Source organism: Lissotriton helveticus, chromosome 11 (genome assembly GCF_964261635.1).
Source record: "Lissotriton helveticus chromosome 11, aLisHel1.1, whole genome shotgun sequence".
NCBI classification, from domain to species: domain Eukaryota; kingdom Metazoa; phylum Chordata; class Amphibia; order Caudata; family Salamandridae; genus Lissotriton; species Lissotriton helveticus.
The window spans coordinates 427,232,185-427,304,273 of record NC_136072.1 but is presented as its reverse complement, the minus strand read 5'-3'; positions in this window follow the sequence as shown (position 1 = coordinate 427,304,273).

Here is a 72,089-nt window from a genome sequence, read left to right as displayed (position 1 = left end):
CTAACCAAAAGAAAGATTTCTGTTTTGGCCGAGTTTTTTTCAATTTCAAAGACTTTATTCGGTTATATCACATAAATAACCGTAAAAGCTCTTAAAATCACAACATTAGTAACAATCATCACAATTAGTAAAATCAATTCAAACAAATATATATGATAGACTCAGAATTTAAAATTTTAAATAATTATCGTCTTCCGTACATACATTTTTTTTTAAGAAAAGCAGAGACAGATGCCACTGTAAATATATCATCCAATTTATGGATCGCTAGAAAAGCAGGACGGCACTGTCTTAAATTCATATACCTTAAAATGGGCCGGATCCACCTTATCCTTGGTATTGTGTAAAATTTACAAAAAAATAAAATATGAATATCCGATTAGGTGGACAGATCATCGCAGGGGCATTTGCTGATTCCATTTGACCAATCGTCGATCACAGGAAAACTCAGCAGCCTAAACAGAATCCCAAATCTAAATCGAATCAGCGGGAACCATTCGTGATCTTTCATCTGCAAAGTTAGGTAGGGTTGTATAACCAGCGGTATTAATATCAATTGGTGAGAGATCACGGTCTTTTTAGTAAACTCTTTTTGGTCTCTGCGATTCTTTAAATATGTTAAACATAACTTTTTCAATGTTTTCCTAGGGATCTTAGACATTGATAAGGGTTCGTCATAACATTCAGGATGGTCAATGTTACCGCAAAATGACTTAATGTAGCTCAACCACTTCACCCTTTGGGCACCATCCAATTTCAGGGCATCCCGCAAAATAAGTCGGTTCAGGTGGCATTCATCAGTAGTCCATACCCTGTGCCACAAGAGCACCGGTTGGACCTTGACGATGTCTTCTAGGTACAACATACCGAGTTCAGTGTGACAGTTATGGGTGGACATACTCTCAGGGGTGGATAAGAGATATTTCAAGAAGCCATTTTCGGTTTGCTGTAAACTAATGACATTAGAATAACCCCAAATTCCAGCCCCATATGTTGCCACCGCAACACAACTAGCTTTATAAATACATAAAAGCTCCTTTACCGGTTTTCTCCCCATCTTTTTACTAAAGAGCTGAAGGGCCATTATGTCCTTGGCAAATAACAGATTTCTACTTTTAACTGCACTACTCCACTGACCCGTACAGTCAAACAAAATTCCTAAATAGGGGAAAGTTGGAGTGTGATCTAGTGGTATAGAGCCAATGAACATTGTTCTTTTCCTATAGTTCGCTCTTCTCCCACAGTTCATAGAGAAAGTTTTAGTGCAATTCACCCTCAAATCTAGATTTGTCATGAAGGTAGTGAAAGAAGTAAACATGGTTTGCATGGCTACAGGAGTCCTTGCCATTAGGACAGCGTCATCTGCATAGATGAGTGCGAGTATTTTGCGGTTAAAAGCCGTAGGCATATCTAGGCAGTCCCACAATAAAATATCTTCTAACTCATTAATAGGAATAGAGAATAAAAAAGGGGCAAGGACACATCCTTGCCTCACTCCCCTTGCAATATTAAACAATCTAGTAAACACTCCCCTCTTTTGCCATATCTAATCGTTGCCTTTGACCCATTGTACAATTCTCTTAGGAATTGAATAATATTATCCCCTACACCCAACCGGGCTAGAATTAACCATAATTTACTATGGCTAACACAATCGAAGGCAGATGTCAAGTCCACAAAGGTTAAAAACAGCCTCCCTCCCTTAGCCTTAGTGTATTTTTCCAGGAGGATAAATAGGTTAAGTCCTTGATCAATGGTCCCAACTCCCTCTCTGAAACCATATTGGAGGTCGCTAATAATCTTCTTCTCTTCCGCCCATAAATGTAATCTGTCTAGGATAATCCTACCGATGATTTTAATCATCGAATCAAGCAAGGATATAGGGCGATAACACATACAACTAGCCCTATCGCCCTTTTTAAAAATAAGTACTATGATAGATTCGTACCAGGTATTAACAAGACCCACCGAACAGGCAGCGTTAAAAGTTCTTGTGAGCAATGGAGCCCACAGTGTTACATTATTTTTAAAGATATCCACCGGGACCCCATCAGGGCCGGTTGCCTTACCCCCTGGCTTAAGCTGATACCCCTAATTACTTCTTCCAAAGTAAAATTGAGATTCAACCCCTCATCGCTCAACTCCGTCTCAGGTAACTCCCTTGATTGATCAACCGTGATAGGGCTATAGAGAGTTTCAAAATGTCTCACCCATTCGTCTTCAGAGATAGCAATCTCTAATCGTGCCTTGGTGTTATCCTTAAAGTATGGCGCATTGACTGCTTTCCAAAAAGCTGTCATATCCTTCAATTCGGAAGCCTCAATTAGTGCCTCCCATGCAGCCTTCCTCATCATCTCCTTTCTATTTTTTAACGCAGATTTATATGCTTTGCGAAGCCCCCTAATTTGACTCTGATCTCTATCATGCTTGCACAAGGCCCGTTTAAGTTTCGAGTACGCCTTAGTGCACACTGAATCAAACCAACCTCTTTTTTTACTTGTAGTGTTCTTTACATTGACCCATAGGCCTTCCTTGATGCGTGTTGTGATTTGTCTGAAGTTATTAATTATATCAGTATCATCAGAGCCCATATCTAGGCAAGTAGCAAAACACGCATTACAAGCCTTAATTAGGGTACAAAGGAACTCATCAGGCACAACCTTAGACCACCTTAGAGCGTAGCCATTGTGTCTAGCAACTTCAATATCTCTAGAATGTATTACGGGTGTTTTTTCAGCAATGACCCGAGGGTCTGATATAACTACCCTGATAGGGAAATGATCGCTTAAGGGGGTCTTCAACACACTATAACTGGCAACGCTATCCCCATAACATGAAGAGATCAGAATGTAATCAATTGTGGATGATAACCCTCTGCTATTAAAAGTTACAGAAAACGGTACCTCTGGGTGACACAATTTATTAGCAAAGCCTAGATCGTTCGTGAATAAAATCTCGTTCAGGGCATCCCCCTTAACTGAGTGTTCAAAATGTGCCAGTATGGATTCCCTATCTACCATTAGACCACAATTCCCTATTCCCGCTCTATTACAAAGGGCACAGTTAAAATCGCCCCCCATATAACAACAAACTCATTAAGTTCGCTACAAGTTATACTGTTAAGTTCAGAACTTAGGGTTTTAAGTATTGAGGGTAAATCTGCCAACGGAACATTGTTATAAAAATTTACAATCAATATGCAAAAGGTATTATTCATATGCAGACCAGCTATATGATAAAAACAGTTATTATAAAAAATCTCAATACTTTAGCAGTTAAGGCAGTTTGAAACATAAGTGCAGAGCCCTCCCTTAGCTCTGCCATGGGCTGAGCCTATAGCTGGGGTAAATAAAGTTTTAAAACCATTCAAATGGTATACATCCTTAGCCCATGTTTCTTGCAAGCATATAACATCACATTCATCTATTAGTTTAAACCAGAACGGATTATCCATTTTTGCTCTAAATCCAGCAATATTCCAGAAAACAATCGACCATTTATCCCCTTTACCACCTTTTAAATCAACAGCGGAATTCACGACATTGTCATCAACGGTATCTGCTGTCCCCCCACTAAAACTTTGATCCGTCGAAATTATAGCATCTGGTCTTTCTGGGGATACAAGTTCTTTACTAACTTTGAGTTGTCCTAAATGCTCAATGTGCTCAAATTTCTCCTGTTGGACCGTTTGTTGGTTAGGCAAAGGGTTATCAGGACTATTCACAGTTTCCCTGTCTCTTGCTGGTCAATCCACCCCCCCAAGTCCAGACAGGGATTCGAAGCGATTGCTAGTTGGAGCATTAAATAAATTCCCTGCCTGGTAACTATTGTAAAAATGATTAGTCGAAAAACCTCTGTGTGTTATAGGTACCAATAGGGCATTGAATTGATTTCCAGCTTGGAAGTAGTTTCTTCCATGATGTAAATAATAGGGTCTGTGTCTGCCAACCATAGCAGGGGCCGGTGGGTAAAAATAACTAAGGTAGAAGGAAAAGATTCCACCAGAGTTATCATGATTCGGAAAACCGCCTATAAACTGTACCACTCTGGGGTCTCTAAAGTTCACTATGATGCAGTCTCCTTCGATGTCCTTTACTTTATGTCCCACCCAACTTGCTCTCCGAACATTTAGGATTTCCCCTTGTAAATCTGGTCTGAGAGGTCTATTTTTTCCTAACAAGAACATAACTTTGTTTTTTAATTCATGAAAGGCTTCATCTCTATCATGCTTCCATTCAGGGACCCCAGTCAGCACGATTACATAGGGGTACGAGTCCGGGGGCAAGTCAATTCTCTGCTTATTTCCTTTGCTTCTAGTTGCCGCGATTTTATCTGGTTCCGCTAAAGCTACTATTTTCCCTGTCCTCTTAGTAGAACTGTTTATACTGTTTTTATGGCTATCTAGTTGATTACACTTTGGCTCCAAGCTAGCTAACGGGGGGACTTTACCAGTTGACTTTCCGTTTACTTGCTTTGGTAATTCTTTACCGCCTTGTCCCAGCATCTCACTAAATAGGAACTTCTGATCATTATTGGATAAGACAGGTGCGCTGGTTTGCGAGGATTTTGTGTCCACTATCTTTTTTAGCATTTCCGAATTAGCCTGTATGATCTTCTCAAGGGTATCTAGCTGATTGCCTTTCCTTCTAGTCCGTTCCACTAAAGGAAGAATTAGGGATTTAATCAGTTGTTTGACATTTTCTAACGAACAGACTGTACTCCTATCATCCTCTACCGGAATTTCATTTATTTCATCAGTGGGACTAATCTGATTAGGGCAAATTCTCACTGCCTGTATAGAAGTCTTATGTCTGTCCACAATCACCTTTTCCCTACTTTTAAGAGAATCAGCTGTAATCTTTTTAGTGCACCCGCCCTTCTGTAGATTTCCATCGCGTTTGCGTTTGAGTGCGGAGACCGGCTTACATTCAATTTGATTGTGATCTAAAAGTGATTTATTTGCTAGCTGAGGACTTTTTCTATTATCCAGCTCAGCTCTCGGGTAAGCCATAAAGGAATCTAAGCTTACATCAATCCTACTTATATCTAGAATAGTTGGTAGATCTCAATGGTGTTGGGGTTTTTGTACGATCTGGGTAAGGGGTTGTTCAGGTGACAGGTACTAGTGCTATGCTCCCGAGTGAAGATCTTCTCAAAAACACAGGGTCAAGGGAAAGGCGACGTACAGTTACGTCAATCTCCTTCTCCAAGGCGGAGGCAGCCCCAGTAATAAAGGCATCTAAAGTACCAGTAATTCCGCCATCCCCTCCCCTATTACCCGTTTTGTTTCCCTTTGAATTTTTAAGCGCCATTTCTACCCAGTGGGGCTTAGGCTTATACCAGGATTCTAAAACATATCATTAACAAAACCAAACACGTATGATAAAATTACTATTAAACACATAAGAATAAAGTCTTACTAATAATGTGGGAAAATCAAAGGGAGTAGCCCAGTCCAGTCTCTTTATGTCTCTGATGGGCTCAGGCGGGCCCGCCCTTGGCCCGGGCTTCGCCTGGCTCGTCCCACGCACGTCCCGCGTTGCGGTAGTCTGGGTCCGTTTTTATTCACCTGTGGGGGCGTGACCTGGTGATAGCGTGCCTCTGTTTAGCCCAGGAGGGTTGTGGGCGCTGTGGTTCGCCTCTCCCTGAAGTTTCTTTGGCCCCCAGCTGCGAGCGTTTCCCGCGAAGCGGGAAACGCAAGAGGTGGTGTCGGGGTCCGGCAAAGAACAAAGGAACGTGGGTTTCTGCTGTTCGTAGTCCGCAAAAAGCTCCAAAAAGGTGCAGAGTGCATTGATTTCCCGCGTTGCAGTAGTCTGGGTCCGTTTTTATTCCTCTGTGGGGGCGTGACCTGGTGATAGCATGCCTCTGTGCAGCCCAGGAGGGTTGTGGGCGCTGGGGTTCGCCTCTCCCTGAAGTTCCTTTGGCCCCCAGCTGTGAGCGTTTCCCGCGAAGCGGGAAACGCGAGAGGTGGTGTCGGGGTCCGGCAAAAGAACAAAGGAATGTGGGTTTCTGCTGTTCGTAGTCCGCAAACAGCTCCAACAAGGTGCAGAGTGCAGTGATTTCCCACGTTGCGGTATTCTGGGTCCGTTTTTGTTCACCTGTGGGGGCGTGACCTGGCGATAGCGTGCCTCTGTGCAGCCCAGGAGGGTTGTGGGCGCTGGGGTTCGCCTCTCCCTGAATTTCCTTTGGCCCCCAGCTGCAAGCGTTTCCCGCGAAGCAGGAAACGCGAGAGGTGGTGTCGGGGTCCGGCAAAAGAACAAAGGAATGTGGGTTTCTGATGTTCCTAGTCCGCAAACAGCTCCAACAAGGTGCAGAGAGCAGTGATTTCCCGAGTTAAAACAGAGATAGCTATAAATCAACCTTTTGGCTACCTCCAAGTTCCTTAAAGTTATGTTGCCACTTAACATTCTTGTTTGAAAGGGTCACTATAAATTGAAAACTGTTAGTATGAGAAATTAGATGGACGCTATAATATTATACAAGTTTTGGTCAGAGGAGCCTCTTGATTAAAAGCTAGGCCTGGGAGCTGGCCCCTGTGAGAGTCCATTAGGTAATTCCAGAGTATCCGACTAGAGGAAGGCAAAAGGATCATCTGAGAATAACAGGACAAGAAACATAGAAGCCAAGCGTGTGCAGCACTGTGAATTCCAAGTTTATACAACTAGCCATAAGTGAGACATGTGAGATAAGGTTCAAGACTGATGACAGATCAATGAGAATGAGGGTGGCAGAGGCTCCGGATCAACAAGATAGTGGATGGCTTTGGTCGGAGTTGTTTAATCTAATGTAATTGTGAAATCTAGAACAATATAGACTTCTAGTGAGCAAGAAAGTTGTCTAATAACCTCTTTCAAAGATAGTGCATAGTTATGGCTAGGAATAAAGTATATTATAAAAAAAGTATAACTTCACTGAAAAATCTCGAGTTAAAAAATTAGTTAGGGTTCTGGCTCAAAGGTGCTAAACTACGGAAACTCCCCAATTTATGATGTGCAGTTGCACACAACACCTGACATAAGTTTGGGTGCTTACCATAAAGCTTGAGTAAATATTTTCCAATGCCATTTGCAAATGGATATTTTGTACGACAGGATATGAGAATTATGGCATGTTTTGTGTGCATTACACATCATACCTGACGATTTTTTGTGGTTTTGCTCGTTCGAGCAAAAATATAACTCAGTTTTTAACGGTGTTTTTTTCAGTGAAAACATATATATATATATATATATATATATATATATATATATATATATATATATATATTACCTACTGGCGGTCGCCAGTAGGTATATATAGTTAGGATTTCTTTCCTATGGGATTTTTGAAAATTCTATGTCTAATAACTTTGGCGTTTGTGGACGGAATTGGCTGAAATTTTCAGGAAAATGGAACATTTTGTTTCTGAGCAGCCCCTGGAAATTTGGGGTGGGTTCGTCAAGGGGGGTCCGAGAAAAAAGAGGGGTCCCAAAACGCATTTTTCCCATGTTAATTTCCATAGGGCGGTTGGCCTCACTTTTAGCCCGAACGGCTGAATGGATTTGCACGAAACTTGGCAAAATTGTAGGGACTGGTAGCCCGATGTGCCTTTGCTAGGTCTCAATATATGTGCTCCAGTGGATTTTGAGAAATTAACGTTCAAAAAAATATATATATCTGTAAGCGCGCTCCGGGCAGCGCCCCGGTTCGCGTACCTGACGCGTAACGGAACTTCGCGAAGCGAAGCTGATTGGCTCTCCGGTGTCTGTCAACATTCTAAACAGTCCGGAGCGGCCGCCATCTTGTCTCTCGGTAGGATCGAGAGACAAGAGGAGGCCAAAACAAAGGGGGAAATGACCATAAGGGGGCATAGTAGATCCTCCCTGACCCCCTAGGTTTGATGTGGAGGCTTTAAAAGGGCCCCGCGGGGCAAAAAAAAATAATTTTTTTTGGTTTTTTTGCGTGGGGAGCGCCCGGTACGTGCACCGGGAAGCGGTCTGGGGAGCGTACTATAAGGAAAAAAGAATGATAGACTATGATATTTTGAAATATTGTATGTTTATTGATTGTTCTTTTTGTTGTTTTTTTTGTTTTTTTTAATTTAAGTAGCAGTATTTATGATTATTAAATATAAATTTATTTTTGTGATTGTGCACAGTATACTATAAGTCTGACTTTACATTATAATCAATTTGGTACTAGTTTATGAATTACATATAAAAATGATTAAAGACTCAAACAATTTTTTATCATTAAATATAATTTTATTTTTCTGATTCTTTTTCAAAATTTAATAGAACGTCTAACATTTGACTGTCCGATATGTCTTCTTTTTGACTGAACATAACTTCCCACATTTGACCGTCCTCATATTGAAGTAAGAAATCCACAGATTCTACACATTTTAGAAGTTCATGGTCTCGTGATTCATCCATGAATTCCAAGTCAATGGGTTCAATGATTTCCTCATTGTTCATCTCTAGGACAATTTCAAAGAAAACGTTCTGTTCTCCTTCCATTTTTGTGCTGAAATTTGCATAAAAATCAAATATATCAGTAGAGATAGGGCACTGTTGGGTTTAAGTTCAGACAGGTACTTTTGAGGCGTGAAGTAGTACTATTAAAAAGTGCCTGTGAAAAAGCCTAAGTAAATTCATAATTATACCACAGAAACCTAAATCAATCCATAATTATAATAAACAAGCCTTTCTCAATGTCTAACTCTTACAGAGGGATAGTATATAACTATCTGAAAATTTTTTCAAATTTATAAAATAACATCTTACCTTTTAAAAACAAGTTTAAGTTGTCAGTGAAAATGATCTTGTAATGTAGTTCAGGAAGTAGTAGTCAAAATGGCTGTGTTTCTCTCTCTTTCTTTATATATATTCAGGTACATAACCAATCAAATGTCAGGTAAAAAAAGTAGAAAATGAAAGTAACACTTTAATTGGTTGTCAATTCCAACACTTCAGATGTGTTTTGTGAAGTAATTTACCTCAGGGTATTTAGAGAGGTCTACAGGCTAAATGGCTAAATGGAATTCCAATCAAATTTGTGAAAATGGTAGGGATTGGTATGTAGTATGAGCTAATCTATATTTGGTGAAAGTGTCTCCAGTGGTTTTTCTGTATATTACTTTCCCACCTTTTTTGAGCGAGCGCTTCCCGGTGCGCGCCCGGTACGCGAACCGGCAGCGTTACGGGAGTCCTCCATTTTGTGTTTCGGTAGAATTGATGGAGGGCAAATAATGTTCAGAATGGGTAGAAGGGGCACGGTAGACGTATCCTGACCCCCTAGGTTTTCTGAGGGTGGCCGAGGAGGCCCATATGTGCGAGAAAAAAAACATTTTTTTTCAAATTTTCGCGCGGTTAGCGTCCGGTGCGCGTACCGGGTAGCGCTCCGGGGAGCGTACTTTGGTGAAAATTAGTGAAAAAAGTTAGAGTAAAATAATAATTGTGAGTGATCAGATGTAGGGTAGCTCTGAAAAGAGCTTTTGGGTCCTGTGGCTGATGTAGGTACCTACAAGTAGGTACCAATGCACAGTCTTAAATTGAGGATGAAAATTCTGTTCCCCTCATCTGAGAAGTGAACTCCATCTGCTCTGTAGATATCTTGCATGTAGTAACGCAAGTTATTGTTGTAGATGGAGCCCATTCCATGGTCTCTCATGTAAGCTGAAACAGACTTATTTACATGCTTCCTCGATTTCTCAATTTGTGGACAAAATTGGTTGGACCACTTCCATTTCTGTCTTTGGCATATATTTGAATATACCAAGGCAGTTTGAGGAAATAGTGCCATCAATTGCTCAAAGGTGTCCTTTAAAAGCATTTCCAGACCTACCCCAGTCAAAGTGCCCAAGTCATTTCCTCCACAGTGCACAATTAACAGGTCAGGTTTTGGCAAATGCAAAAAGGTTTTCACCAATGGTATCAATTGGTGACATCTTAATCCTCTGTGGCCAATCCAGTTGATTTCCACATTTTGTAAATTGAGGTTGTGTAAATTTCTGTTATCAGCATACCTTTGAGCCCAGTGGATATAACTATGTCCAACAATCCAGACAGAAAACAGGGTGAGAGGAGGTTCTGCTGCAGTCAGATGAAGTGTGGTAATGAAATGGCAGTTGAAACAGTAGGAGTATGTAATGAAAAAAACTGTGGAGTTTCTGTGGTAATTAATCAGTAGCAGTGATTGGTGGATTTTGATTGCTGAAAACAGAAAGTTAGGGTGCATGGATGAGTTCTTTGAAAGATGTAATTTGAATGGTCAAGAAAAAATCATTTTATGAAAGATTGCACTGGATACGCAGGTGTACTGAGAGTTCAGAGTTCAATTGAAACATTGTTGTGTGAACTTGCAAACATGAGAGGTCTTTCAGGAGGTGGTTGCTATGCAAAAAAGGCAGAAAGGGCAGAGGGGGGAAGGGTGTTGATTTGAAAAAAGTGAGGGAAGAGTTTTGATTGGGTGACATGAGAGATATGTGTGATGAATTACAGCATTTCCGTGCCATTGTTGGTTGCAGCCTCTGGAGTGCATACCTTTTGCTCTGCTGAAGACAAATTGGTGTGTGTCTGAGACTGTTTTGAAACTCAAAAAGTATTTGCTAAGGTGAGAAAAAATTCATTTAATTTAGATAGAGAATAGTATGCTTTAGGGATAAATTTATGAAGAAAGTTGTGTATTTAAAATGTTGCTTTGTGTCAAGTGTTTTACAAATAGATTTAGTTTCTTTGAGTTTCATAGCCATGTTAAAAGTGACGCAAAAGTGGTGGAAGGGCCTTAAAAATACGCTTTCATGTGTGTTAGGACATTTTAAGTCACTTCCCCATGAATGTGGGTAAATAAGTGATTTACTTGATGTGTTTAAAAACGTTTTTTGAAATCAATTAGGTTTCTTAATATGTACTGCTAGAGTTTCATAGGCTGCTTGAGGCATATTTACAAGGCCTTCGAGTCCCTTTGATGTTATTTTCCCCATTTTAAGTTAAGTCATTTCCCGTGGTGCAAAGTCCTTGTAAATACGCCCCCATGTGTGCTTGGCAAATTTAGACTTTGTTTCTTTGAGTTACATAGCCATGTTAAAAGTGACGCAAAAATGGTGCAAGGGCCTTCAAAATACGCTTTCATGTGTGTTAGGGCATTTTAAGTCACTTCCCCTTGAATGTAGTTGAATAACTGCTTTAGTTGATGTGTTTAAAAACGTTTATTGAAGTCATTTAAGTTTCTTGATATGTACTGCTAGAGTTTCATAGGCTGCTTGGGGCATATTTAAAAGGCCTTTGAGTCCCTTTGATGTTATTTTCCCCATTTTAATTTAAGTTATTTCCCTGTGGTGTAAGGTCCTTGTAAATACGCCCCCATGTGTGCTTGGCTAATTTAAGTACTGATAGGATGTGCTTCTACATAGGACCTGTGTTGTGTTTTCAAATTATGACCAGAAAATCGTTTTTTTTTTTAAAAACGCTTTTCACATTTATGAGAAGGTCATATTTTGTGTGCTTCTTTAAATAAATATTGAACTGAGAAATATTAAACTGAGGCTTCTGTAAGTGTCAAAGGAGGTGAGTAATGTACATTGCTCTGTTGGATACAGTCCTCATCCTCTGCGTACTCTTGGATATGCTAGACTAAATCTGCTCAATGAGATAACTAAGCTGAGGAAACACAGGTTATGTGATTCTGAAATGAGGAAAAAAAATTGCACATTTTTCAATTACATTACCTGTGTTTCCTAACATTACGAATCACATTATGCAGATGAGGTTTAGGCTTGTCCAGGGACACAGAAGAGGTCTGGCCTTTGTTCAAGAGTGCAGTGGACATGACTCACTTCATTGGTAGGCCTGCACATGTATTATCTCCTCTGTACTCTTCAACAAGCCTAAATTTCATCTGCAACCCTGAGTAGGCCTCACCTCAAACAAACCTCTGGATATTCCACACCTTATCGTCATCCTGAATCAATCATTTAAAATGTTAGGGGCAGATTTATGATGGCCGTGCGCCTCTTTTGTGCCGCTGTTGCGTCACTTTTGTGATGCAGCAGTGATGCAAAAGATGCACCATGTTGCAAGATAGGCCTCTCTTCATCTCCAACAAGATACCGTCAGTTTAAAATGTATATATTTAGGACTGTGTAGGGGGCATGGAGAAGGTGAGGCTTCTGTAAGTGTCAAAGTTGTTGCATACAGTGCTCACCTTCTGCGTACTCATTCATATGCTAGACTACTTCTGCACAATGAGATACCTAAGCAAAGAAAACACAAGTGATGTGATTGTGGATTGAGAAAAAAAAATTGCACGTTTTTCAAATACATTACCTGTGTTTCCTAACATTACGAATCACATTGTGTAGATGCCTCACTCAGTCTGTATCTGACACTCTTTCCTTCACTTCCTCTGTCTCCTCTCTCTCTCACTCTCTTTTCATAATTCACCCTTTCCTTATATAGTTTACCTTACTCACTTTCTTTTAGTAGCTTACACAACTTCAATTTAGTTTACTCTTCTATCCTTCTTTTCTGTCACTTAAAGTATCTTCTTTTTTCTTTCTAAGTAATTTACTCTATTTAAATTTCTTTTTGTCTCTGACTGTCTATCACCGTTTCTTTCTCTTTTTTTCTGCATGTTTATCTCTAACTTTATTTCTTTGTAAAATTGGATGATTGTCAATCTTTTCCCTTGTCTTTTCTAATTTTTAAATACATGTTTTAATATTTTTCAAATTTTTGTTGTTTCTTTCACAGATTGAAAGTATAAAAATAACAAGTGACTAAGTTAACGACAATTATAGGGTAAATGTTTTGTACTCTTTTCGTTACATTTCTATCACATTTAACTTCTATTAGTTCCACTGCTTCATTTCTTTAACCCTCAGTTTCCTGCCTTTGCTACTTCCCTCATTCCTTTCTCTATTACTTACTTACTCTACTCCTTTCACTCCTTTTCTCAGTCCCTCTGTTCTCATAGTTTCTCACTCTTCTTCACTCACTCCGTCTCTATTACTCTCACTGTCTCTGACTGATCACTCTTTCACTACTTGTTCATTATGCTTTCTCCCTGTAGTTCAAGCACACTAAGGGGCATATTATCAACACAGGCAATAAAATTATCGCTGCTTTTATTGGCAGAAAAATGCCGCAAAAGCGGCTTTAGCGGCAGTTTTCTGCCGCAAAAGCGGCTTTAGCGGCAGATTTCTGCCGATAAAAGCAGCGTTAATTTTATTGCCTATGTTGATAATATGCCCCTATGTTATTTACATTTCTTTGCTGTTTCAATCATTCCTTTTCTGTTACTTTTTGCTTTCTGTTTTTTCTCTCTGTTATTCCACATGTTTTAATCTTATTTTGAACATTCACTCACATTCTCTAAGAAACTCTTGTTTATTATTCTTCTACTCTCCTTTTTTTCTTTCACTTCCTTATCTATTTTGTTTTTCACAATTATACCCTCTTCCATCTTTTCTTCGGTAAATAGATCTATTAACCACTTGGATGCTAAGGTGTTTTATGGCTTCCCATGTAATTTCCATTGAAATCAATGGAAACTCCATGACGAGCTGGGCTCGTCATGAGCGTCGAAGGGGTTAAACAGTATCTCTGGTTTACTCCCTATAGCTGTCTTTCTTTTAACATTACTCTCTGTTTCCTTCCCTTATACTTACTCTTCTTTTTTTTTATTTTTTTTTTTTTGGTTCGCTTCCGGTTCGCGTACCGGCGAGCGAACCGGGAAGCGAACCAAAAGAAATAGAGGTTGCCAGAGTGCTAAACATTCAAGCAATTTTTTTATAAAGGGGAGGTAGTTCTGAAAAGAACTTTTTTTTAAATTGTTTTTGTTGTTTTATATTTTTTTTATTATTTTTCTGAACATTTTTTTACTTTTTTTGTATTTTTTGAATGATTTTATATTTTTTTTTGGTTTTTTGGGGGGGGGAACAAAAATGATTCATTATAAAGGGCTCAACAGGAGCAAAAAAAAAAAAGATAATTTATTTTCTGGGGCGTTTTGGACAGTTGTGATTGTCAATTGCAGCATTTATTAAATTTACGCTACTCTCCCTGTAGCAAATCAATTTTTCGCAATAAATGCATACAAATTTCACTTCCCCAAACTTCAGCTGAATATTTGGGACCGTCTCCCTCGCCTCTGGTCCAGTCAGTGCCTGTTGATGTGATGTACTGGCCACAGGACGGGGGTTATCGAGCAGGTCACGTACTTGCGCAGCACTGTCGTTGTTAGGGTGCCACCTCTCCATATGGCGATGCATCGTATAATTGCCATAACTATATTTTTTATCTGTCCCTCTGGACAGATCATTTTTACATATAAGGCAAGTTACGTAGCGGGCATTCACTTTTTTTTGGCCTCGGGGATATTTAAAAAATTGCCAAATAAAATTCTCTTTCACTTGGGACCTCCTAGGCTCTTCTGGCAAAAAATGCCCCTCTTCTTCCTCTTCCTCTTGTTCCTCTTCTTCCTCCTCTTGCTCAACCATAACCTGAGGAGGTGGTCCTCTCTTCCTAAAAGGTGGTGGTGGTGGTGGTGGGGGTGCACCAGCTGAAGCTACAACACTTGCCATCGCTAAGTGATGAAAAAAGGTCTTCCTCTCACAAAGATGAAAGTCAGAGTGAGGAAACAAGGATGGGTTTTCATCATTTGGGAAAAAAAATAGTTCTAAACCAATAAAAAGTGTTATTTTTAGGTCACATGACCTAGCCTTACATCATTAGGAAACTGAAAGTGAAATGAACCAATGAAAAGTGTTATTTACAGGTCACATGACCTGTTACGCTTACGTTACGCGATCCGCGCCGCGTCCCGGATCGCTTCCGGGTGCGCTAACGCGGCGCGTCATATGACGCATTACGCGACAACGCGATACGTCGCGCTTACGCGACACGTCACGATGTTGTTTTCTAACGCGGCAGTTGCGCAGACGGAATGTTTACCGGTTCGCGGACCGAGTCGCGGCACCAAATTGAGCTAACGGGAAGCTGCCCGGTTCGCGGACCGGGAGCGAATCAAAAAAAATTATTAAAAAAAAATACATTAAAAAATTGTATTAAAAACATATAAAATCTATTTTTCGATTTAAAGAAGAATACATTTTAAAGCTTTTGATATTTGCTATTAAAAAACCATTGAAATTCACTGAAAAAACCATAGGTTATAGACCATATATAGTTAGGAATTAGCATTTACAAAACCTTGAAAATTCACTGAAAAAACCATAGGTTATAGACCATATATAGTTAGGAATTAGCATTTACAAAACCTTATTTTACTCACACAAAACCATTGAAATTCCATATATAGTTAGTTGCACTAACTATATATCGCGCACCCGCAATCCACTGCTGATGATGTCACATATTACATCATTCATGACATGGTCAGTGACATCACTGATGACATCACTGATGACATCACTGATAACAACATCCAGTGATTTTATGTTTCTGTAAAGTTTAAATATGTCTTACATATTGAAGAATGAGTGGATGTATAAGTGTCTGGACGAAGGATTTAGTAGGTGCATGACTGACTGTATGAGTGAGTGATTAAATGCGTCTCACTGAGTGCATGGGTTAGTGACTAAACTGTCTTAATTTGTGCATCATTATGTCTGTTGTTCTGTAAACTGCTGCATGTGTTGATCAGTAGCTATATGAGTAACTATATGGGTTATTGATTGATTGTCCAAGTATTTGTACGGGAGACTGAGTGTGTGTGTGGCTGGCTGGGAGGTGTGTGACTCTGTGCAGATCAATGTGTACTTGTATCAATGATTGTATAAGAGAGTAAGTATGTGTTAGTATATGTTTGAAAATGTAAGGTGCTCTATGTTTAACTGTATAGATTAGAAAATGGAAGTGTGATTGATTCTTTACAGGACTGACTAGGTGTGTGAGTAACTCCATGGATGAGTGGCAGAGTGTGAGTGTCTGTATAGGTGTATGAGTGCATATGTGTCAGAAACCATACAGATGCACTAACCTGTAGCAAGGTGCAGCAGGAGCGATGTCCGACGCTAAATCTCCCTATCCCCTGCAATGGCACACCCCGGGTGTAATGAACCAACACCACTGAGCGTAACACCGCCGGGGAAGGGGAAAATGGATAAAAGAAACAATAAAGTGCAGCTGTTCAAAATAAAGTAGCAGATAACTTCGGATATCTGTTCGAAGTATAACTCTCTGATCTCTGGTGGTAGACCCTGCAGAGGGAGAGACAAGGTATCATTCATACATTCCAGACCTCTAAATAGATCAATACACTATGTGAATGGAATATAACTTACAGTTTAGATAGCCGCAAGAATCTCCTATTAACCATTCAAAAACAGGAAAAAATAAAGCATAAAAGTAAAGAAAAAGGTTCTGTAGGTAGCAAGACACTCAAAATACTATGAGCGTAGTTCCATTAGATCCTTTTGCAACTTGAGCAATATACTACTTAGTCCTATGCAAGCTAACAGTTCATATACGTCGCAGAATCTTCTGTTACTTCACAAAAGGATTCAATGCCCAGCAGGTATTGGATTTATACAGTCTTACTCCTTATGAACATGTAAATATCCAAAGGTTGATTCCAAAAATCATAACGAAAATCCAGTTTCTTTGGCAAGTTCCAAAAGCAGAAAATAAATTCCCCTAAAGTCAAGGTTAAATTTAAAAATGTTCGTTTTTTCTTATCCAATCACCATTAGAGCATCCGCTCTTCTTCTGGGATTAGCGCGACTGAAAACGCGCTGCTGAAAGAAACAAAGGCGCCTTACCGAGAAGCCAATTCAAAGTGGATGTAAGCATCGGTTCTCTGTTCATCAGAGAGCAGCGCCTGCCTCAGATCCCAGCGCGTTCAGTGCGCGATCTAGGCTAGGCGGAATCAGAATTCAAGCTTACCGGCTTCAGAAGTTCAAGAATGGCGAACCAACAGGAAACAAAAAACGAAGGGAATCTGTCGTTTTTTCAAGGCGCTGCAAGAGCTGCAAACAAACACAGCTTACTCCTAGGATCAGGTGACAAGCACCTGACTACTGCTAGAGGAGGAGTATAAGTTAGAAAATGAAAAGTGAGAAAGGACATCCGCCCCTAGGCATTCTGGGCAATGTAGTGTACCAACCTTCACACACTACTTTCATTCATAGAGACAACCCAGGCTACGTTGTGACAGAACCCCCTCACCAGGACCGACGCCTCGGCGGTCCACCAGGCTTCAAAGGGAAACGAGCGTGGAAACGCCTCAACAGAGCTGGACAGTGCACATTAGCACGGGGCTCCCAAGACCTATCTTCAGGGCCATACCCTTGCCAATCAACGAGATACATCACTCGGCCTCTCACATATTTGGAATCCAATATGGCCCGTACCACATACTCATCTTCACCCTCCACTAGTACCGGAGATGGCTTCGAGGGTAACCTAGTGTGAAGGGGACATGGTTTCAAAAGGGAAACATGAAACACAGGATGAATGTGCCAGGAAGAGGGAAGAGTCAGTTCCATAGCCACAGGATTAATGACACGGCTAATAGGATATGGACCCACAAACTTAGGTTTTAACCTAGTGTTACCCTTGAACTTCAGATGCTTAGTGTCGAGCCACACTTTCTCTCCCACCTTATACAATGGTTCGGGCGTTCTCTTTTTATCAGCCTGACTCTTATCCCTGGCTCTAGATGTTTCTAGATGTTGTTTAGCTTCCTGCAGGACTGCCCGAAGATGAGTGTGATGATCTTGTATGGTAGGATGCAGAGAGGTAACTGGTTGCTCAAAAGGAATCATGTTTGGATGAAATCTGTTAAGGCAATAGAAAGGAGAAGAGCCCAATGAGGAATGGACAGCGTTATTGTATGCAAATTCGGCTGTCCAAAGAAGCATGCTCCATTCCTCATTATGCTGTAAGGTGAAACACCTGAGATACTGCTCCAAGGTTTGATTTAACCTTTCTGTTTTGCCATCTGTCTGGGGGTGATAACTAGTGGATAATCTAGCATCTACCTTCATGGCTAAGCATAATGCCTTCCAGAACCTCGAGGTGAACTGAGTTCCCCTATCTGTAATCAAAACAGAAGGTATTCCGTGCAGTCTCACTACTTGATGAAGGAAAGTGATTGCTAATTCTCCTGATGTAGGCAATTTGGGCAATGATACAAAATGACCCATTTTAGTTAGATTATCTATTATGACCAAAATGGTATCATTACCCCGACTGAGTGGCATCTCCACTATAAAGTCCATAGGGACAGTATGCCAGGGTGCAGGTGGAACAGGTATTGGCCTCAACAACCCACTAGAAGGCTGATGCCTAGACTTAGATTGAGCACATATAGAACAATGTTTGATGTAAGCCTCTGTATCTTTGCGCATAGTGTTCCACCAAAAGTATCTAGACAAAGCATGAAACGTCTTTTGTAACCCCAGATGACCAGCTAGAGGGGAATCATGAGTCCATGCTAACACTTTTTGTTGTACTGGCACCTGAGGAATGTACAATTTATTGTCATGGAATAGCAAGCCATGTGACCTCGTTCTGTGTATAGGAGCTCCATCCAACCATCCTTGTACATCCATTTGCTGGTAGTGGGTTTTTACTTCTTCCAGGAAATCATCTGCTGTTACCACCACTGGAATCACAGACTCAAAAGAGACATTCTGTAAAATGACAGGAGGTTCTTCCGATGACATTTGGGTATCCTCCATACCAGAGGAAGGTCGTGACAGGGCGTCGGCTTTACCATTTTGTGGGCCGGGTCTAAACTTGATCACAAAATCGAAATCTGCGAAAAAGAGCGACCATCGAAGCTGTCTTGGCGTCAACGCCCTAGCACTCTTCAAAAACAGCAGATTCCGATGATCTGTAAAGATTTCCACCGTATGCCTAGCCCCCATCAAATGGTGCCTCCATTCTTCACAGACCCTCTTAATTGCCAGCAACTCCTTGTCTGTAATGCTATAGTTCACCTCACATGGTGTCAGCTTTTTTGAGAAATAAGCCACCGGATGTAGTTGGCCCGTGTCTGGATTTCTCTGAGATAGGATACTACCGATAGCATAATAGGACGCATCTGTTTCCACGACAAAGGGCTGAGCAGGATCAGGATGTCTCAGTATAGGTGCACTGGTGAAACAACCTTTCAATGTCTGGAAGGCGTGCTCTGCCTCCTCTGTCCAATGGAATTGCACTCCCTTTCGCAAAAGAAGAGTCATGGGTTGGATGATCTTTGAAAAATCCCTGATGAACCGGCGATAGAAATTAGAAAATCCAAGAAAATTCCGGAGACTTTTCACGCTAGTAGGGGATTTCCAAAGGACTATGGCATCAGTTTTCTTCCTATCCATGCAGAGTCCTCCCGGCCCAATCGCGTACCCCAAGAACTCTACTTCCTCTGTGTGAAAAAGACACTTTTCCAACTTAGCGTACAAGGCATGTCTACTCAGTCTTTCCAATACTGCAGCCACATGAGGCACATGTTGTTCCAGAGAAGCAGAGTATATTAAAATGTCATCAATGTATACCATGCAGCATACATCCAATAAGCCTCTCAGCACATCGTCCATAAAGCATTGGAATGCGGCGGGGGCGTTGCAGAGACCAAAAGGCATCACCTGGTACTCATACAACCCGTACTTTGTACGGAAAGCTGTCTTCCATTTATCCCCCCGCCGCATTCGCACCAAATGGTAGGCCCCTCTTAGATCCAGTTTCGTAAAGATGATAGATCCCTTCAATTGATCGAGTAGTACTGGAATCAAGGGTAACGGGTACCTGTTCTTTTTTGTGACCTTATTAATGGCTCTAAAGTCTATACACGTGCGCAGACCACCTTCCCGTTTCGGTATAAAGAAAAGCGGCGATGACGCAGGAGATGAAGAAGGACGGATGAATCCTGAATTCAGCATCTTTTTTAGATACGATTGCAAGTAGGTATTTTCGGCCTCCGTTAAAGCGTAAATCCTACTGCAGGGTATAGAGGCTCCTGGTTCCAATTCTATAACACAATCGTACTCCCTATGGGGAGGTAGTCTGCTGGCTTCCTGTTCATCAAACACATCCTTATACTTCCTATATTCTTCTGGAATGGATCCAAGGAAACACACGGAAGGATTGGTACAACTAGAAGCTAATAAGGATGCAGGTGTTTCTTGGTTCGACGGACAATTTCTCAACTCTCGAGTGCAATGTTCCATACAGTAGGCAGAATTGAGATCTATGGTACGAGCTGCCCACTTCACCAATGGATCATGTAAAGTGAGCCAAGGCATCCCCAAAATGAGCTTAAAATGAGGGGCATCAATCAGATCAAACTGTATTGTCTCGAAATGTGTGGACCCAACCTGCATAGACAACACCTGAGTGTGGTAACATACAGGTCCAGAGGTCAAAGCAGTTCCGTCCACTGCCTTCACAGGCTCAGGCTTCAATTTTTTAATACATTGAATACCCATCTCATATGCGTATCTTTGGTCCATAAAGTTTCCTGTAGCACCGGAATCCAAAAGGGCATGTACTTGAATGATTCCAGAACTCTGCATCTCCGATACTACACATACATTCATATGAGCAACAGAAGTCTGTACAGTGTTAGCCAAAGTAGGGAAGACCTCGGAATTCTCTAGCTGCAAACAAGGGGTCTCCTGCTTATTTGCGCTCCTTAGTTTCCCGATGTCTCAGGCTGAATTTCCACAGCAGAAGCCTTTTTTCCTCCAGGAAAATCTTTGTAAGAGGTTCTGGTTCTAGACTTACACTCCTTAATAAAATGACCTGGCTTTCCACAATACATGCATAGTTTTAAGGTCCATCTTCTCTGTCTCTCTTCGGAATTAAGGGGCCCTCTGATTCCACCCACCCGCATGGGTTCCACTCCTTCCATGGACGGAGGACGTTCTTCAGCACTGGGTTTCGTTCGTGTAAACAACATCCTGGAATCAGACCTCTGTTTATCTCCCTTCCTCTCCTGAAGGCGATGATCTAGTTGAACTGTCAAGTCTATCAACTCATCACAAGTTGACGGCATGTTCACTACCTGTGCTAACACATCCTTCAGTTCACCTCTCAGGCCCTGGTAGAATAGTGAAGTCCTTTTCTCAACTGGCCGCTCAGTTTCTACGACCAACCTATTAAATGAGGTGATATATGTGAGAAGATCCTGTGCACACTGTTTCAGTGTTATGAGCTCTCTATCTAATGTCAATTGATGTGCCTTCCTATCAAAGAGCTTACGCATTTCATCGCAAAAGTTATTAAAATTGCGCAACACTGGGTCATTCCTTTCCATCAATGGAAAGGACCAACTAGCAGCATTGCCCCCCAGATAAGACATTACAAACGCTGTCTTGGCTTGATCATCCAGGAAGACTGCAGGTTTGCACATGAAGTGCAGTTTACATTGTCCCAAAAACGTGCCGAATTTCTTTGGGTCTCCAAAATATCTTTCTGGAGGAGCCAATGGAAGCTGCAAGGGTTGAATTACTTGAATGGTGGATGGCCCAGACCCCCCTGGATGTACCTGAGTGGCGTCATGTACTTGGGGAGGAGGAAGAGTCCAACTCTTTATATACGGAGGACGTCGTGTACTTGTCGGGCTAGCTCAAGAGATACCAGCTACCTCCCTACGAAGTGTACCTAGCTCATTCCGCATTTCTAAATTCTCCCCCCTAAAGGCGTCCACCTCCATCCTCAAGGCCGTCATAGTTTCCAGCACTGATGTCAAAACAGTGTTGGTGTCCATCGCTCAGGCTGCACGTAACCTTGGGCTTGTCACTCTGTCAGAAACCATACAGATGCACTAACCTGTAGCAAGGTGCAGCAGGAGCGATGTCCGACGCTAAATCTCCCTATCCCCTGCAATGGCACACCCCGGGTGTAATGTACCAACACCACTGAGCGTAACACCGCCAGGGAAGGGGAAAAATGGATAAAAGAAACAATAAAGTGCAGCTGTTCAAAATAAAGTAGCAGATAACTTCGGATATCTGTTCGAAGTATAACTCTCTGATCTCTGGTGGTAGACCCTGCAGAGGGAGAGACAAGGTATCCTTCATACATTCCAGACCTCTAAATAGATCAATACACTATGTGAATGGAATATAACTTACAGTTTAGATAGCCGCAAGAATCTCCTATTAACCATTCAAAAACAGGAAAAAATAAAGCATAAAAGTAAAGAAAAAGGTTCTGTAGGTAGCAAGACACTCAAAATACTATGAGCGTAGTTCCATTAGATCCTTTTGCAACTTGAGCAATATACTCCTTAGTCTTATGCAAGCTAACAGTTCATATACGTCGCAGAATCTTCTGTTACTTCACAAAAGGATTCAATGCCCAGCAAGTATTGGATTTATACAGTCTTACTCCTTATGAACATGGAAATATCCAAAGGTTGATTCCAAAAATCATAACGAAAATCCAGTTTCTTTGGCAAGTTCCAAAAGCAGAAAATAAATTCCCCTAAAGTCAAGGTTAAATTTAAAAATGTTCGTTTTTTCTTATCCAATCACCATTAGAGCATCTGCTCTTCTTCTGGGATTAGCGCGACTGAAAACGCGCTGCTGAAAGAAACAAAGGCGCCTTACTGAGAAGCCAATTCAAAGTGGATGTAAGCATCGGTTTTCTGTTCATCAGAGAGCAGCGCCTGCCTCAGATCCCAGCGCGTTCAGTGCGCGATCTAGGCTAGGCGGAATCAGAATTCAAGCTTATCGGCTTCAGAAGTTCAAGAATGGCGAACCAACAGGAAACAAAAAACGAAGGGAATGTGTTGTTTTTTCAAGGCGCTGCAAGAGCTGCAAACAAACACAGCTTACTCCTAGGATCAGGTGACAAGCACCTGACTACTGCTAGAGGAGGAGTATAAGTTAGAAAATGAAAAGTGAGAAAGGACATCCGCCCCTAGGCATTCTGGGCAATGTAGTGTACCAACATTCACACACTACTTTCATTCATACAGACAACCAAGGCTACGTTGTGACAATATGATAGTGTTGTAAAGATGAGTGATTGTATGTATGAATGATTGTATGGCTGAATGAGTGAATGTGTGTGTAGACATAGGAATCAGTGAGTGCGTATGTAGTAACTAGTATTGGTGTGTCAATGGTTTAAAAAATTATATTCTGTATTTAACACTGGGTGTAACAGAGGTTATATTAAAGTGTGAGGAGATGCATTGTATTGTCATATTAATGATATCATCAGTGATGTGACCATTGATGTCAAATGAGATGTCATCAGTGATGTCATCAGTGATGTCATTTGAGATGTCATCAGTGATGTCATCAGTGATGTCACTGACCATGTCATGAATGATGTAATATGTGACATCATCAGCAGTGGATTGCGGGTGCGCGATATATAGTTAGTGCAACTAACTATATATGGAATTTCAATGGTTTTGTGTGAGTAAAATAAGGTTTTGTAAATGCTAATTCCTAACTATATATGGTCTATAACCTATGGTTTTTTCAGTGAATTTTCAAGGTTTTGTAAATGCTAATTACTAACTATATATGGTCTATAACCTATGGTTTTTTCAGGGAATATATATATATATATATATATATATATATATATATATATATATATATATATATATATATATATATATATATATATATATATATATATATATATATATATATATATATATGTATATATATCCAACAGGTTGCCTGTTTAGAAAGAGGTGCCCACAACTTGAATTTACTTTTGCCATCAATTTTATTCGAGGAAGCACCGAGGAACCAGAACTGCAACACAAAGTCGATAACAATGTCCAGCCTGACGCGTTTCATGCCTTTAGCATTTCTTCAGAGGCTTCGGACTTCTTAGTCAGCACAACGATGATTTTCAACAGCACTTAAATGATACGTCGCGCCCATGTGGGCGTGGCCACTCCCTTTGCCTTGTGGAGTTTGAAGTGCACAGTATTACTCTAGTGAGTTGTTGCGCTGAAACTCCGGTATTTTGAAATTAAAACCCAAGTGGGGAGTGTTTGTAGGACTCAGAATCCCCGCTGCGTGTTTACTCCTCTCATAATTGGCTCCAAGTCCCCAATGCGGCAGCGTTGTTGGCGCTGTCACAGGTAGGCTGAAAACAGTCTAGGGGCTAACCTCCGCGGCTCAGGCAGGCCGCCACAAATCCAACAGGTTGCCTGCTTAGAAAGAGGTGCCCACAACTTGAATTTACTTTTGCCATCAATTTTATTCGAGGAAGCACCGAGGAACCAGAACTGCAACACAAAGTCGATAACAATGTCCAGCCTGACGCGTTTCATGCCATTAGCATTTCTTCAGAGGCTTCGGACTTCTTAGCCAGCACAACGATGATTTTCAACAGCACTTAAATGATACGTCGCGCCCATGTCGGCGTGGCCACTCCCTTTTTTTTCGCAGGGGGGGCGCCCGGTACGCGCACCGGGGAGCGTACTTTGGTGAAAAATAGTGAAAAAAGTTAGTGTAAAATAATCATTTTGAGTGATCAGAGGTAGGGTAGCTGAGAAAAGAGCTTTTGGGTTCTGTGGCTGATTTAGGTACCTACAAGTACATCCCACACACATCCACACGCACACACCCCACACACCCACACCCACACACACACACCTTACACACCCACACCCCCACCCACACCCACACACCCCACACACCCACACACACACCTCACCCCCCCCCCCCACACACACACACCTCACAGACACACCCCACACATCCCCCACACACACCTCACCCCCCCACACATGGGGAAAACCCAGTGAAACAGTAAAATAATAATTTAAAGTGCTTAGAGGTAGGGTAGGTCTGAATAGAGTTGTTGTGTTGTTTGGGTTTTTTACGTACCAACATGTAGGTACCAATGCAGAGTCTTAAATTTAATGTACACCGTTTCCTCTGTAGATATCTTGCATGTTGTTACAGAAGTTATTGTGGTATATGGAATCCATACCATAGTCTGTCAGGAAAGCAGAAACAGATCCTTAAAGCACTCCTTGAGAAAGCCTAGGGGGTCATGGGTAGTCTACCCTGCTCCCTTATGATGTTTTCAAGTATTACATTTTACTTTCTTCTGAATCTACACAAAATTGGCGGTGATGTGGTGCATTAGAGACAGAGAGTGAGAGAAAGGAGGCAGGAGATGAAAAAGAGATGTGAAAAACACATTGGAGATAATCTAGTGGGAGAAAGGAAGTAACTATGAGCAAACTTACTATGTAACACAAAAAAGTTGCACAGTATACTGTAAGTCTCAGTTTATATTATAATCATTTTGGTAGTATTTAATGAATTACATATAAAAATGAATAATGTCTCGAACAATTTTTAATTATTAAATAAAAAAGTATTGTTGAGATTGTTCATAATTTAATAACACTTCTAACATTACATCATCCGGAATGTCCTCCAAATTTTCATTACATGATTCAAATGATTCAAGTCAGTCAATTAGTTGTTGATCCTCAGACTCATCCATGAAATCCAAGTCTTCGTTAAGAATATCTTTATCCATAATTTCAAAAAAAATGGTATTGCTCTCCTCTTTACCTTCCATTTTTGCTGTAAATTGCATAAAAAATAAATATATCAGTAGAGTTAGGGCTGTGTTGGGTTTAAGTTGAGACAGGTACTTCTGAATTTTTAACAGTGAAGTTATCTTTTGGCAGTGTATGGTATCAGGCAGGAAGTAGAAATATAAAAAAGTGCATGTGATGAAGCCTAAGTAAATTCATAATTATACCAGAGAAGCCTAACTCAATCCATAACTATAACAGAGAAGCCTATCTCAATCTATAACTATAACAGAGGGACAGTAAATAACTATCAGAAAACATTTTTACAAATTAACTTAAAGTGCCCCATACAAATTAACAACTTACCTTATTAACAGGTGATGAAGATAAATGGAGAAAATTCTTTCAAGATGTACCTCGGGTAGTTGTAGTCAAAATGGCCGTGTTTCCCTCTCATTTTTCATTTATATTCATGTACATAACCAATCAAATGTCAGGAAAAAATAGTAGAAAATGAAAGTAACATTTTAATTGGTTGTAAATCCTAACTCTTCATATGTGTTTTTGTCATGTAATTTACCTCAGGATATTTAGACAGGGCTACAGGGCAAATGGCTCAATGGAATTCCACCAAATTTGGGAAAATGGTAGGGACTGGTATGTAGTATGGCCTATTCTATATTTGGTGAACATCTCTACAGAGGTTTTTATGTAAATTAACTTTTAAAACATTTTGGGAGCGCTTACCAGTGCGCGCCCCGGTACGCGTACCGGCAGCGCTACGGGAGTCCTCCATCTTGTGTTTCGGAGATTTGAGACACAAGATGGAGGACAAACAACGTTGGGAATGAGTAAAAGGGGGCACGGTAGACACTCCCTGACCCCCTAGGTTTTCTGAAGGGGGCTTAGGAGGCCCATATAGCCATTTTCTTGGGGGGAGCGCCCTGTACGCGTACCGGGGAGCGTACCGGGGAGCGTACTTTGGTGAAAAACAGTGAAAAAAGTTAGAGTAAAGTAATTGTTTTGAGTGATCAGAGGTAGGGTAGCCCTGAAAAGAGCTTTTGGGTTCTGTGGCTGATTTAGGTACCTACAAGTAGGTTCCAATGCACAGTCTTATTTTCAGGAGGAATATTCTATTCCCCTCATCTGAGAAGTGCACACCATCTCCTCTGTAGATATCTTGCATGTTGTAACGCAAGTTATTGTTGTATATTGAACCCATTCCATAGTCTCTCATGTAAGCAGAAACAGATTTATTCACATGTTTCCGTGCTTTCTCAAATTGTGGACAAAATTGGTTGGACCACTTCCATTTCTGTCTTTGGCATATATTGGAAAATACCAAGGCAGTTTGACGAAAAAGCGCCATCAATTGTTCAACGGTGTCCTTTAAAAGCATTTCCAGACCTACCCCAGTCAAAGTGCCTAAGTCATTTCCACCACAGTGCAGAATTATGAGGTGAGGGTGTGGCAGATGCAAAAAGGTTTTCACCAATGGTATCAATAGATGACATCTCAATCCTCTCTGGCCAATCCATTTAATGTTCACATTTGATAAATCAAGGTTGTGAAAATTTCTAGTAGCTGCATACCTTTGAGCCCAGTGGATGTAGCTATGTCCAATAATCCAGACAGAATATATGGTAAGAGGAGGTTCTGGTGCAGTCAGATGAAGTGTGGGAATGAAATGGCACTTGGAACAGTAGGAGTTTGCAAAAAACAACTGTGGAGTTTCAGTGCTCTTGAATCACAAGCAATGATTGGTGGATTCAGATATTTGAAAACTGAAAGTTAGGGTGCATGGTTCTGTTTTGTGAAAGAAGCAATTTGAATGGTTAAGGAAAAGTCATTTAAAGAAACATTGCACTGGATAAGCTGGGGTATTAAGAAGTCAAACATCCTTGCTAAGTTGAATTGCAACATTGTAGAATAAACTTTTAAACCTGAGAGCTCAGTGAGGAGGGAGTTGCTATGGTAACAGGTAGAAAGGGCTGAGGGGGGGGAGGGTGTTGATTTGAAAATAGAGAGGGAAGAGTTTTGATTGGTTACCATGAGGAATATGTGTGTAGAATTAGAGGTTCTCTGTGCCATTCATGGTTGCAGTGGCTGGAGTACATACCTTTTGCTCTGCTAAAGAAATATTGGTGTGTGTGTCTGACACTGTTCTCAATCTCCTAAAGCATTTGTAAAGGTGAGTAATGATTCATTTAATATAGATAGAGAGTTGAATACTCTATGGAGAAGATTTGGAAGCAAATTGTGGTTTTTTAATGTTGCTTTGTGTCATGCTTTTTGATAATGCTTGGTGAAAAGTTTTTACTGCATAGAGGAATTGTATTTTGTAAAATTGCGAAGTTTCAGTAGTGACATGGAATGCTTGTACATAGGACCTGTGCTGTGTTTCTTAAATGTGATGTCAAAAACGATTTTGGGGAAAATGAATGGCTTTTACATTTTTTAGAAGGAATAAATAATGTCTGCATGCTTAAAGAAATAAATGTGATCGTTTCACAATGATGTTACCTGTGTTAACTCAGTGTAGGATGCACATTGAGTTTCTTTGCATAGAGGAATTGTTTTTTGTAAAATTGTGAAGTTTCAGTAGTGACATGGAATGCTTGTACATAGGACCTGTGCTGTGTTTCTTAAATGTGATGTCAAAAACGATTTTGGGGAAAATTAATGGCTTTTACATTTTTGAGAAGGAATAAATAGTGTCTGCATGCTGAAAGAAAGAAATTTGACCCTTTCACAATGATGTTACCTGTGTTAACTCAGTGTAGGAAGCACATTGAGTTTCTTTGCGTAGAGGAATTGTATTTTGTAAAATTGTGAAGTTTTAGTAGTGACATGGAATGCTTGTACATAGGACCTGTGCTGTGTTTCTTAAATGTGATGTCAAAAAACGATTTTGGGGAAAATGAATGGCTTTTAAATTTTTGAAAAGGAATAAATAGTTTCTGCATGCTGAAAGAAAGAAATTTGACCCTTTCACAATGATGTTACCTGTGTTAACTCAGTGTAGGAAGCACATTGAGTTTCTTTCCATAGAGGAATTGTGGGGCATATTATCAAGGGGGTTTATCTCCGCTTTTTCGGCTTTAAAAGCCAAGAAAGCGGAGATAAAATTATCTCCCTATCACCTAGCTGTCGCTAACACCAGTTAGCGACAGCTAGTAGGAGATAACGACCATCTTGGGCCCCACTTTGCATGTCAGTGATATTTATCACTAATGACATGCAAAGTGGGCGTGCCAAGATGTTAGCGACTGGAAACAGTCGCTAACATCGCTATCTCCTATTACCAACTTTTGGAGATATTCGCGCTAAGCGCGAATATCTCCAAAAACTAACACCTGCCCTGAGCAGTTCTTAGCCATGTTATCCAATGGGAGGTGGATAAAATGGCTAAGAGCACTAGCTCGGTAATGCATGAATATCGCGGACTTTTCAGCGATATTCATGCATTGCGGCCTTTTCTTATCGCATTTGCGATAAACCTTGATAATAGCAAGGTTTATCTGCGATAATTTCTGACGATGCTTAGCGTTAAAAAATTTGTTGCTAAGCATCGTTAGCGATAAATATTAACGTTGGTAATATGCCCCTGTATTTTGTAAAATTGTGATGTTACCTGTGTTAACTCAGAGTAGGAAGCACATTGAGTTTCTTTGCTGTTGGTTTGTGTCATGTTTTTTGAGAATGGTTGAATTTCAGTAGTGAAATTGAATGTTTGTACATAGGACCTGTGCTGTGTTTCTTAAATGTGATGTCAAAAACGATTTTGGGGAAAATGAATGGCTTTTACATTTTTGAGAAGGAATAAATAGTGTCTGTAATGCCAGGAAATCCACGTCAAACTCCAACAGCGAGCGGCTCCCGCGGAGCGGGGGCCGCGAGGAGTCTTTATGCAGCAGGGGGAGGAGGGAGTGCGGGAAGAGTCGCAGGTGCGCTGGTGGCAAGAGCGCTAGTCCTGCTGGGACTCGCAGTCCCGCCCTCGTACACCGGAAGAGGCTTCAACAGCTCCCCAAACGAAACTCCGCACTTCCAGGGACAATCCGCCTTTACTCGCGTTTATGCCCAAAGTCTGTAATGCCAGGAAATCCACGTCAAACTCCAACAGCGAGCGTATGAATATTTGCAAGATAGGGGATTTGTATTTTGTGAAATTGTGAAGTTTCAGTAGTGACATGGAATGCTTGTACATAGGACCTGTGGTGTGTTTCTTAAATGTGATGTCAAAAACGATTTTGGGGAAAATGAATGGCTTTTACATTTTTGAGAAGGAATAAATAGTGTCTGCATGATTAAAGAAATACATTTCAACCTTTCACAATAATGTCACCTGTGTTACCTCAGATTAGGAAGTAGATTAGGAAGTAGATTGTGCAGATGAGGTGAGGCATGTCCAGAGGGACAGAGGAGGTGAGGCCTGTGTTCAAGACTGTAGTGGGAGAGAGGCCTTTCCTGGGGAGTGTAGGTGGTGAGGCCTGTGTCTAAGAGTGCAGTGGACTAGGCTTCATGAAGCCTATCCCCCACTGCACTCTTAGACACAGGTCTCACCTTCTTTGTACCCGTGGACAGACCTCTCTTCCACTACACTCTTCAATACAGGCCTCACCTCTTCTGCACCCCTAGACAATCCTCACCTCATCTGCAACCCTGAATAGACTTCAACTAATCTGCATCCTTAGACAGGCCTCAGCTTATTTACACCCTTGGACATGTGTCACCTCATCTGCACACAGTTACCATCAATTATACTCAATACATTGAGGCCTGTCCAGAGGACACAGATGAGGTAAGGCTTGTCCAAGGGTCAGAGGAGGTCAGTCCTCTCCACTGTACTCATGGACACTGAATGCTTGTACATAGGACCTGTGCTGTGTTTCTTAAATGTGATGTCAAAAACGATTTTAGGGAAAATGAATGGCTTTTACATTTTTGAGAAGGAATAAATAGTGTCTGTAATGCCAGGAAATCCACGTCAAACTCCAACAGCGAGCGAGGAGTCTTTATGCAGCAGGGGGAGGAGGGAGGGCGGGAAGAGTCGCAGGTGCGCTGGTGGCAAGAGCGCTAGTCCTGCTGGGACTCGCAGTCCCGCCCTCGTACACCGGAAGAGGCTTCAACAGCTCCCCAAACGAAACTCCGCACTTCCAGGGACAATCCGCCTTTACTCGCGTTTATGCCCAAAGTCTGTAATGCCAGGAAATCCACGTCAAACTCCAACAGCGAGCGTATGAATATTTGCAAGATAGGGGATTTGTATTTTGTGAAATTGTGAAGTTTCAGTAGTGACATGGAATGCTTGTACATAGGACCTGTGGTGTGTTTCTTAAATGTGATGTCAAAAACGATTTTGGGGAAAATGAATGGCTTTTACATTTTTGAGAAGGAATAAATAGTGTCTGCATGATTAAAGAAATACATTTCAACCTTTCACAATAATGTCACCTGTGTTACCTCAGATTAGGAAGTAGATTAGGAAGTAGATTGTGCAGATGAGGTGAGGCATGTCCAGAGGGACAGAGGAGGTGAGGCCTGTGTTCAAGACTGTAGTGGGAGAGAGGCCTTTCCTGGGGAGTGTAGGTGGTGAGGCACTGCACTCTTAGACACAGGTCTCACCTTCTTTGTACCCGTGGACAGACCTCTCTTCCACTACACTCTTCAATACAGGCCTCACCTCTTCTGCACCCCTAGACAATCCTCACCTCATCTGCAACCCTGAATAGACTTCAACTAATCTGCATCCTTAGACAGGCCTCAGCTTATTTACACCCTTGGACATGTGTCACCTCATCTGCACACAGTTACCATCAATTATACTCAATACATTGAGGCCTGTCCAGAGGACACAGATGAGGTAAGGCTTGTCCAAGGGTCAGAGGAGGTCAGTCCTCTCCACTGTACTCATGGACACTGAATGCTTGTACATAGGACCTGTGCTGTGTTTCTTAAATGTGATGTGAAAAACAATTTTGGGGAAAATGAATGGCTTTTACATTTTTGAGAAGGAATAAATAGTGTCTGCATGATTAAAGAAATATATTTCAACCTTTCACAATAATGTCACCTGTGTTACCTCAGATTAGGAAGTAGATTGTGCAGATGAGGTGAGGCATGTCCAGAGGGACAGAGGAGGTGAGGCCTGTGTTCAAGACTATAGTGGGAGAGAGGCCTTTCCTGGGGAGCGTAGGTGGTGAGGCCTGTGTCTAAGAGTGCAATGGACTAGGCTTCATGAAGCCTATCCCCCACTGCACTCTTAGACACAGGTCTCACCTTCTTTGTACCCATGGACAGACCTCTCTTCCACTACACTCTTCAATACAGGCCTCACCTCTTCTGCACTCCTAGACAATCCTCACCTCATCTGCAACCCTGAATAGACTTCAACTAATCTGCATCCTTAGACAGGCCTCAGCTTATTTACACCCTTGGACATGCGTCACCTCATCTGCACCCAGTTACCATCAATTATACTCAATACATTGAGGCCTGTCCAGAGGACACAGATGAGGTAAGGCTTGTCCAAGGGTCAGAGGAGGTCAGTCCTCTAAAACTGTACTCATGGACACTGAATGCTTGTACATAGGACCTGCACTGTGTGTCTAAAATGTTATTTAAAAAACGATTTTGAGGCAAATCAATGACTTTTAGATTTTTGAGAAGGAATAAATAGTGTCGGCCTGATTAAATAAATATATTTCAACTTTTCACAATGATGTCACCTGTGTTATGTCAGATTAGGAAGTAGATTGTGCAGATGAGGTGAGGCATGTCCAGGGGTACAGAGGAGGTGAGGCCTATGTTCAAGTCTGTAGTGGGAGAGAGGCCTTTCCTGGGAAGCATAGGTGGTGAAGCCTGTGTGTAAGAGTGCAGTGGACTAGGCTTCATGAAGCCTATCCCCTACTGCACTCTTAGACACAGGTCTCACCTTCTTTGTACCTGTGGACAGACCTCTCTTCCACTACACTCTTCAATACAGGCCTCACCTCTTCTGCACCCCTGGACAATCCTCACCCGATCTGTAACCCTGAATAGACCGTTTGCTTTTTGTCATTGCTTTGTTGTTTGGTAATAGTGGTCTATAATGTGCTATTTTTTTCTTTACCACAGATTGAAATCAAGATTTCAAGAGTAAGGAAATATGCCCTCAAGGCAGAGGAGAAGGAAAGATGATAAGCGGAAAAAATCAAAAACAGCAACGGAATTACAGCACTCCTCTACAACAAATACTTCAAAAAACAGGAAAAAAGCTCCTGGTAAGACAACTAAGTCTTTCTTACGGAACATATGTAGATAAAACAAAATGTAGGACAAAATGTAGAAAAAGAGAAGGAGAGAGCAAATTTGAAAAGGAAGGAGAGGCCCTCGAAAAATGGTACTACTGGAGCAGGAGAGAATAATATGTATAGGAATAGAAGGCAGAATCAGTTTAGAGACATTCGTAAACGAATGTTTCGCAATAGGGTGCTTTTAAATTTGTTAAAAAACATTAGGAAAGGTAAACAGAGAGCTGCTTTTTATAAGAAAAAGAAAAGTGTAGAGAAGATTGTTGATCAGGCTTTTGAAGTTAAGAAAAAATTATTTATTTTAATAATCAATAGAATTAGGACACTTAACAAGACAATTGATGTTTTCAAATCAAACAGTAGATGGAAAAGAGTAATTAATCGGACTAATTTTTGTAAAGTTTTTTCAGGAGAATGGATGCACAGTTCAAGTTGTGAGCCATTTTTTAATGAGGAGAGTTACTTCCAGGAGAATGATTTAGTGCATGCAGTTGACACCAGTGGTCGAGCATATGAGGTGAAAGACGGTTGTCCGATTGAAAAAGAGAAACTTGTGCCTAGAGAACCAGAAGAGGTGTTAACTGATGAAGTTTTAGGGAGACGTACTAAGGGTCCAGTGTACACTTGGAAGTGTAGTAGTATTTGTAGTGTGCGACAGGAATCAATTGATTTGTTTTGTAATTTCTTACGTACATATAGTAAGAAAACTCTAAAACAGAAAATGAAGATGTTGCAAGACTTAGATCCTTGCAGAGTGAGAGAAAACACAGGTTTGCAAGGGCATTCACTGGCTTGTCTTTCCAGAAAAGTCTGTCAGAGTGTTTTTCATCATTTTAGGATGTTAGCAGTGCATCATAACAAAATGAGGAAATTAGTGAGAAGGTTGTATTATGCAAAAAGTCCAGCACTTAAGCTTAAACAATTAAACAGTGCTCTTTTGCATGGAACTGAATTAGATGTGAAGAAGATTTGTGAAGAAATTGAGATTTGTTATTTTGGTGAAAAAGAGGACAGTGTAGAAATTGACACAGAAATTCAAGGTAATGTGGAAGACAATGTACAGATTTCAAGTACAGAAAAGTTTGACCAGGAAATTACCAGGTTTAAGGTGAAATCAATTGAAAGGCCGAATTTTACTTGTGTGTGTTGTCGACGAACTCATTATAAGCATCAAACTAGATTAGTTGATTTATACGTAAAAAGTGAAAAGATAAATAATTATGAGTGGAAGGATTTTGCTACTTATTTGTGGGTGGAGAATTGTTTTGATTTGAGTTCTGATCAGCGTATTTGTAAATATTGTTATGATAAATTAAATCAAAACAGAATGCCTACTAGAGCTGTTCATAATAATCTGGAGTTGGTAAACATTCCTCCTGAATTGATGGATTTAAATACATATGAGTCTATTTTGATTCAATGTGTCCATCCTTTTCAGGCTATTGTTCGCATGGAGCCTAAGATAGGGAAATTGCCTCCTTCAGATTTACAGAGAGGATTAAAGGGAAGAGTTGTTTATTTGCCTCTAGATTTCAAGAAAAATATTGATACCATTGGTGTAGAGAAAGTGGAAGAGGAACCTCTGGTTATTCTAGTTAATGGGGTTCCGACAAAGAGTAAGAAAATCTGGCAAGATTTAGTGGATGTTAGGAAAGTCAAAAAGGCAACGTTGTATTTGGTCAAAAACAATGAGTACTACAAACATGTATGTGTTGAAGCAGAGGAAACAGCTGCAGATGAAGACAGTGATTGTTCAGGTGGCCACATTGAAAAAGTTGATGTGTCTAGAAGTGAAGAAATATATGAACATTATACTGTTCATCCTTTGCATTCCAAAGAAGTGATGGGGAATGCAATTGACTTGTTTCAAATGAAAGCAGCAAAAGGAAGTCCCATTAGTGTATGGGAAGAAAGTTTGGAAGCTCGGTATTTTCCACATTTATTTCCAACAGGTCGAGGTGGACGATATGACGATCGACCACTTCAAATTCCTGCATCTGAATATCGAACTGTAAGATTATATGCTGAAGATCCAAGGTTTCGTCAATGCATTCCCTATTTGTTTCATCTACTGTATGAAAGTGACTTGTCTGGGCTTTCTTATGCAGTAAACCATATACTGAAAAGTGGAGCACATCTGCAAAATGTTTCGGCGAGGGACTTTATGGAGAAAGTGAATCTGCAAGATAATATTTTGGAATCTCATTTAATCAATCTCATGGCATGTCAGCGTGGTACAAATGAATATTGGTGCCGTTGTCATGGGGAATTGAAATGTATGCTAAGAAACTTAAGAACTCCTACATGGTTCCTCACTCTTAGCTGTGCCGAGTATGCATGGGACGACTTACTTCAATTTCTACGAGAGGCAAATGCAAATATACAAAATATAGAATTCAAAACTGCTGGAGAACTGTGTTCTTTGGATCCAGTGAATGTATGCAGATATTTCAATCATAGATTTGAAGCTATGATGTCTTTTATTACCAACAAAAAAAATCCTCCCCTTGGAGAGGTTTTGGATTTCTTTTGGAGAAAGGAGTATCAAGCGAGAGGTGCTCCTCACATACATATGTTGTTGTGGATAAAATATGCACCCAAATTTGGAACAGATTCGGATGAGACAGGGATGAGCTTCATTGAAGAGTATTCAATATGTGCTGTTCCGAAAACTACCGAAGAAAACAGTTTAAGGCAACAAGTTTTACGCTTTCAATCCCATTGTTGTGGAAAGTACTGTCGTCGAAAATTCAGAAACAAGGACAAGTTCTACACAAAATGTCGTTTCGGCTTTCCACGACCAGTGATTTCTAAAGGAAGAGTAAATAATTTGATGTCTTCTCTGCGACATACTGTGACGAGGAAATCACCAAAAAATACATACAATTTAAAAAAGAAACGAAGAGTCCAAGTACATCAACGACTACAACCCAGTGATTTTATCCATGTGGAATGCTAACATAGATATTCAGTTCATTGCTGACAACTCTATTGCTGTGGCTCGATATGTGACGTCTTACATCACAAAAAAAGAAAAGACAGAACTGAAGGAAATGTGGGAGGATATTTCACATGAAAAGAGTCTAAGCAAGAAATTATACAGTTACAGTCTGAAGATGTTGTCACATCGAGAAATTGGAGCATATGAATGTTCTGATCGATTGTCATCAGCAAGTCTATATGCCAAATCTAGAACCATCATTTGGGTGAGTCTAGGTCTTGCTGCAACACGAAACCGAGTTTTGAAATCTGTCCAAGAAATAGAGTATTTGGCGGAGAAAGAACCAGAAAGTACAGATATTTTGAAGACAAACATGTTGGATACATACTATCCAAATAGAAGTCCTTACCTTTAGAACGCTTGTCTCTATGAAGTTCTGCAAAGATATATTTATAAGAGGAACATCAGAGAAGATATCAATAATGGAATATATGCTGTCATTGGCTGTGTAGGATGTCTAGTGAAGCAGAGAAAAGGCCATTTGATTAATCATCGAAAAATGAGTTGCAAAAATCCAGAGAAAAGGGAATTTTACTATTTAGCTCTTTTGCAACTCTTTAAGCCATGGCGTACAGAAGAGGAACTACTTGGAGATTTTCTCTGTTACGAAGATTCTTTTAATGCAACCAAGGATACCATAGAATGTCCTGTTTTTCCAAATTATCTGCAAATGTTGAACGAAGAAATAGAGCAAGAAGCCACAATTGCTGTAGAGATTGCTAGAGACAGTTCTCAAGACAGTCAGAGTTCTGCTTCATTGAGTCAGGATCCACTTGGAGGACCAATTATCCAAAATTAAGCTGCCACTGCCATGGATGAGGTGGAAAGAGCTATGGAACAAGCTCAAGATGATGTAGTTAACTTAGAAGATTTGGTGAAACAACTAAACCTTGAGCAGAAACAGATATATGACGAAGTCACAGAACAGGTTGAACATGGATTCAGTCATGAGAAAAAAGAGTGCTCATGTACATCATTTAAGCCTGTCCAACTGTACGTGAGAGGAGAAGCGGGAACTGGAAAATGTTTTCTGATTAAAGCAATTGCAACTTATCTGCAGAAAAGGACTGAATCACCGCTGTCTTGTGTTGTTACCGCTCCAACTGGGCTGGCAGCACATAATATTAAAGGGATTACTTTACATCGTTTACTGATGCTGCCAGTGGAGCATGATAACAAATTGCAATACCACAAGCTATCTGGAGATGCGTGTTCCGAAGTTTCCAGAGTCCTGAAGAAAATGAAAATTCTTATCATTGATGAAGTAAGCATGGTCTCAAATCTAATGCTTGCTTTTGTGCATTTGAGAATGCAAGAAATTCTTAGAACAGAGTATGATGTGTTATTTGGAGGGAAACACATTATTGTTTTTGGAGATCTACTGCAGTTGACTCCAGTGAAAGGACAACCAGTGTTTAAAATGGTCACGCATGAAGATACCAGGAAGTGCCTAGGAAGCATTGGAAACGTTAATATATGGTTAAATTTCAAATATGCAGAACTACTCCAAAATATGCGGCAGGCAAAGGATGAAGATTATAAAAATATTCTACAATATGTAAGAATCGGAAAAGTAAGTCAGCATGGGAAAGAAGCTTTACATGGACGATTAATTTCAAATTTGTACCCAAATGAAAACATTCTTCCAGAGAATATTTTTAAGAAAATTAACGAGAAGAAATCTGGGATATGTTTGATGCCAACTCTGAAAGAATGTTCCATGTTCAACAACAAAATATTAAAGTTAGAAAATGAAGAGATAGTGAAACTGGAAGCTATAGATAAAATAGAGCATATTGGAGCAACAATTATTTTGTCTGAAAATTTGAAATCAAAATTGGATTCATTAGAGAAGACTATATCTAAAACTGCTGGTTTTGAAAAGACTCTGAATGTGTGTTTAAATTGTCGTATCATTTTGAGAAGGAATTTAAATGTTGAAAGAGGTCTGGTAAATGGAGAAATGGGTCATGTTGTTGATTTTGTGAATTACAAAAATAGAGATGGAATTGAAATTTTAAAAATTAAATTTGATGGCATTGACGAAATAGAACAAATTTGTCGTTGTTCAGCTAGATTTTTGATTGTGAAAGACTTATATGTTCGCAGAAAACAGTTTCCTGTTTGTTTGGCATATGCGGTGACAATCCATAAATCTCAAGGTTTAAGTGTAGATAGCGCTTTGGTGAACATTGGAAGTTCTGTGTTTAAAGAGGGTATGGCCTATGTGGCATTATCACGAGTCAGAACTTTATCAGGATTGTACTTGATTGAGTGTGATGAAACAAAGATTTGTGCAGATCTAGATTGTGTTAAAGAATACAATAGGTTAAGAAGAGAGTATGCTCCACATTTGCCTCAATATCCTCTGTTTGAAAAACGTGTGGTAGGCCGAAAAAGAAGAAATGAGAATAATTGCAGTGAGGTAGTAGCAAAAAGACAAAAAGTAGATGAAACTGTAATTGTAAGCAGAAAGAAAAGGGATTCGGTTGAAGAGGTTGTTGGATTTGAGTTTGAAAACAGTTCTGGTGTCAACTGCTATGCTAATGTAGTGGTTAATGTTGTTTTTTTTCTTCAAAATTTACAAGAACAGATTGTTGAAAATCGGGATCAAACATTCTGCTGTTTATTGAATTCTGTGTTTCAGAAATGTAGCAGTGATAGAGCAAAAATAGAAAGTGTTTCAGAAATTCGAAATCTTCTAGACATATGTTCTGGTCAAAATCAATTTTCACAGAATATTCAGCAGGATTGTCAGGATTTTTTTATGTATATGTTTGATGTATTGGAAGATGAAGGTGTAGATATAAAAAATCTTTTTAGCCTTTCTTATCAATGGCAGCATGACTGCGACAACTGTAGTTTATCAAGTAGTACTACAATAGACACTGAAAGATTTATATATGTGACTTTACCAGACTGCAAATCAGTCTCTTTTAATAATCTAGTTAAAGCAGCTGATCACAATATGGTGTGTAGCCAATGTAAGTCTGCAATGCTGTCCACATTATTTATACAAAATTATGGTCAGTATGTCATTTTAATGTTCCAACGATGTAGAACTGATGGAAGTAAATTGACAACTTCCATTAAAAATTTCGTGGCTTCTCAGTTATCAATTTCAGGAAGAACTTTTGCAACTGTAGCTATTATTTATCATGACGGTCCTTCAACAACATCAGGGCATTACACATGCTATTTAAAATGTCGTAAAGGTTGGACCCACTGTAATGACAGTCATTTGACTTTCAAACAACGTTTGCCTTTTGACTTAAAAAATTCATACCTAGTGTTTTTAGAACCAAAATTTAAGTAAAGGTAATTGCCCTATGAAGACGGGAGCAGTTAATAAAAGGTAGTTTGCTGTTTAAAATTATATTGTGAGTAACAGTGATGAAGATAATATAAAAATTATAGTTCTCATAAAGGTATGGTAAGTGGATCGAATAGTAAGTGATATCAGTATTATAGGAAATGTTGAACATGAGAGAGCCAGAGATAGAATTATGAATATTTAAATATTGTGAAAATGTTGTTTGAGCCTTTCTTTCAGAACGTCGGGAAAACGGTAATTTTAGAGTTTGTTTAAACTAATTTGAAAATATACTGATACATCTGACACTATTTGGCCTTAAGGAAAGGTGAAGGAATGAGGAAAGAGTCATGACTGAACAGAAGGAGTATATAAAAACATTGAAACATATTTCAGGGTGTGCAGTCATAATATCGAGTCATTTATTTCGACTGGACAGAATATCGAGTAAAAAATATAGAATGGACAAAATATCGACTAGACATAATATAGACAACAAAAATATCGACTAGAAAAAATGTATATCGAATAGAATGGACATAATATCGAATCAAAAATATAGAATGGACATAATATCGACTAGACATAATATAGACAGCAAAAATATCGAATTTAAGGTAAGTTAATAATATTTTTAATTTTTTGTGTAATATTATTCTGTAGCGGGTTGTGGGTTTGTAGGGGAATAGGGTGGGAAATAATTTAATTATAAATAATTAAATATGTTAATTTATGTATTGATATTTATTTAGAATTAATTGTTAAATAATTATTAATTGGTAATTAATTAAAATATAATTGGTAATTAATTAACATTGATTAATTGATAAATATTTTAAATTTGGTAATTTATTTTCTGTAGCGGGTTGTGGGTTTATAGGGGAATAGGGTGGGAAGTAATTTAATTATAATTAATTAAATATGTTAATTTATGTATTGATATTTATTTAGAATTAATTGTTAAATAATTATTAATTGGTAATTAATTAAAATATAATTGGTAATTAATTAAAATTGATTAATTGATAAATATTTTAATTTTGGTAATTTATTTTCTGTAGCGGGTGGTGGGTTTATAGGGGAATAGGGTGGGAAGTAATTTAATTATAATTAATTAAATATGTTAATTAATTCATTGTTAATTATTTAGAATTAATTGTTACTTAAATAATAATTGGTAATTAATTAAAATATAATTGGTAAATAATTTTAATTGATTACTTGATAAATATATTAATTTCATTAATTTATTTTCTGTAGCGGGTTGTTGGTTTATAGGGGAATAGGGTGGGAAGTAATTTAATTCTGATTAATTAAATATGTCATTTAATTTATTGGTATTTATTTTGAATTAATTGTTAATTAATTATTAATAGGAAATAAATTAAAATATAATTTTTAATTAAAATTAATTTATTAAATTTTAAATTGTAAATTAATTTATTGTTAATAGGTAATTAATTAGTATGAGTAGGCAATTTTTATAATTAAATAATTTTATTTTGTATTTATAAATAAATATTTAATATATTTTATACACTTGTAAGATATTTTAATTATTTGTAATTGGTATTACTATTTATGTTATTTATATCTATTTGTGAAGTATTTACTTTCCCTACTATTGCACTCTCTGAAGAATAGTAATTTTAACCCCTACGCTATCCAACACTTTCCCTACTGTTGCACCCACTGGAGTGGGTATGCAACGTTTACAACGCAACTTTTACTATGCACTACCATTACAACGAAACTTTTACAACGCAAAAACTTTTACAACGCATACATTTACAAAGCATGTTTTTACAACGCAGATACCTTTACAACGCATACCATTACAACGTAAGTATTGGTAAGTATATAATTATTTTTAAAATGTTATATGTTTGGGTTTTTGGGTAAAGGGGTATTTTTAGGGTTCAGGGTCAGTTTTCAGTTTTTGGGTAAAGGGGTATTTTTAGGGTTCAGGGTCAGTTTTCAGTTTCTGGGGTAAAGGGGTATTTTTAGGGTTCAGGGTCAGTTTTCAGTTTTTGGGTAAAGGGGTATTTTTAGGGTTCAGGGCCAGTTTTCAGTTTTTGGGGTAAAGGGGTATTTTTAGGGTTCAGGGTCAGTTTTCAGTTTTGGGGGTAAAGGGGTATTTTTATGGTTCAGGGTCAGTTTTCAGTTTTTGGGTAAAGGGGTATTTTTAGGGTTCAGGGTCAGTTTTCAGTTTTTGGGTAAAGGGGTATTTTTAGGGTTCAGGGTCAGTTTTCAGTTTTTGGGGTAAAGGGGTATTTTTAGGGTTCAGGTCAGTTTTCAGTTTTTTGGTAAAGGGGTATTTTTAGGGTTCAGGGTCAGTTTTCAGTTTTTGGGTAAAGGGGTATTTTTAGGGTTCAGGGTCAGTTTTGGGTTTTTGGGGTACAGGGGTACTTTGTAAAAATAAAGTAAAATTACATTTAAATTAAATTTATTAAATAAAATTAAATAAAATTAAATTATATTATAATATTTTTAATTAATTTATATTCAAAAAATTATTATATACTTACCAATACTTACGTTGTAATGGTATGCGTTGTAAAGGTATATGCGTTGTAAAATCTTGCGTTGTAAATGTATGCGTTGTAAAAGTTTTTGCGTTGTAAAAGTTTTGTTGTAATGGTAGGCGTTGTAAAAGTATGCGTTGTAACGTCATACATCCCTGGAGTGGGAATAGTAATTTTAACCCCTATGCTATCCAGCGCTTTCCCTACTGTTGCACCCACTGGAGTGGGAATAGTAAATTTTACCTCTACGCTATCCAACACTTTTGCTAATGTTGAACTCACTATAGTTGTAACAATACATTTTAACCATTTTCTATGCTACGCTAAAAATGTTATATATGTTTATTTAATAATATGTTTTTATATATATATATATATATGTATTATTTTTGGTGATATAATTTTTTTAATTATATAAATTATTTATTAAAATTAATTTTTTTTAATAATTATTTCTAAGTTTATATTAAATATATTTATTACTATATTAGTTTTAACTTAATTTTAAGACATTTAAAAAAATCGATATTTTGACAGTCTATATTTTTGTAAGTCGATATTTTGGAGTCGATATTTTGGTACTTACCTGTTTGAAGATAGGGAGTCGATATTTTGTCAATCGATATTTTTGACTCGATATTTTTGTATCTCGATATTTGTGAGGTCGATATTATGTCAGTGATCCATATTTCAGATGTTCTTGGAGCTTTTCTTCTAGAAAGTCGATGAAATGGATTTTTTAGTGAACAGCAGAGTACTTTCCAACGAAAAGGACCTTCATGATATACTATTTGGCCTAAAGGAAAAGTAAGTGAATCAAAGATTAGTGTACATTTGTGATTTTTAAGTTGCTAAGGTTTTTTTTAAAACACAATCTTTTAGATTGTGTTTCTTTTTCCCGCTGTCATATGATGGGTAATTTGAACTCACTGTTTTAAGTGAAATTCAATATATTCCCATTGTCTCACACTCACTTTCCTTTTTTCACCCTCTTTCAGCTCTTTTTACTCACTTATAATGTCTTTCTCTCACTCTCTTTCACCCCGTTCCTTTACTCCACTTCTTTCACAACCTCTCATTCTCATTTCAACTGTCTGCATCCCCTCTCTCCCTTGTATAACTTTTCAGCTTTCAGTCTCTCTGCTTTGCTTCCCTTTTCCGTCTTTTCCTCCTTTGCTCTTTTAGTAATTCCTGTTTACTCACTCAGCAGTATTGTCGCACTCTATCACTATAACTCACCCACTCTCCCTCGCTTATTTTTGTTTGCTCTTTTCTTTTGACCTCTTCTCTCTATTTTCCGTTCACTACCTCTATGTCCTCACTGCCTCACTCTCCTTGTGTTATGTTCACTTGTGTTTATCTACCTTCTATCATTTCTCTTACAACAACTTCACTGCTCCTCTCTCATCGTTCTTCATCCCATTTCTTTTACTGTGGTTCCATTACTACCCCTCATTTCCTATCTTTCAGTGTCCTTCTCTTTACTTTCATAACCGAATCACTTTCTCTCAGTACCCCTGTTTTAGTCCTCTTCTCCTCTCTTTCCTTTTTTTGCTCCCTCACTCATTTCCTTTCCTCACTCATTGTACTCCACTTCACTCAGTCCTTCTCTTAGTCTCTCTGTCTACTAACTTCCTCACTCCTTTTCCCTCAATCCTTCTATATTATCCTCTCTCCCTTCATCCCTTCACTCTATGACTCTCCTTCACTTACTCTCAGTTATCTTCCATTCCTCATTCTTCTAAATGCATCCTTAATTAGACTCCTTTCCCTCTCAATCATTATCTTTTTACTTACTCGTGTTTCCTGATTTAGTTTTGCTAACTCACATTCTTTTAGTATCTTTCTTACCTTCAGTTCATTTTTCTCTTCTTCTCTTCCTTTCTGTCAGTGAATCTATATGCCTTACTCTTAGTAATTTGCTCTCCTTCTATTTCTTTTTCCCTCTTTTTGTCCTTCTACCTTACTTTATTTCCCTTTCTGTGTCCTTCACTCTTACTTTATTTCTAAATACACTGTTTAGATTTTTAACCTCTTCATTTGTATCTTTTATTTTAAAATACATATTTTACTAATTATAACTTATTTTTTCTTCTCTTTTTCACAGATACAAAATGTAGTAAACAAATTTAATTAAAGTTACATTTATTATATGGTAAGTGTGACTAAAAAAATGTAGTTTGTCATCACCCTTTGCTTTAACCTCACTACTATTTTCTCAACCTACCGCACTCCTGTTTCTTTACTCTGCTTCCCTCACTTATTCATATTCTCCATGTTTACTAACCTTTCCCTATTTCCCCTCCCACATTCAACTTCTTTCAGTCCCCATTCTTTACTTCCCTTACCCTCTGTTCCCTTCCTTTGCTCCCTCACTCATTCTCTTTCCCTTAATCATTTACTTCACTCCTACACACACACCTCCCCCCCAACACACACACACACCTCTGACATACACCTCACACACACACCACACACACACCTCACACACACACACACAGCCACACACACACTCCTCACACACACACACACCCACACATCCCCCACACACACACACACTCCACACACATACCCCCCACACCCCCCACACATATCTCACACACCCACACCTCCACCCACACCCAAACACCCCACACACTCACACCCACACACACACACGTTACACACCCACACCCCCACCTGCACCCACTGACTCCCTATAAGTCACCCACACTGCCTTACTTACCTTTTTTTCCTGTTTCACTCAGACTCTTTCAGTCACTCCTTCCTTTACTCTCTCTCTCTTTTCTCTCTGTCACTCCCCATGTCTTACCCTTATTCACTTTTACCCACCCTCTTTCACCCCTCTTTACTTACACTCACTGCTCTTTTCTCACCCTCCCTCACCGTTGTTCATTTATTCCGGTTCCGTCACTACCCCTCATTCCCCATTCTTTACTGTCCTTCCTTTTACTTTCAACACCCACTCACATTCTACCAGTACCTCTACTTTAGTCTTCTTTTTCTCTCTTCCCTTCTTTCGCTCCCTTATTCATTTTCCTTTTCTCACTTACACCCTATTACACCTTCTCTGTTTTTTACAATGTAATAAACAATCCCTCTGTGTTGCTCCCTCTAGCTCTTTTTCTCTTAACATTACTCTATCTGTGTTCTTCCCTCATGCTCACTCTTTCTTTCTTTCTTTTTTTATTTAATTTTTTGGGTGCGCGCCTCGGTGCGCGCCCCGGTGCAGGTACCGGTACGCGTACCCTGCAGAAAAAAGATTGACAGCGATTCTTTAAAAATATATATAGGTTTATTTTTTATAAATTAAAGGTAGTTCTAAAAAGAACTGTTTTTTTATTCTTTTTGTTGTTTTATATTTTTTTATTGTTTTTTTAACATTTTTTACTTTTTTTTGGCTTTTCTGAACAGTTTTATATATATTTTTTTTTTTTTTTATAAAACCTTTATTGTGCAGAAATTGCTCACAAATACGGGCCTACAACCCATCGGGCCGGCCACCACACTTATAGACGCACATTGGTCAGGACAGAAGCTCCAGCAGGATACCACAGTAATCCAAACGGGAATCAAAGGCGAAAAGCCACAGAGCAACCACCACGAGCAGGATGAGAGAAGGTTGATTTTATAATAGAAGAAGGGGTATAACAGAATAATGGCAATCATTAAGGTCCGGAGGGCCGTGGCGGGCCGCGAGCAAGCAGTAGTACAGAACACAGGAAAATTCAAAAAGAACAGTTACATTTTAGCAAAGGCAGAACATGAGTCCCACATTAATAAGCAATTGCAACCGCTGCCCAGCGCCCACCCACCACTACGAGAACACACAATGATACACAGAACGAAATATAGGCTTGCATAACAAAGAGCCCTCCGCTACAACAACCCAGGGGAGGAAAGAAAAAAGGGGAGGGGGAAAAAGGGAAAGGACATCGGGAAAAAAAGGGGGAGAAGAAAGAACGCAGCATCACAGCATGCGCCCCATGGCTAACGAAGCACTCAAAAATAGACCGGCACATGGAACCAGTGGTAACAGGAGTAATGAATGCGTAGTGAACCGTGACGGCAGGGAGACCAGAAGGCCCATGCTAGCAAAAAACACCCCAGGGGGCCCACATGCCGACACCGCGTCCCGAAAAAAGGGGATACATAAGAGCCATAGAACCAAAAAAAGGAAAAAAGGGGAAAAAACTAAATGACAGACCCCCCCCCCACCCCGCACACCCCACCCTGCACCCCTGCAGAAGGCTATGGCCTACCCCCCAGCAGCGTGCCTGTCGCCCTAACCAGAAACCCGAAATATAGAAGAGTTAAAAGTAAGAAAGAACCGCAAAGACAAAAAGAAGAAGGGGAAATAGGGAAATAACGGCGGGAGAGGAGCCTCATAATCAAAACCATCAGCTCCCACCCCCCCGCCCGAACATACTCAGAGCCCACGGGAAGATAGTAATTACAAGGATAAGCTCCAGGAACATGAAGGAGAATCGAACATAGTCATACAGTCACAAACGGATCATCCGACCATACCGCAAAATAATAGTCCACCGAGGCAAGTTCATCTCAACCCTGTCCTCGTCTATCCAAAGCCGTAGGCATCCAACGCACAAGGAACCAGATCATGAGGAACCAGAGGCGAATAGCAGGGAGTCCAATCGTCAATCCACAGAAGTCCTATCGATTTCGACCCGGATGAACAGGAAAGGACGGCAACCACCGCAGGTAATGCAGGCACAGTTCCGCCGACAATAGGAGGAAAGTCGTCTCGGCGGAGCAACCACAGGATCTTCGTTCGGCCATTCGAGGCAAAAAAGGAATGGGAGATCCAACGAGACCGGTCCGGACGGGACCCGGCCGGCGGAGCCCCAGCACAGGGGAGAGCACATGATGATTGAGGGCGGCAGGTATCCGTACACCCAAACAAGCGGCAGCCGCCGGGTCCACGACCTCCAGGAAAGTCCCAGCAGCACACAGCAGCGATGAAGCCGCACACACCGGAAGGGGCCCAGCAGGCCCGGCAAAATGATCATCCTCCAGTTCAGCGATAGGTGCGGTCATGGAAGCACTCCAGGAGCGCAAGGCGGCGAAAATGTCGCCAAGCGTAGACTCACCCTTACGGTATTCAGCAAACGTGCCACGCGGCGGACCAGCGTCGCCAGTCTCGGCCAGGCTGGGAGACCGGGCGCCGGCCGCCATCTTGAAAGCCCGGCGGGGCCGCGGCAATCTCCGACCCCCGTCCAGCCACAAGCGGGGTCACACAGGATACAGCCGACCACAAGCAGAGGCACCCCCAGGGCAGGAAGGCGGGCCACCAGAATAAGGAGGGTCGCCGGCTCCCCACGCCACCGGCTCCGTTCTCCGAGTCCGGGCGGAGGGACTCAAGATGGCCGGACAGGAGAACAAAGGGGAGACGAGCCACATACACGGTCAACCCCCGTCCATGGAAGGCAGCGCCCCAACACCAGGCCGCAGGACCGCCGGACCAGGCCCGGAGAGCCGTAACCGGTCTAATTGCACATCTGCCTCTCCGACCGAGCCCACACCGCCACCAAGGGCCGGCCACAGCGCTCCGCCCCGTCCAGGCGCCGCCGAGGAGTTTCAGGCCCGCCCGCTCCGGAGGCCCCGAAGCGAACAAGGGCGCAGCTCAGGATCCGCGGCACCTAGGAACAGACGGATCAGACGGTAAGTGCCAGCGAAATGTCTTAGTTCCATAATCTACCAGAGAATACTTCACGGGGCAGGATAAGACACAGGATAGACGTTCCAGGCAGGAAAGCGAACGGAGCCGAGCTAAAACGCGGCCATCGCGGACGCGAGCTTGGCTCCTCCCCCAGTTTTATATATTTTTTGTATTTTTTATGGGGAGAAACAAAAAACAGGGAATTGCAAATGGCTCAACTGGAGCAAAAAAAAATCTGAAAAAATTAGGGTTTTTTCAGGCACTTATGGTTATCACCAGCAAAGATGATAAGTTTTATACTTTGCTCACCATAGCAAAGTGTCTTTCCACAATATTTGCACATGATTTTAAAATCGTTAAATTTTGGTTGTATGATAGCCATCGTCTCTCTTGCCTCTGAACCCGATGGAGTTGGTTCTTTGGATGTTGAGGGTCTGGATGTTGATGGGGGTAGCTTACTGCAGAGGTCCCTTACCTCTGCAGCAGAATAGTTGTTTGGGTGCAAACGCATCATGTGCCGAATCATGGTATGATTCCCGAAGGAATATTTTTTGTTAGGGTTCCCCCTGGACAGCTCAGCACCACAAATCAAACAAGTCACCTTCGCATCGTTGACTTTTTTAAAACCCCTTGGGATTTTGTAGAACTCCCATACAAAGTGCTCTTTTGGTTTGTAGGGCTGATTATTTTCAGGCAGGAAATGCCTTGTCTGTTCCTCCTCTTCATCATCCTCCTCCTCTTCTTCTTGACCACTAATGTGATCTTCTGGTGGTCTTTTTGATGGTGGTGGTGGTGGTGGTGGTGGGGCAGATGCTCCAGCTGCTGATATGACTGTAGCCATCTCTGTAAGGAAAAAGCAGGTCTTCCTCACTCAAATAACAAAGTGGAAATGAGGAAAAAAGGTGGGGGCTTTCATCATTTGGAAAACAAAAGTGTTCTTAACCAATGAAAAGTGTTATTTTCAAGTCACATGACCAGGGCTTTCATCATTTGGAAACCAAAAGTGTTGTGAACCAATGAAAAGTGTTATTTTCAAGTCCCATGACCAGGGCTTTCAACATTTGGAAACCAAAAGTGTTGTGAACCAATGAAAAGTGTTATTTTCAGGTCACATGACCCGACGCGCTTACGCTACGCGCCCCGGGGCGTGCCCGGAGGCGCGTTGCATAAGCGCGTCAGGACGTTTCGTGATCGTATGCGCTCGCGTGCTTCTGGGTGCGCTTACGCTGTGCGTCATATGACGCATCACGCCGCTACGCGATACGTCACAATGTTGTTTTCGTTCGCGGCAATAGCGCTAACGGGACGCTCACCAGTACGCGCCCTGGGGCGCGCCGTAACACTGCGCTCACCGGTGAGCGCATCGGTACGCGCTCCGGGAGCGCTCCGGGGCACACAAAAAATAAAAAAATAAAATAAACATAACATTTTTTTTTTACATAATTATAAAATATAAAATTCATTAGAAAAAATATTATATTTCATACCTATAGAGATTTGCTATTAAAAAAACTATGAAATTCACTGAAAAAACCATAGGTTTCACACCAGTTATAGTTAGGAATTAGCATTTAAAAAACCTATTAAATTCACTGAAAAAACCATAGGAAATTTTACTCGCTTAAAACCATTGAAATTCCCACATTATAGTTAGTTGGACTCACTATAACTTGCGCATGCAATGCACTGCTGATGACGTCACATATTACATCACTCATGACATGGTCAGTGACATCACTCATGACATCATCTGTGGTTGGAACACAAGGACGCCAGGTAAAAACAGGCCAGGACTGCATTGAAGTAAGCCCTTCATTCAACAGATGCCTGGCACATGTATACTAGTTCATTTGTCAGCTGAAGTGCCTACCTGGTTACCTGACCCTCATATAATGCAAAGTTCAGAGTATGAAGCAGACAAAAATAGGAGGCACTGGCAATACGGTGATAAGTCTGCTATGTTTCTTTCATGAGCCATTCACACTGAAAGCTAAATAATCATAATACACATTGTGTAATGTGATTATTTAATTACAACTGTGGATGGCACATAAAGCACAAAAACAGGGGGCCGAGCCTTGCCACTCTAAGCAAGGTACCACCCCTGTAACGAAAAAGGCAAAAATCCACTTTGCCTTTGCTACTAGGAACAGAATACCCCTGGTGGCTTAATGTGGCTGCTAAATTACACGTACATTCGTAAAGGGCCATAAAATTAGCATCGTATTTGAAAGTGATATGTTTAATTATGCCAGATAATATTTTCCCATCAGAAGATGAAATTTAAAGATATGGAAATGTAAGTACCTATCAATATTCCTGGATTGAAACAATCAGAAGATGAAATTAAATTAATACTTTTATACTATGGATTATCATATAATTATTGTTGAGTCTAAAATGGATTTCAGTGATATAAATTAATAAGACCTCATATACCTTTTATTGATAGGCAAGTAAATTAAAGTATGTCTTATACTTTCCATATTGACTGAGAGACACATATATGAAATGCTGCTTTTTATTGTCAGAAATGCAATTATATATTATCCGCAAATTGAATTGAGACATTGAGTTATGTGTTTATGGGACTACTGCCATCTATTAAGTGCTATAAAAGTACTAGAATTACTTTATTTGAGACTTTATGCATTTTATGTATCCTATGCACTACACAGAAGATCCTGTGCACCTTATGAACATTCCAAGCTGCTACTGATGCAATCAGTGCAAAAAATGTAATTTGTCTCTATGGAGAATGGATTTTACATTTAAGAACAACAATTTGCACTTTATATTGTGAATGTGTGATGTGATATATATTTAATAAGTAAAAATAAATTTATTTGAGACTATATGCATTTTAGGAATCCTATGCACTTCACTTAAATTCCTATGCACCTTATGAACAACCGAAGCTGCTATTGATGGAATCAGTGCACATTATTATTAATCATCAGTCGATTATGAATATTAGCCAATAGCTTATTGTGCTTATGTATCACAAAAATTTAGCTCTATGTACTTTCGATTGAGAACTCATGATTGCAATGCGTAATCAGGGAAACATTTATAGTTGCATACTCTCACACTTTTGATGTTTTTGTGATCATGTGAAAGTAAGGTTACTCTTTCATTGATACAAATGTGTGGTTGAACATTTATGCACCTTTGCACTTTAAAGGCTATCAGATTTGTACTTTGTATTATTAATTTTACATTTAGGAACTACAATATTCACTATGTATTGGGAATATGTAATTTGATTTAGATTTGAAAAATGGATAATCTTGGGCCGTAGGAAACTGCCTCATAAAGTGCACAGTTACCTCAGATATGCAAATATGAATTTGTTAAGTATGTTATGTTAGCTGCTCTTGTATAGCGCTCGAATCACCCTGGGGCCTCCCGGCGCTGCCTAGAGGCACACATAATTGGCATATTCAGAGAGTTGAGTTAACCTTTAATATAAGAAGGCTTTCAGGTGCTTCCTGAAGGAGGTGTACAATGGAAGTTCCCTGAGGGATTTGGGGATACTGTTCCTATATTTCGGGGCAAGGTCGGAGAAAGCAATCTCACCCGCTTGCTTAAGGCGAATACGTGGAATCTGAAGCAATCCTGCTGTAGCTGATCTCAGCAGGCGACCTGGAGTGTATCTCTTAAGTTTTTTTTGTAGGTACTTTGGGCCTCGGCCATTTAACGCGTTGAATGACAGGCAGCACATTTTGAAGATGGAGCGTTTCTTTACCGGCAGCCAATGTAAAGATTTTAACAAGTGCAGGGACGGTGAGCCAGCAGGCATATTTAGGAACATTCTTGCCGCGGTGTTTTGAATGACTTGGAGTTTATTAAGGCAAGTGCTCCCAACCTCGGCTAAAAGTGCATTTCCATAATCCAAGCGACTGATCACCATCGCTTGAATTAACGTTCTACAATGGTTGGTAGGGATATATGGAAAATAGAGTGATTAGCCGGATTCAGCCAAGTTTCCGTGAAGAAACAAACCTCAGGTGAATGTGAGGTAATCATGTCCCAAATTTCGTAAGGATGTTTCGCTAAAGAGCGCACGTTACATAGGATAAAAGAGGCATTATCTGATGAAAAATGCCTTTGGAGTCTGGTTGATGGAATGGCGGATAGGTGTAAGTTTTTCTGAAAGGAGCAATGCCTGCAGGCAACTGGGCCCTCCAGTAAATCCGGGAATACGTTTAGACAGCTGGTGATGGGGTTTTGGGTAAGTTTCTGTGAGGCTCTAATTGAGTGTAAACACTCAGAAGAGTATGTAATCCGTGAAGGAGGAAGTGATGTTACCTTTTTTTGGGCAGGGATCCGGGCCTCTGGGCTCGAGCGGGAGCAGACGGGCTTTCCTTTGGCGCTCCTTCGGCGCATCTTAGGCGCGCCCGGTGTTCGCGTCCGCTGCGCGGAGGCATGCACGTCTGCTTTTAAAGTGTAGCAGATCGCATCTCAACAACTATACCGCCACCCAGCGTACCTGCCCCAAGTTGGCCACTGTGTTAGTCCAGCAGCCTCCGGGTGCGAGTGCCAAGCTCAGCACCTAATCGGCTGAGGGGTGATTGCGGCGAAGAGAGTAATTTAAAAGTGAGCTGTTGGAACTGGCCCTTCTTGCAGGGTCATCCTCAAACTTTTTGCTTCTTCCTCCCTTATTTTTTCTGACCCGTGGCTGTTGGCAATAGGACTCTGCGCACTTTACCACTGCTGATCAGTGCTAAAGTGCATATGCTCTCTATGTAAAGTGTTATTCTAACTGGATATACATGTTTGGCATATTTGTATCACCATGAAGTCCCTAGTAAAGTGCACTGGGTGTGCCAGGGCTGGTGATGACAAATGCTACTAGTGGGCCTGCAGCACTGATTGTGCCACCCACATGAGTAGCCCTAAAATGATATCTCAGGCCTCACACTGCAGTGCCTGTGTGCAGTTTAGAACTGCCATGTCCTCCTGGTCAGTGTCCCCACCGACCGGGCCTAACCCATCCCTTTTTGTGCACATCAGTCACCCCTATGGAAGGCCCAAGGTACCCCCCTGGGCAGGGTGCAGTGTATGTGAAAGGTAGAGCATGTACTGGTGCAGGTAACATGTTCTGGTAGTGAACTACAGCCATTTTCGTTTTTCACTATTGTAAGGCTATCTTGCTCCATAGATTAACATGGGGGATGCTGGCTACAGTGGTTAACAGCATTTCTTCCCATAGGAACAAGATAGGACATAAGTATCTAGTATCCCTGAACTCAGAATTTAATAACACATCTTTAAGGAAAGGTTGTTTTTTAATCCTGTGTTTGAGAACAGCACTTTTAGAAAGTTGCTGTTCTCTTGTCTGACCCTTCTGTGTGCCTGGGCCTGTTTATGTATTGATTGTCTGGTTTGAGAGTGACAGGGGCTGGGGAATTCCTCAGGAGGCTGGCTGAGTCAGCCCTAGGCTGAATAACTGCATTTGCAACTGGAGTGGTGGGAGGAGTTAGCACCTGGGTTGAATAGGGCTGTGCCTGCCTTCCACAATGCTGGCTCCACCCCCCTGCTGGGCGGCTGAGGACCCTGCCCCTCACTCTGAAAGGAAAGAAGCAGCCAGCAAAACAAAGTACTCAGGAAACACCCAGAACTGGTTCAGACCGGGCTCAGGGCCCACATGCACAGAGAGAACAAAGACTTTAGGGGTATAAGTACAGGACCCCTGACAACGGAAAATTAGATCATCCTGGAATCAAGAAGGAACCTCTGCCAAGGAAAAAGCTGAAACTGAAGAAGGAAGATTGTCCTGCTGTTGCTCTGCTTGACTGACCTGCTGTTGCTTTGCTGCCAAGGAGAGGGGAAGGACTTAGCTGTGTGCTGTGTCCCCTGTCTTGAAGGAATCTCCAAGGGCCTGAGAAGAGCTGGCTCCCTGTTTTGAAGTCCCAGGAACAAAAGGACTTCACCCCCAGCTTCCCTGAACTCTGCTGAGAGAGTTCTGTCCCTCCTAGAGTGCTTGATCCAGTTGTGGGGCCTCTGGAGGTTGTACCTGTGCTGGGAAGCTTGAAACTAAGCTTGAGAGACTTTTGAATTTGAAAAGTGTCGCATCGCTCGCTTGCGGAGCGCATCCCCGACAGTGCGAGAAGTTTCCCGCCACTACGAAGGCCGAGATCGTCGCAGCACCTGACGCCGCTGCCAGAGCCGTCGCATCCTTCGTTTGCGGACGCACCAGACCGGTGCGGGAAAATCGAACATCGCTGCGAGTGTCGTCGCAGAGCCTGTCGTCGCTGGGTGAGATCGCCGCACCGCTTGCTTGTGGACCGCATCACGTCGCTGCGAGCATCGTCGCAGAATCATCGCATCGAGGAGCTGCGAGAGAGAGGATCACCGCTGGACCGCGCATCATCGCCCCGGAGATCGTCGCAGCCCCTTCGAGATCGTCGCATCGTGCCTTTGCGTGAACAAACCTCCTACGGAACCTACGCACCGGAATCCATACAAGTGGCCTTCCTCCCCATACAGACCGGATTCGCCACAACACGCCCGCTGCTGCAGCGGGGCTGTCGCAAACGCCTCCCCAGGGTCTCAGGAGCAACGCATCGCTTGTTTTCCACCGCACCAGCTTCTGCATTTGGAACTTTGTTGCAACTAAAAGGTACTGTGAGTAAACGTGCCGAAACTGTGAACTTTTCACGCATCTGTGGTTTATTTTACCGCAACTTGAAGAATTTTAACGCAACCTTAAGAACTCTTTTTGAAACCATTTTCTTGAACTGTGTATGTTGGATTTTTGTCGTTTTGGTCTTGTGTAGTTTAGATAAAAAATACCTTTATTTTTCTAAACTGTTGTGGAGTCAGTTTGTGGTGTTTTCACTGTGTTACTGTGAGTGTTGGTACAAATACTTTACGAATTGCCTCTGGTTAGCCTAGACTGCTCGTGCCAAGCTACCTAGAGGGTGAGCAGGGGTTATCTCAGAGGGTTATCTCCTTGCCCTGACTAGAAGCAAGGGTCCCTATTTGGACAGTGGTACCTACCTCTGCCAACTAGAGACCCCCGGTTCTAACATGAGCAAATTGCTAAATAATAATGTTTAAAAGTACAAAGTACAGATTTGTCACGCGAAACACAGAAACACAAGCTCCCGGCTTCCGCCTCAGGAGTATCTCTAGAATGGCGACTGCGCATTTATCACTGCATTTAAAGTGTAGCAGAGCGCGTCCCAACAACTATACCGCCACCCAGTGTACCTGCCCCAAGATGGCCACTGTGTTAGTCCGGCAGCCTCCGGGTGCGAGTGCCAAGCTCAGCGCCTAATCGGCTGAGGGGTGATTGCGGCGAGGAGAGTAATTTAAAAGTGAGCAAATTGCTAAATAATAATGTTTAAAAGTACAAAGTACAGATTTGTCACGCGAAACACAGAAACACAAGCTCCCGGCTTCCGCCTCAGGAGTATCTCTAGAATGGCGACTGCGCATTTATCACTGCATTTAAAGTGTAGCAGAGCGCGTCCCAACAACTATACCGCCACCCAGTGTACCTGCCCCAAGATGGCCACTGTGTTAGTCCGGCAGCCTCCGGGTGCGAGTGCCAAGCTCAGCGCCTAATCGGCTGAGGGGTGATTGCGGCGAGGAGAGTAATTTAAAAGTGAGCAAATTGCTAAATAATAATGTTTAAAAGTACAAAGTACAGATTTGTCACGCGAAACACAGAAACACAAGCTCCCGGCTTCCGCCTCAGGAGTATCTCTATAGAATAGTATAGAGAATATTTATAAGAAATGCAAATGTGCCTTTAAGCTTGGACAATGTGAATAAGGTTGAAGCATAAGAATTCTTACCGCTAAATGTGACACTGTTGGTAAATGGTGGCATAACTGTCCCCTAATAACAGTCACATGAGTAGTTTGGTTGCTAGGTTGAAGAAGTAGACAATAAACATTTTTTTAAAATGTTGTCTGGTTGTATGTCAAAACCATGGTCTGGTCGAAGGGTCAACAGAAACGCATTAGGCATGTTCGTGTATACTACATATGTAACTTTAATAAAATAGGAACTGCTTTCAAACTTTTACCTTGGAGTGCTGCTATGAGTACAGCCGGGATGTGTGAAGGAAGAGCATATATACATATATGGTATATATATATTGCCCAGTGGCTGTCGCCATGAGGTAGTTATAGTTAGGTCAGCAGATACATTGGATAAGCGGCTTTTGGTGTTGCTAATAACGTGGACCCTGTTTGCAGAATCTCCATGAAACTTTCCAAAAAGGTGCTACTTATTGACTAGTTTGTGCCTGGAATGTGTTGGGGTGATCTGTCAAGCAGGGCTGAGAAAAAGAGAGGTCCCAAACCGAAAAATCCCCATGCATTTTACGGCAAAAACTGTTCAACTGAATTACATCAAATTTGGGAGCAAGCTAAATATTAATCAGCAGATGAGACAAATGTTGCTGGCAGATATTACAGGACGCTGGTACTTAGTCCTCTATTCTGAACTGGTATAAACAAAATATTATACTGGTCAGGGTATGGATACCCTAGGCCCCATGGGTGGGAGCTAGACCTCTTGGGCCACATTTAATAAATATGGGGAGGGTCCCCAGGGCTTAAAGTGTCTCAAGGAGGGGGCCACATGGCCCCTCTCCCCTTTAAAAATTATACAGTGCTGGGAGATGGGGTCCCCAGGGCCTAATAAGGGGTGGGAAGAGAAGCCATGCAACACTCTTCCCTTTTATTTAAATTGTTCCCAGGTTTTAATTAGGCTCAGGGAGGGGAGCATGTGCTATCCAACCTTTATTAATTACTTGGCTAAGGGGGGTCTGTTAAGGGTGGGGAGGGGGCTGCACACCCCCTTCCCTAAATGTATATGTTTTGTCCCAGGTGTAGGAGAGTAGGGTCTGCTATCCTATGGTCACCCCAAATTTTAGCTTTTTGCTTCACTGGTTTTAGACTACTGAGGCTGTGGGTCTGCTAATCAGACCCCCAGCCTGCTGTTCTCTCTCTAAATTAGTAATACATGTGCTATAGATACATACCACAATTGGAAATGGACTCCTTGTCAGCCCCTGTACCATGCACTATAGGTGCCCAGGGCATAGGTGCCACCAAGGCCTACCAGGGGCTGCAGCATATCTTTCCCCAACCCTGGCTGGTTCTTAAATTGACACAACTGGCTGATCACTCAGCTGGGGCAAGATGGTGTAATCACCCCTTGCTTAGATATAGTATACCTACTAGCTACTCATTCACCTGCTCCCTGCCCTTTTGCTGGATTCCTGATTCTGCGAGGGATTTGGCCCCCTACCTGTGCTGCTACTGCTGGGGCTGCGTGGACGCTGTGAGAGCGCTGTGTCAGGCAGTGACTGTGAGCTGCTGACCCCTCCCTACCGCTGCGGGACTGCGAGGCTATTCTGCCAGCTGTAGCCTCTTCCCGCTGCGGCCACGCCCCCTGGACCTCGAGGAGTATAACTTTTCGCAGCACCCGCTGCGCGGGTGCTACTCATTCACCTGCTCCCTGCCCTTTTGCTGGATTCCTGATTCTGTGAGGGATTTGGCCCCCTACCTGTGCTGCTACTGCTGGGGCTGCGTGGACGCTGTGAGAGCGCTGTGTCAGGCAGTGACTGTGAGCTGCTGACCCCTCCCTACCGCTGCGGGACTGCGAGGCTATTCTGCCAGCTGTAGCCTCTTCCCGCTGCGGCCACGCCCCCTGGACCTCGAGGAGTATAACTTTTCGCAGCACCCGCTGCGCGGGTGCTACTCATTCACCTGCTCCCTGCCCTTTTGCTGGATTCCTGATTCTGCGAGGGATTTGGCCCCCTACCTGTGCTGCTACTGCTGGGGCTGCGTGGACGCTGTGAGAGCGCTGTGTCAGGCAGTGACTGTGAGCTGCTGACCCCTCCCTACCGCTGCGGGACTGCGAGGCTATTCTGCCAGCTGTAGCCTCTTCCCGCTGCGGCCACGCCCCCTGGACCTCGAGGAGTATAACTTTTCGCAGCACCCGCTGCGCGGGTGCTACTCATTCACCTGCTCCCTGCCCTTTTGCTGGATTCCTGATTCTGCGAGGGATTTGGCCCCCTACCTGTGCTGCTACTGCTGGGGCTGCGTGGACGCTGTGAGAGCGCTGTGTCAGGCAGTGACTGTGAGCTGCTGACCCCTCCCTACCGCTGCGGGACTGCGAGGCTATTCTGCCAGCTGTAGCCTCTTCCCGCTGCGGCCACGCCCCCCCTTGATTGCTGAGGGCTACAAGAACACTCTGGGCTATCCGCGAAGCGGGACGCGCGCGGGACTTCGCACGAGGCTAAGCCCGGGCAAAGGGCGGGCCCTCTGTGGCCCTCAGTGGCCGAGGTAGGCCGGGCTGGGCCCCGGTATCTTGACTCTTTCAGTCGTTTGCTCAAGTTAGTAGTTTGCGTTATTTTATGGTATGGTATCGCAAACACGCCGATAGAAGTATAGGCACGTAGCAGTTGTACTGTTAGTTTCTCTCCCATTTCATTTTTTGTTTGTTTATATCATTCTAAAACTGTGTTTTTAAAAGTTTGGGAGATTTATTGTAGGCTTTCTTATTAATTTTTAGTATTATGGAGGCTAAGACATTACGATCTGGGAAGGTTGTAATGGAGAATCACGGTACAAGTCACGGTCTGAGTCATTTGAGGAAAAAACAAGCCAACAGTGTTATCCTGAAAGGTCAGATGCAATTAAAACAAATTTGGGAGAAAAGCTTGAACGGATCGCTTGAAGCTTCTGGGAAATCTGATAATGATCCATCACAGCAATTAAATCCCTGTTTTAATAAGGAGGAAGGTAGTGAGGTTGCCCCTATGGTGAAAATGAAAAGGTCTCTAAGTCAGGCTAGTGTGATAGACCTTCCAATAGGTTCTGAACATGTGGCTGCTGTTGATCCCCTGTTAATATCGCAATCTCTGTTACATGATACACTCAAGGGAATTGATATTCCAGAAGAAGATAAGGGCGATGTTTCCATAGCTACTAGTATTGACCTTGAACTCTGCGGGAGATATGTGGATAAGAAATCTCTACCTCTCATGGTAGTCAATAAAACGCCCAGGGGAGAAACACCATCTGGTCTGCTGTTATACAGCAGTACCCCCTCCATTAAATCCACAGATAATTTGTCTCCGCTGAGTAATGAACAATCCCCTCACTTTAATCTATCTGGGATTTGTCCCTTTACATCTTCAAGTTATCCGAAAAATGACAAACCCATCTCTGAGTCACTCATAGCCCTGGAGCAAATTCTCTCTTCCATACTACTGCTAATGGGTAAATTTGCTGTAAATTCTGATTGTATTTTATCCTCAGTTACTGAAATACTGCAGGCACTGTTGGCACAAAATGTGAAAAATGTTGAAATTGAATCTAAGACTAGCGTTCCCCCTCCTAATCCTGCGCCTGTTGTACATCAAGAGGTTGTTTATTCTACTGAAGGGAGGGGAATTGCCCCTCTGGGATTACCTATAGAGGTGGAGATTCATAAGTCCCCTAATCCACGCACCTCATCTGTCCTGCCTTTGAGTATGGAAACATCACTAACTGAGCAGGAAGAGAAAGTGTGTGAAGTAGTTCAAACGGGGGGCCATGATCTTTTTCCCATTTTTGTGCAGGATAAAAAGGAGTCAGAAGTTCTCTTGGGGTCTCCTCGAGTTGTCAAAATGATAACAAGAGGAAAAAAGGGGAAGCCTATACGTAAACACAAAAAGAAAAGACCCAGACAAATTATTTTTCCAAAACATATAATAACTGAAACGCCCGCTCCCATAGGAAGAGGGTATAGCCCACCTCCTGATATTCCGGATAACGTAGATGGGGAAGGTATCTTAAATGATACCAATGATACCCCAGTTGAATTAACTACGAATAGGGTGGTTTCTGGATCAGTAATTGAGGCCCAAGATGAAGTAACTTCGAATAGGGTGGTTCCTGGATCTGTAATTGATGCCCCTGCTCCCCATTCTATAAGTGTGGCTGATAGACATTCTCCAATTGTATCAAGAGTATTTAACCCAACAGCTTCTATTTTTCTGCCTCAAACTAATGTAGCTAGGAATGTAACTCATCAGTCATCAAAAGATAATATTTCATATGTTGATACTTTGTCATTGGATTTTCTGCCATTACTTGACTCTGATTTAAGAATGAATAGATCTTGGCTACTTAGCTGTTTTAAAGAAATTGAAAGCTTAAAGTTGGTCCTAACGAATGATATTGATTTAGTTCTGCCTATAAGAACCTCAAACGGCCAACGAATAAGGGTAAAATTTTACTCAAAAATAATTGCTAATCTAGTCCTTCAACAAGCAGAAGCCTTTCAATGTAGAGGAATTGACGTGTTACCTTTTGTTAATAAAAACTTATGTCTTTCTTTCTCTGAAAGAAATACAAGGTGGTCCTCTGGTCAAGATGATTATCCAGTATGTAATAATGACCTGAAAATTTGGCTCTCTAGAGGCAAACGTATGGTTTCTCAGGTCTTTCCTTTAGCGGGTTGCACGGATAACCCTCTAGCTGAAGACGCTTCGATGTGGAATTGGTTACCGGGAGTTCTCTCAAACACCACCTCGAGAAACCCACGACCATCTACACATCTTTAACCAGTGTTTAAAAATAGTTTCTTGGAATGCTGCTGGCTTGTCTAACTGTCCGGAGAAATTTGATTATCTTTTTTCCCTGAATGCTGATGTGTACTGTATCCAAGAAACATGGTGTGATACTCTCCCTTATGGAGGGAATGATTACTTCATCCTAGAAGCCGCTGCAACTCCATCTAAAAGAGGCCACGCTAAAGGTGGAATTGCTTGTCTGCTATCCAATACATTACAATGGCAATTCTCACATTGCAAGGATAAGAGTAATCTATTCCAATCCATAACCATTTCTAACCTGGATAATACTGTACAACGGTCGTCGTTTATAATATTAAATGCCTACATTCCTCCCGAAGACAAGTTTACCCCAGTTCTTAACCGTATGTTCTCCTACATAAAGCAGTTATTAGAGGTGGATGACCCCCCATATTTATTATTGGTGGGGGACTTAAATTGTAAAGTGTCCAATACTTCCCTAGACATGTTTAGAAACAAGGTAAAAGAAGAAGTATTTAATATTCCCCAAGCTATCTTCCCTAATAAAATAAAAACGAACAAAAGGGGTAAGATTCTTCTCGGGGAGCTCAGTGCCGTGGAGGGAATTATTATTAATGGCAGAATGCCTTCTGATTCCCCGGCACATTATACACATAGTTTTACTAGTGGTGAATCTATTTTGGATTATGCAATAACAGACTTTGACACGTTCTCTTGCTTTAAAGACTTGGTAATCTCCCATACTCCTTTGAGTGACCACAAAATTATTAATTTAACTGTTTCATTAAAACCCCCTGAATCTGACCGCTGGTCCCTAAAGAACAAAGGCTTCTCTATTAATCACCATTCTGGGAAATGTTACTGGGGTTCCAGTCACAATAAGGATGTACAAAACATCCTTATCCAATTCTTAACTGAACTCGACTCCTGGCAAGGTAGGGAATTCAGGTTCCTCGAAATGCTTATCCAAAAAGTTACTGAAAAGGCCAGGAGTAGAGGAAAGTTTAAAAAGAAATATTTCTCTCCTAGCCCTCTATTAAAGTTAAATAAAGAGATTAATAAATTGGTTAGGATACAATATCTCAATAGATCAGGAGAGATTGGGATACAGTTGGCTTTGTTAAAGAGAAGGAGGGTGAGATTGAGAGCCAAGCTAAAAAGAGACAAAGAAGATATGGTTTGGATCAGTCTAAGAGAAGCATCCAGGAGTAAAAACTCGAGAGCTTTTTGGTCCATAATAAGACAAGGATGTGGTGCTGTAAAAACATCCACTCCTTCTGTTATCTCTGAAGATGTCTGGACCCAATTCGTGCTCACCTTATATGCATCAAATGAGGCAGGGGGTGATGCTCGGGTTCCAGACTGTAATATTGATGCTCAAATGGAATTCCCCACTGAGTCTTCCATAGCTACCGCAATTAAGAGCATGCGCTCTTCCGGGGCCATGGGACCGGACGAAGTGCCCATGTCTATAATTAAGCAAGACGTAACCACTTGGAGCAGGATTCTTCTTCCAGTGTTCAAGGCGTGCTTTAAAAATCGATCAGTTCCTGACTCTTGGCGGGGAAGTATCTTGATTCCAATTTTTAAAAAAGGAGACCGTGATAATCCCTCTAATTATCGCCTAATTGCCTTACTAGATGCGATAGGAAAAATCTTTGCGAAACTTTTATTAATTTTAATAACAGACTGGGCACTCTTAAATAATATTATTCCTAGGGAACAGACAGGCTTTCGAAAAGAGCATGGAACTCTAGATAACCTAACTATGCTACATGTAATCGTAGACAAATATGTGCGGGTTCGTGGTGGGGGCATATATGCAGCATTTATAGATTTCTCCGCAGCGTTCGATAGGGTTGACCGACCGACGCTGTGGAGAAAACTGACGTCATTGGGTATGCCGCGATACTTATTGGACTTAGTTAAGTCCTTACATTGTAATACTTGGTGTAGAGTGTTACAAGGCGGAGAAAGGGGACTCACTCAAGCAATCCCCTCCCGGAATGGTTTAAAACAGGGTTGTATATTGGCTCCCACTCTGTTTTCCCTGTATATGGCCGATTTACCAACTACAGTTGCAGATTGTGAGGGTCTTGCCCCAGTTATTGGAGGGACTGCCATATCTATTCTAATGTATGCAGATGACATACTAGTTTTAGATCTGACCCCAAAAGGGCTTGCTAATCGTCTTCTTACATTGAATGATTTCGCGGATAAACACTATATGAAAATTAATAGCTCAAAAAGCAAGATCATGTGCATCTTTGGTAAGAAGAAATGCAGATCTAGGAGCTTTAATTGGTCATTAAGCGGAGAAAAACTTGAGGTAGTTAACTCCTATACATTTCTGGGCAAAACAATATCTTCTAATCTTAGTGAGAAGCCTCACATTGAAAATAATTCTAGAAAAGCAATGGCCCATGGCAGGGGATTATGTTCCTTATATAATGCAACAGGGAAGAGGCACCTCTCTTCTTGCTTGGAGGTATTTCGAGCGAAGATTCCTGCCACCCTCCTGTATGGAATAGAATTGGTGGACTTAAATCAATGGGATTTTATGCAAAAAACGGAGGGAAAGGTATTAAGGAAAATTTCCTCTCTTAATTCAGCCTGCTCCACATCCTCTTGCAGACTGGAATATGGTCTGCGAAGCTGTTGGGCTCAAGGGCTGGCCGCTCTTGTAAGGTGGGTAGCATGCCTGGCCAGAGGTAAACCAGGAACCCTACGTGAAATCTTAAAAAAGGAGCTTTTAGGTAACTTTAATGAGTTCTCGCAGCTGTTAAAAAACTTCAGAAAAGCTGTTTTATTCTTGGAACTTGATGAAAGTACGTTATTTTCTCTCTCTCCATTAGAGTTAAAGCTAAAGCTAAAAAGTAGGTCCTGGGAACTGTGTTATAAGATGGATATACTTGCCCAACAGAAGTATAAAGAAAGGGAAGCCCTGGTCCTAACCTATACACCTAAACAAGCACAACAATATTTAAGGTGGAATATTCCACATGGTGTCCGGAGGATATGGTTCCTTTTACGCCATAATTTGCTTCCACTTAATACACTCCTTGCAAGATGGTATGGTGTGTCTCCGTTATGCAACCTATGTAATAATGCTGCTCAAGACCTCAACCATGTATTGTTTATTTGCCCGATATTACGCTTATTGCGCAAAAAATGGATAAAACCAATTTGTCTACAGTTGGGAATTTTGAATATAAAAATGTTTTTCAATGCTCTGTATTGCCCCCCTAACGAAATGTTCTGTTTCAGATTATTTAATTATTTTAAAGAATTTTTAGACATATATTAATGTGATTTTGGGAGAGGTTGATGAGTGTATTATGCGTCTATATTCCAGTGCTTATTTTTGAAGCTGTATGTAACCTTTGCTTATTTTGCCATGATAATATGTATGTTATTTTATGTGGCCCTCAATGAGAGCCAAATCATAATCAATAAACTTTGAACTTTGTAACTTTGTATACCTATATCTAAACCTATATCTGGACACATATAAACCTGTGAACCACTTCTATGGAAGGCCTCATCAATCCTGGAGGCAGAGTGCGTGGTTTGATGTGAGATGGAGCTCTAGCATGAGCTGAGCCTGTCTGCAGCTGTCGGGAACAACTCCCTAAGCTGTTTCAGGATAATGCCATACCATATACTCTTAAGTGCATTATAATCCTCGCGGTTATATAGCAACTTTGGTTTGGCTTTATCAAAACATGTCGTGTAAGGTGTCATATGATTTGGAATACTATCCCCTCGCCAGTCCTGGCGACGGGGATAGCATTCCACCCCTCTAGAGGGAGAAGACATGTAACTTTACTGAAATGCGGTTAATTTTAAAAGGAGCCTCAGATCCACAAAATGGATGCTTCTGCCACAGACACAAGTCTGACCCCCTGTAGCTGACTGAAACTCCACCAAGGAGGCCTGGACAAAGGGTTTCCTGTCGCAGGGAGGTGTCACACCCCCCCAGACAGGAGATAGTGGATTGTAGCAGGGAGGTTTGAAAGAAACCAGACACTGCTTGGGGCGCACAAGGCTGCCCCTTGCATAATCCGGCCAAACCGGTTCTGGGGCACTCCAGCCCCTGACCCAGCGCGGCCTGGATCAAAGGAAAGGGGTGTAACCACCCCCTTCCTGGGTCCCACCCATAGGAGGGGACCTAACAGGTAATCCAGCCCCCTAGATTAGTATAAGAATGGGAGCAGTGCCAATGCACTTCAGATTATCCTGATGAAACATAAGAAGAATGTAGAAGACTGAAGAATCTCCCTTGTGGTCAAGGAGTGACCACCCTGGCAAACAGGCACCATCCAGCCCTCGACATCTGCTTTGTTGCAGTTCCCGCCAGGACTCAAGCAACAGAGATCAACGAGATCAAGCTTGCCTGCCTTCTTACAGCCCGATCCACAGTTCCTGCAGAGCTGAGACCCGTGGAGGCGACCGGAAGCGTGGGGCACGCCATCTTGAAAAGACCACGAGACGCTGACCGTGCAGCCCGCGAGTGACCCTCGAAGCTGTACACCGGGGTTTGAGAAGCCCCAACCCTGAGCCACTCTTGCACCGAAGTTCACCCCTCTACACTCGACGAGTGCTGCATGGGGCCCTTCTGCTTCTTTTGGCTCAATGCGTTGGCCCGGTCACTTGCCAACCGGCTTGTGGCCCCTGTGCCGACGAAACTTGAAATACGACTTGTGATTCAAGTTGCTTCAGATTTACACCAGCTCCCCTGAAAAGGAGCCCCCACTCTGACCCTCCTGGTCCGAGTGAGAAGCAATCTTCCAGTTCCGCGTGGATTGCTTTTGCCAAGTGTTGTTTGCTCCAATCTTGAAGCCAACAGCGCCGACGGCGAGAGCCTACGTGGGACAGATCGTGACCCGTTCCTGGACGTCGCAGATGCCCCAGAGCCCACGTGACAGCGGAGAGAAGCTCCTTGACAACCACCTGATTGCGCCCGACATTGCCTGGTTCCGTCCTGGTTCCACCCTGGTCACTGCTGAGTGACCCAGACTCTGTCCCCTCTGCTTTCAGGTACTTCTCGACTTCGATCCACCCTTGGATCCCACCCGACACTTCTCCTTCACACCGCCTGCAGCCTCTTCAGCTTCAAGCACCAAGAACCTGCGTGACGAAACCCGACTCAACTTCGACCCTATGCACCCGCTTCCTGTGGGTGAGGTAACATTGCAACGCTGGTGTTCCCACACTGGTACACACCTCTAGGGCCTGTGTCTAAAGTTTTGTCTTTCTAGGTTCAGCGGAAGTGTCCTTAAACTCTATTTGTGTGACTTTTACGCACCATTGACTAACATTGGTGCATGCGTGCGCTTTCAGCGCTGCACCCGAATCCCGCGGGCTTTTCCCGACTTCAGCATTGCTTGTCCCGACTGCTCCCAGCGATTCCCTAGGCCCTAGGCCTAACCACTGATCGATTGGTATCTCTTATACCACTTTTTTAGTATATGGTCTGAGTGGCCCCTCGCCCTCATCCATAATTGTGCAACTTTGTATGTTATACTGTGCTTTCGATTTAACGCTTGTGCCCCTTTGTTCATAAAGAATACTGGGGATTATTTTAAGTAATAAATACATATATTTTTATAATATATACTTATGTGATGTCCTTTCATTTGATATTACAGGACTGTGATTGGTGAAACAGCTCGCTTAACACGACCTCTTGCGTTAAGCCTTTAAGGCTGCTTAGTCTATGCTACCATTAAGATAGCTTGTCTACAAGGCTGACTTAAAACCAGACACCATAAGGGGTTATTTGGACTGATACAAGGTGGTTTCAGAATTGGAAACATCATATATCAGGCCAACTTCTCACACCAGGGAATTGGATCATCTGAGCCCAGTCCAAACCTATTCTGTGCATGTCAAAGGCTGTGCAAGCTGTGGGGTTAACACCTTGCTTGGAGTTTGGCCACAGGGCCTGGTGGAAGGCCAAGTCCTGAGGCCAACACCCTGCTGTGCATGGCCAAAGTCTGTGTGCAGCGTGGGGTTGGCTGCCTGTGGGAAGTTGGAAGCAGGGCCTCGCTGTTGGACAGGTCCTGAGGCTAACCCCATGCTTGGCACAACAAAAGGTCATGTGCGGCATGGGGGTGGCTGCCTGTCGGGAACCAACCACAGGCTGGTCCTGTGGCCAACCCCAAGCTGTGCATGATGAAAGGCCATGCACAAAGTGAGGTTGGCTGCTGGCATGTTGGTTGGCTGCCTCCAGGTGGATTGGAAATAAGGCCTGGCTACAGCCAGACCCTGTTGCCAAGTTCCTGCTGTCCTCAACTGAAGGCTGTGGGTGCTGTGGGGTTAGCAGTCTGCTGAGGGTTTGGCCACAGAGTCTGGTGGCAGTTCAAGTCCTGTGGCCAACACCCTGCTGCACTCGGAGTTGGCTTAGAACTGGGGTTAGCTGGCTGTAGGGGGTTTCTGCAGGGCCTGGCCACAAACCAAGCTCTGTGGCCAACCCCCTGCCGTGCACTGCCAAAGGCAGTGTACAGCAGAAGGTTGGCTTTCGATATGTCAATAAAATATTACTTTACTTTTTAAAAAACCTAGAAATTCACTGAAAAAAGCATATAATAAAATCGGGTTATAGTTAGGTGTGATAAAATCAGTTTTTGTTTTAAAAAAGCTTTAGAAATTCACTGAAAAGAACAAGGGTTAAAGTATTGTTATAGTTAGGTGAATATGTCAGTGACAACATTAATGCTATAGACTAAAAAAGAACAGAGAAACTCACCAGTTATAGTCATCAGAGCTAACTATAAATTGTGCCCCACCATGCACTGCTTATGACCTCACATATTACATCACTCATGAAATGTTCTATGACATCATGTATCACATAATAGCTGACATCATTGATGACATCACTGATGACATCACTGAGGACATCATCGATGCTTCTTCTGTACACCTTACGCTATAAGCTAGTATGGCGTTAGAGGACTGAAATTAAGTATGAAACAGCCCAGAAAAATATGAAGCATCGTTAATACCATCACAATATATAACTCCTTTAGGTGTAGCAAGCATGTATTATTTGCAACATTGACCCTACACCATACACATCACAGGTAGCCTACTTCACATTAACAATCAAACACAGTTATGTGGGAAACATTCATTGCAGCATGTTGTTCGATATGTGTACAACAAGAAAAAACTGGAGGTCCCTCAGTCTCCTACATTGCGACCAAGACATGGAACAACCTCCCTCAACACATCCGAGCCTCCTCCTCACTTCTTGTGTTCCGTATGAAGCTGAAGGCCTGGCTATTCATAGAAGCACCTTGTGAACCACAAACCTACACAGCTGCCCAAGTGCCTGGGTACCCTCTTGAGTGATTAATCTGTTATACAAATCAATAAAACATAGCATAATAACTGCTCAGAGAAAGCCAAGTTCCTCAAGATATTCAATATCTGTGCCAAATGTAGTGCCCTACTAAGGACAACTTTTATCAATATCAAACCCCTCACAATCACCGAACCTACATTAAGAAATGAAGCTGTTATGAGTAGAAAAGTGGGTACTGTAAACAGAGCGTACTCTATGGAGAGAGTTTACTCTGTACCACACTGTTAGCAGACAGTGAAACTCTCATGAGAAAAACATAATAGAGTATTAAAAAGTATTTACTAAGAACAGTGTACACTGTATGCAAGACTTGGCAAAAGATACACTATTCTCTTAAAAGAAGCACATTTACATAGGTTAGTACCTGGTGCCCACAGACTTTTACGTTATGTAGAAATTGTCATGGTGAGACGATTCTGTCTAATAATTCAAGGCTGCTTACAATACTATGAGGCTTATTTACAAGCCCCTTGCGCCACCGGTACTTTCCTTTTTTCCATATTAAAAAGGATGCACCAGAGGCGCAAATGGTTTGTAAATAAGCCCTTAGCATCTCCGATGTAGAATCTTTGTCCTGTTGGAAACCTTTTCTGCAGAACCAAAAAACGGGTGGTACATATGGACACAAGTCCTCAACTGCTATCTTCACACAAAGTTATTCTTTAGTACAAAGATTTACCAAGTGGTCATAATTCTAGACACCTATCATGCATTAGGGGCATATGTTTTAAAAACACTTACACCCATTAGCTAGACATAGTCTGTACACAACTTGGTAGAGAAGTAATTTTGTAGTTATGCACCTCTTTGTGATCTGTAAAACAAACTAACACACTCATCGGATGATGTCATGAACGAATCCATCAATAATGCCATTTGAGATGTCATCAGTGGTGTCATAAAAGATGTCATAGGTCGTGAGTGATGTAATATGTGAGATAATAAGCAGTCAGGGTGGAGGTGCAAGTAACTGGTGAATTTCTGTGATTTTTTTTTAGTTCAAAACTTTAATGTTGTCACTGACATATTCACATACTATAACATTACATTAAACGTTGCTTTTTTCAGTGAAAAAAAAATAAATATATGTATTACACCTCCGCCATTCCGAGACGCTATAAATAAGAATGGTTGTTCCTCTCAGCCAATTTATGGTAGTCATTTCACCGACTTGCATAACTGCACAATGATGGAAGGACGGCCTTGCTTGGATTCATACTCCTGATCTGTGGAGCACCTAATGTGTCAGCAGCAAACGTTCAGCTCTCTGAGCCCTCCTCAGCCACAAGTGAATAGATTAACTCCTCAATCTGCCCTTTGATCCCTCAAGGCTTCGCTCATCTCGCAGGTGACGTTCAGTGTGTACATGTTTACATGTTACATACAGGCTAGCGTTTGACCAATGGTCGGTTCAGCTGCTTAATCGCAGGAAATAATATCAACATTTCTTTTTCAATCAGCAGCACTCTGTGACCCACTGCAGTATGCTTGAAAATCAGTCAGTCATATTAAAATAATATGTTAAAAATATCGTAAAGCATTCTAAGAATAATACATAACTAACACATTGATGCCCATATGTTCAAATAATAGCAAATTCTCCATTATTCTCTGCTCATAGCAAAGTGCAATATATCATCTTATTTGTTGGATAAAACTTCATATTAAGCCAGAAAAGAATTATCCTGACTTTCAGCCCTTATCTGCAATAAAAAAAAAATTATTAGGTTTTTTTTCGGTTTACTGCATCAGCCCCACCAAACGGATGGGTGATGAAATATTTATCCAACCTTAACCCATCTTGACGTCCAGACCCTTTCTTGTCACTGGCGCCCCTCGTTTATCAAATCCTCCCATCAACTATGTATCCTGTGCGTCAGACTTCATTGTGGGATGATCATTAAGGGGGCGTGTCCTACACCTCTAGCACTCCAGCGACAGAGGCAGGATTGCAGGTCCGTTATCTTGACTCCATTTTCACCCTCCCTGCTAGACTTGATGAATGGGAATCCATTTCATTCACTGCACCTTGATTAGTTCCTTTCCAAAAGATAATTAATTCTGCAGCATCCTCATCCAATCACATAACCTGATTAATGTTTTATGAAGGCCGTAATGTCATTCTGCACTACAGGGCTGAGTTTAGATAAATTCCATCTTGAATTGGCACGAGTACGTAGCAAATGTATTCTGCAATCCAGCGGGACTGTCACATCCTCTGGCAATCTATGCTTCTGACTGACGTTGTAAAATATTTCATCTGGTTCGTGGCTGTGGGATTTCTAAAGGATTGTGTTGGTGGGTATTCATGCCAATGTCAACAGATCTGCATTATTTGGTCCTTTTTAGGACTCTGCTATAGACACCTTTCACTGTCAATGGGTTGACAGTGTTTCTAATACATAAATCCTTAGAGTGGGCTGTGCATCAGCTCCTTGCTTGTGACTGGCTGGTTTTGTTATCAATTTAAGATGGGGTGCTCTTGATTCATTGGCTTTCCTTTCATTTTTTGTGTTCAGTTCGCAGTATTCTGATTGGAGGAGTTGTATCCTTTCACCAAACTCCTCAGGGACTTTGGGGCATATGAGCAAGAACCTCGTTAAAATTATCGCCATTTTAGCGCAGGAAACTGCCGCTAAAACGGCGATAATGGGCATGCTAATATACATATAGAATTAGAATAGAAGCCCAGGTTAGATGTGCAGGACATCTAACCAGGGCTTCTGTTGGAATTCTATAACGCATATTAGCAAGCCCATTATCGCCATTTTAGCAGTAGTTTCCTGCCGCTAAAACTGCAATAATTTTAACGAGGTTCTTGCTAATATGCACCTTTGTTGGTAGATAGCACTCTATGGAAAGTGCATGTGTTTCCTTGGTTTCGGCTCTACCTTTTTCAGGGCGTCTCCTGTGTGCATCCACCAAAAAATATTGACAGAGGCAAGAGCTCAGCCTATTAAAACAGAGACCTAGTAACTGATTGAGCGCATATAGCACTCTAATTGTAGGGGTGCACTATACTCATGATTTAACGCACCTGCATTTGTTTTAGTATCACTCTGTATTATGTTTGAAATTCATTTATTCTACACGTTAACCAAGCAATGTAATGTGCACGTTATATTGAATTTACATGTGATAGAAGACATCAGTGTGTCTATATGCACCTGTGTAGGGAGACATTATATTCATAGTAATGTAACTGTGTGTGTGTTAAAGTTGTCTGCAGCCTAGGCCCCGAGCTGCAGGGTGTTTACTGTTTCGATTCCTCAGCTACTGAAGGAAATAATTAAATGTATCTTTGAATGTGCCAGAACAGTATGTTTTCATCCCATTGTAGGTAAAATAAAGGCCTCTTCATTATTTTAAGTTTTAGGGAGATAACTGGAATGCTTTGAACAGTCTGAGAAGCAAGAAGGGAGGATATTGTATGTGCCTGGCCTATCTACACTCCAAGGTCACAAAGGAGTGAAGAAGATTTAATTACAGAAATTGTGGAAAATTACCAGAGGGCTAAAGTGAAATCCTTGTCACGCTATACATTTGGGAGGGGGGCAAATCAGACTTCTAGATTTTTGGAGAAGAGAGAGCACCTTAAGGACGAGCTCCACAGCCTTAAGCTATTTGACACATTTGACGTGAGTACTTCTAAGGAAGTCTACACGTGCTGACACCTTTGAGAACTAAGATAGGGGAGCCAACTAGAATCATCATTTATGAGAGTAGTCTAGGGAAAGATATTTCATGCTTTCTTTCCTAATGAAAAGGGATTTGGACTCCGCCTCCATCTTTAGCTGTGTATTAATTTTGGAGTTTATAGTTTTGTGTCTCTTTTGCAAAATCAATTATATGCTCAGATTTGGCTCCGTATTTCATGCATCTATATTCACTGATATTGCAGTGTGTCTATATCCAATTATTTTTGGCTTTATAATAAAAATCCATAATTAGAATCCGGAGTCTGTGGTCTTTACAGCATGACTACATTGTAAGTATAAAATTGATGTGTTTCTTCCCCTCGACAAATTTTAGCAGGCAAATAAAAGACCATCATAGCTGAACTTGGGTAGTAAGGCAAGGTCCAAGTTTGGCTTAACCATAGCTTTGCCAAGGCTTGTTTAAGTCAGGCTTGACTGTGCATCTGTCGCCGGACTTTTAGCAATCACATACAAAATAGTTTTAAGATGTAGTCCTGAGAGGGAGGTTTAGGCTCCACTCACATGTTGATTGTTCTTTTTCCACACACACTTCAGGAGAGTAGTTGTGTTAGTCCAACAAAGAAATAGTTCTGTTGCTCATACCTCATAGGGGGGTGATAACACTGACCCCCCCAAGTGAAGAACAGTAGGAAGGGGCTTTCCATGGTGCTACCCCATGACCATTACAGTAGGGAGGTGTTTCACATTATGTCTTACAAATGCAACAGAAAGGGGTTTTACTTTGTGGGCTTTGTGGCATACATTCGGAAGGAGTTTTACGTCATGAAACGAGACACAAAAATCTTTGAAAGGGGTTTTACATTATGCACGCTCTGGCAAATACAATAAGGTGGACTCTTAAAATATAAACTTTGACAAATAAAATAGAATTTTTTATTTCATTATGAGCTCTCGGATAAATACAATAGGAAAGTGCTTCATATTGTGAACTCTGATAAATGTGGTTCAAGGGTCATTTACATTGTGTACCCTCAGATAAATCCAATTGGGAGGGGCTTAGTATGAATGTCTCTTTTTAGATTTGGCCACAATAAATGTTAGGTGTCTCGAGAGGGAGACTTACTGTTCTTGTCAATATATAGCTTGGATATATCTAAAATGATTAACTGGTCTATTAAACAGACACCACATCTT